At 38.7% G+C, this 65,093-nt stretch overlaps 2 protein-coding genes and 1 long non-coding RNA gene across 23 annotated transcripts; 1 reads left to right on the forward strand and 2 right to left on the reverse strand.

Annotated features, from left to right (window-relative positions):
• Positions 1-595: 595 nt before the first annotated feature.
• On the reverse strand, positions 596-47,851 carry LOC112553295 (E3 ubiquitin-protein ligase LRSAM1-like). Of its 19 annotated transcripts, none has more exons than XR_003097006.1 (19): positions 47,785-47,851; positions 43,608-43,734; positions 43,177-43,230; positions 40,087-40,131; positions 38,889-38,963; positions 37,182-37,266; positions 36,439-36,603; positions 33,184-33,308; positions 31,362-31,391; positions 30,610-30,723; positions 24,490-24,577; positions 22,357-22,454; positions 17,842-17,912; positions 15,427-15,522; positions 11,604-11,694; positions 3,221-3,376; positions 2,679-2,880; positions 1,276-1,371; positions 596-671 (listed from the first exon to the last, which is right to left on the reverse strand). XR_003097006.1 is itself a non-coding variant. In XM_025220410.1 (13 exons), exons 2-12 carry the CDS (start codon positions 43,668-43,670, stop codon positions 22,405-22,407), a joined length of 894 nt encoding a protein of 297 aa, XP_025076195.1. In that variant the 5' UTR covers positions 43,671-43,734; positions 47,785-47,851; the 3' UTR covers positions 20,044-20,164; positions 22,357-22,404. The 19 variants fall into 19 exon arrangements, 1 of the variants encoding a protein (XP_025076195.1); XR_003097007.1 differs by having other exon boundaries at positions 2,679-2,902; XR_003097014.1 differs by lacking the exon at positions 2,679-2,880 and adding an exon at positions 24,327-24,394 and having other exon boundaries at positions 47,785-47,847.
• On the forward strand, positions 37,273-50,973 carry LOC112553297. 2 transcript variants are annotated; one of them, XR_003097024.1, is made up of 3 exons: positions 37,273-38,187; positions 48,646-49,982; positions 50,918-50,973. It is a non-coding gene; the product is annotated as an uncharacterized LOC112553297 (long non-coding RNA). The 2 variants fall into 2 exon arrangements; XR_003097023.1 differs by lacking the exon at positions 37,273-38,187 and adding an exon at positions 47,871-48,009 and having other exon boundaries at positions 48,644-49,982.
• A 2,447-nt stretch (positions 50,974-53,420) lies between these two features.
• Positions 53,421-56,394, reverse strand: LOC112553294. 2 transcript variants are annotated; one of them, XM_025220409.1, is made up of 3 exons: positions 56,023-56,394; positions 55,173-55,266; positions 53,421-55,049 (listed from the first exon to the last, which is right to left on the reverse strand). In XM_025220409.1, the coding sequence occupies exons 2-3, from the start codon at positions 55,240-55,242 to the stop codon at positions 53,506-53,508; spliced, it is 1,614 nt and encodes a 537-aa protein (XP_025076194.1). In that variant the 5' UTR covers positions 55,243-55,266; positions 56,023-56,394; the 3' UTR covers positions 53,421-53,505. The 2 variants fall into 2 exon arrangements, with proteins under 2 accessions (XP_025076194.1, XP_025076192.1); XM_025220407.1 differs by lacking the exon at positions 56,023-56,394 and adding an exon at positions 55,581-55,725.
• Positions 56,395-65,093: the final 8,699 nt, after the last annotated feature.

The following is a 65,093-nucleotide window of genomic DNA, read 5'->3' on the forward strand; positions in this document are numbered from 1 at the left end:
AGAATCCATGTAATAACCTTTTTCAGATCTTCATCTCCTAGTTCCATAAAAATTTCTATGGTGATGCGGTATCGTGCAAACACTGGCAAATAGTCATCTGCTCCAGCAAGGATCAGTAGTTTTTTCACTGCTATCTCAAGATGGCTCTCCTAAAATAGAATAAAATGTAACATTAATAAGAAGATAACCCTTAGAGTATAATGAGCCATGATCGTGGCTTTGCCAGGGAAGCACGAGGAAGGCGATTTTCATTACTTATATTGCAAAGTTCAAGCTTTCTCCTTTCTGAAAATGTATAGGTTTCTAGGTCTAATGTTTACCTGAAAGAAGAATTTTAAAACAAAACAAACATCACAAACTGTCTTCTTCACAGTCTTCAGTTATTAGCCAGTCTTTACAATACTTATACGTTTATGAAGGTAAGAATGATACATACACAGTGAATATTGCCGTAATGGGACAAAGCAGATTTCCTATAAAGTTAATGTAATGTTAACTGTTAAAATTACAGAGTATGCAAAAGTATGGTGTAAATAAAAAGGTAAAAATCATATGTAGTAAAATTTCACAACCTTGTCAAATAAGTGACTGTGGTTTTCGATCTAGAAGACGCTGGTATGCACAAGCCAGTAGTCTGCCTGCCCATTCTCTCGCTGCTCTTCCATTTCTGACTACACACAAACACACATAGAAGTAGACATATGTAAATATATTTAAGGGGAATAGGAAATCCAGATGGATAGAAATGAAGGGCCTTCTAAACTGGATGCATAGCCAAAGCATTAAACTATTAAAGTCTGACTGTACCATGAGTTTTTTTTCACTTCCATTAATGTTTTCAAAATGTTAGTTTTTACACTGTAAACATCTGCCTAGTGTTAACTGCTGAAGAGTGTTACATCCACATGACAGACAGGATCATGTAAATTTAGAGGTAAATTTTGTCATGACAACAATCATCACGATATATCTGTAGAGTTTTTGAGGTACACATGATATCGTCAACAGGATGGCCAAAATGAAAAGTAGCAAACCTGCAAAGAAAACCTTTTCTTTACATGATTTCTTGCTATTTGCTCAAAATTCTAGCATATTTTAACACAAGAAAGTTGCATTTTTTAAGTGGTAAATTTTTATGCTGGTCACTGGCCTATTATGACACTTAATAGTGTGCATTTTCATTAAAGGACAATACGTCATTAATGTTAACCAAGAATTATGCTTGTATACATTGTCTCACAAATAAGTTAAAAAATGTATTCTAAGTGCACTAACCAGTCGTTGTTGCAACTCATGCTCTCGAAGGAACTGTTCTTTCAGAAGCTGGGATAACATAGCTGTCAAGGCAATACGCTTCTCTGCCAGAAGATTCTATACATGAAGTGTTTAACAAGAACTTTGAAAGGGTACATTAAATTACATGTACTATTTACCATAAAGTTGCACCAGTACAAACATCTCCAGAAAATAAATTTGATAAAACTTTCCTAAGCATTTTTATTGTAGATATTATGTGGGAAAAGTAAAAAGGAAGGCTAACCCACTGTCACCTGTACCTATTGTCCTTATTCAAATATGGCAATTCATTTTGAGGGATTTTTTCCATGACGACTTATCCAGTAAAGTGTGTGTGTCATCAGCAAACATCAGTATAGATAATAATAATATGTCGATTTGTATAGCACTTTTTCCCATTAACAGGTGGGCTCAGAGCGCTTTACTGAAAAGAAAAACACACAAAGATGATAAGAATGGATGCTGGTCTCAAAAACAGTTATAGAATCACTGTATATTTGTGACCTTCGCCTATCACAGATCATGGTGAACAGTTTTTGAATAGCTGAAAAACTGTATGTAGGTGAAAATGTAAAACTTTAATTTTTCAAAATGACTATTTTCTTTCTTAAGACACCATAGTAAAGGCAAAGCAACTCAAAACAAATGATGGATCATTCCATTCAGAGTTCTGAGCTGCAAAAGAATAGTTTACTTACACCTTAAACACAGGTCCAGATCAGTTCATGAAGGCTGCCATGTTTCTGGACTTTTTTATGAAGGGAAACTGACTAATTCATGACTCTGTATACACCATTTGGGCATGGACAAGAAAAGTGTTGAGTGATGCTGGGGACTGTTAGCAGTCTGACCCACTGGTCAGCAGGATACTGATTTTTATCTTGTACTCTGTGGGAAGGCACATGCAACAGGAGCAGATAACCTAGTGGTTAGAGTAATCTGAACTTGAAGGTACACATGCCTGCTGGTTTGATACCTGTAAATGCACCATATATTTCCAAGGCGACCCAACTAGGCAATAGGTACCGGACTGTAGACTGGCTGGGGAAGGTAAGACTGTGAGGAAGAAAAGATGGGAACTGCTGGTCCTAATGGTTTAGCTGTTAGTAAAAACTGTTTTTCATAAAAACCTCAATAATTCTCCCCAGGTTTCACGTAAACCCTGTCACACAAGGCGAAGTCTCCCAGAAGAAGGGAGAAGAAGGTCTCTCTCACCTCACTCTCCTTGCTGAGTTTTCCAAGACTGATTTTTTTTTTGTGTGTAGCCATAGTTAAAATATTTATGATTCATTCCTTATGCTTCCCACCAACTAAAGAGTCCAACAAGTATCTAGGGTATTTCCAGCAGGGTTGCACCAGGGCTACAGAAGAAATATACTGACCTTCAGAGATTGTGACAGATTGACGCTGATCGCAGCCTTCTAGCAAAACTAGGGCATTGACCAGTCATGACCAGCCAATAAGGGGCACACCAACTTTCTGCTTATAAGAAATCCAGGCTGAAGAGGTATGTTGGTATGATAGGCTGTAACCCACCAGGGACCTCAGCCTCCAAGATCCTATCATTCTCTGATATGAGTCACCCTGCACAGCAAACACAGGCAGCCTAAAGGAGGCATGATGGGAACAAGAAGCTAGGAAAAAGATAGGAAAGATAAAAAAAGTTGGGGGAAAAGTTTGTCAGAAAATATTGATAAAAAAAGCCTGTAAGAGAGAAAAAGGAATAGTAGAAGAGAAAGGGGCTGGCCAGCTGTATCTCTCTGGCTGGGTGAACCCAGATTCACAGGGGCTGGCATTTATGGAGTACCTCAGCATAATGAAAATACACTTTATGTACTAAAGCTATATTGAATTTAAATACATATTATGATATACACATTATATTGGTCATTACACATAATTAATGAACACAAAATATACAAACTTTTTCAGTTTCCAACCGCATTGACTTTCTGTCAATCTCCACCACTGTAAGCTGTGCAAGTTCTGCTTCAATGAGCACTATCTGATTACTAATACGGGAATGCTTAGCATCTCTGGCCATCTGGAGTGCTTGGAATGCTTGCTTCTGCAATTTCTCCTGAAATGTGATTACGATAATTAAAATGATATTTGTTACTCAACCTTGCTAGCAAAAGGTTTACATATAATCTCTGTACATTCATGGCGACACAATGGCCAAAGTGCTTGTCACTGTGATAATGAAAATCAGGTGTCATGAGTTTTAATCTTAGCTTTGACAGATCTATCTCTGAATGTGACACATGTTCACAGGGCTGATAATTTCTCTGGGTATTCCAGTTTCCACTATTCGTTCTTTGAGTCTGTCACTATGTGCATGTGTGTTAAGGTGATTTAAAGATGTGGGCTCATATGCCAGCGTGACCATAAAGCACTTTGAAACAAACTCTGATGGTGAGAAAAGGGGTTTTATAAACGAAAAGCATTCTTACACTCTTAAAGGTTCAGTGGAGCTCATTCCCTCTCATATACCAATCAAACTAATACCTACTGTCTAATATTATCCAATACATGCTATCTAAATCAGTTAAAAAATGTAATATTCATAGATACAACCTGTTGTGTAACAAACTTTCACCTGGTCACTGCAAAATTGCTTTATAAAACCTTCTAATAAAGCCATTGTTTTCATGCACACCATGAGCAGGCTATATCACAGTAAGAGCTACACACTGGAAAGTTAAAATAATAAAATATTCAGATGATATCCTTCTAACTACTTAAGAATTAGAACTCAGAAAAAAAGGAAGATAATATGAAAGGGTTCAATAGTGAGTTAAAAATGTGCAGATATCTTCAAAAAGAGATGAAGGCAGGGGATGACAGGATGGAGAAGATGAGGAGAGGTGTAACTTGTCCATGTCCATTCCCTACTCTCCAATTTGAGGTAGAGACAGCCGAAGAAGTGTTTATCAAATCAAAAATCAAATCAAAATCAAAACAGACTTTATTGTCTGCCCAGGAGGACAGAAATTTGTCTTTGCTCACATACACATACAGACATTTAACACACAGTTAGGAGTAAAAGTGAGGAGTAAAATAGTGTTGATTGCACCAGTCCATCAAGGCAGTGTATGTTTATCCTAACAACAAACCTTGGGTGACCAAGGGCCTAAAAGCACTGCTGAACAAAAAGAAACATTTGTTCATCACGGGCAGAAGCCCACGACAGAAGATTAGTACATAGAGAGGACCATGATGCTATCCGTTGGGTGGGCAGAGGCTCTACGAGCATACTAGTTAGTCCGCTTTCAGTAGTTTGCCGGTGGACCAACGAGTGTCGACGAGATTGAAACAGAGGTCGAGTTAGCTCTCGCCATAAACCCGATGTGTCAGAATGCGGCTCGTGGTTACATCTTGAGCTCGCTGGAGGGACCTGCCAGACGTCGAGTGTTGATGCTTCCGCATGACGCAAGAGATACGCCGAGAAAGATCTTGGGTGTCCTAGTGGAGGCGTACGGCGAACGGAAAGAAAAAATAAAAATCAGTGCCACAGCAACGTGATGAGGTGGTCGACGAATACGCCGCGAAGCTCCAGAATTTAAGCAGGCGAGGTAGAAGGCGGCGCAGAGCGTCGAAGTGGCGGCGATTGACACCATCTCGGAGGACTGCAGCCCGACCGGTCAGGGAAAGTGACTGCCCTCGTCGTCCGTAACAGGATGACAGGGAAATAAAGTGTAGCTGGCCTGACTGGAAAGTGTCCGACGGCGGAGGTTGTCATTTATGGCAGTTGAGTGATGGCGTTGCTCGACACCGGCAGTGAGGTAACGACGGTCACTGACGAGTGGGCACGAGGGCACATACAGGACTTACAGCTAAAACAAACTCAGGAGTGGCGGTGGTGGACATGTTTACGGCCAGCGTCTGAGGACGTTCCTATCCTGGTGGTCAAGGACCTGGTCGATGTGGTCACAAGTGAGCGCAGGAGGCGCGTGTCGCTTCTACTAGGGAAGAACGTCCTTGATCAGATAATGGACTCAACCGCAGATGTGGCGCAGGCAGTACAGGCAGCCGTGCATGAAGCTCATCTTGAGAAGACATTGTCAACAAAAGAACTGGCTAGGGCCGCTGGCAACACGCCCGTTCCAGGATGCCAATGGGTCTGACGTCCACACCAGCCACTTTCCAGAGGTTAATGCAGGCCACCATGCCGAACTTTTTAATTTCAGTCCTTCTTGTGTACCTAGACGATCATTTGGTATACTCCAAGATAAAGGACATTCAACTGCGGGAGGCGCCATACCTTCAGGATGACGACAGTGAAGAGGAAACGCCAGGGTGGTATGCTACTCTTCCAAACCATCACCACAGAACTCTTGTGACAATGCCTGTGGTGCCAGAAGTAACAGTGTCTGTGGTGTCAGATGACAGTACCAGAAATGACAGTCCCTATCGTGTCCGAACCGCGCAGATCGCAGCGACTTACCGCGAGACAGGCAACAAACTCGCACAAAGTGTAGGATGAAACAGTTCGTGCAACGCTATGCCATGGCAATATGAATACCATGGATATATTTTTTAGTTGCGGTGATCGGTGACACCGTAGATGACACGTACGCATTGATCAGTTGTTTATTTTGCTAATTGTTCATTTTTCTTCAACTTTACCGCGGCTGCGTCCAGAAAATGTCATTGACAAGAATGACACACGAGGTGATGGCTGACAATAGATGTCAGCACTCACTCTTCTTCGGTCTCTGTTTGATTCCTCCTGAGTCCTTGTGCCTTTATTTAGGATGGTGATGGCTGCTGGCACGAAGGACCTCTGGTAGGCAGCTTTCCTTGTGCGTGGTACCTTATAGCGCCTGCCTGAGGGCAACAGCTGGAAGCTAGTGTGGAGAGGGTGTTTCAGGTCCGAAATGATGTTATGTGCCATCCTTCTGACTGCATGAAGGTACAAGTCAGAAAGTGGCAGCTGTGCTTGACCAATAATTTTATTTGCCTGGTGGATGATTCTGGCCAGCCTTGCCTTGTCTTTGACTAGTAGATGACCATACCAGGCAGCGATGTTGAATGAGAGGATGCTCTCAACAAGAGACCTGTACACAGTCTCCAGCACCCCAGAGCTGACGTCGAAGCTGCGAAGTCTCCTCAGAAGGTACAGCCGTTGCTGGGCCTTTTTGTACACTTGGTTCACGTGATCACTAAATGAGAGCTTTCCGTCGATCACTGTACCAAGGTACCTAAACACAGCAGCCCTCTGCACCTGCTGTCCCTTGATTTGGAGTGGTGGGGAGAGAGGGGTTGTGCCATCTCTTCCTTCGTAGGCTCTTCCAAAGGCCATCTCCTCCGTTTTGTCAACGTTCAGATCCAGAAAGCTGCGGTCAAACCACTCCTCCAGCTCCCCCACACAGGCCAGGTACTGTGACAGGGACTGCTCGTCTTTCAGGCAGCCACAAGGGCCATGTCATCTGCATATTTAACAAGTTTGAGAATAGCACTGTTAATACTAATCCCATTTGTATATACAGAGAACAGGATGGGGGAAAGCACACATCCCTGAGGGGTACCCGTGTTGAGGATCTGCTCATCTGACAGAATCATTCCATCCACTGACAAATAAACTCCGTCAGACGAGCTGCTGGACCCTATAGTACCTGTCGGTGGAACTCTGAAACCCACCCTCTGTGGTCGGTCCTTCAGGAATGATCTGATCCATAGAACTAGGCCAGTGTTGACATCCAGGTCTAGTAGGCGCTGTACAAGAAGGTGTGGCTGGACCGTGTTGAAGGCGCTGGAAAAGTCCATGAACAGGACCCGAACATAGGTGCCAGAAGTGTCCAAGTGTTGTAGGATAGTATTTAAAAGCGTGAGAGTTGCATCAGACACCCCCCTGCGTGGCTTGTAGGCAAACTGCAAAGGATCCAGGCGATCAGCCATGGTGGGGATTAACAATCTTCCCACAACTCTCTCCAAACATTTGGCCACAACAGACGTGAGAGCCACAGTCGAAAGTCTTTCAAGTTGGTAGCATGAGGCTTCTTTGGCACTGGTATTATTGTGGATGTTCTCCACACGCGGGGGACACTATGAGAGTCAAGGGAGAGCTGAAAAAGTCTGGTAAAAACACCACTCAGCTGACTAGCACACTCTTTGAGTACTTTGCCTCTCACGTGGTCAGGTCCAGGGGCTTTACGTGGGTTCACATGAGAGAGAATTCTGACAACATCTCCCTCACAGATGGTGACAGTGGCTGCCGACAGTGAAGAACAGATATTTTCTGCTTCATTGCTGAAGTCTCTCATATCAAACCGCGCGTAGAAAGTGTTGAGCTCATTAACAAATGACACTGGGTCATCACACTTTACTCTTTGTGTCTTGCGTTCTCTACCCATCATGGTGTCCAGGCCCTTCCAAGCATCTCTTGCGTTGCCCTCAATCAATTGCTTTTCTACCTTCTTTCTGTATTCCACTCTAGCCGTTCTTGCCTTTGCCCTGAACTCCTTCTCCTTTTCTTTCACTTTCTGTTTGTCTCCTTGCATAAAAGCTATCTTCTTTTCATTGAGACAGTGCTTCAGTCCTTTACCTAGCCATGGTTTGTTATTTGGATAGCTGCAGATCTGCTTGGTAGGGATGACAGACTCTTCACAGAAGGTGATGTAAGAGGTGATTGTGTCTGCCAGACAGTCCAGGTCGTCTCCACAGGTAGTGAAGAACAGATTATGAGGTGTGGATTTTGCTGGAGATGACAGTAGTGGCATAATAGTGGAATAAAGGTCTCAAGGGAGACCCCACATCATCTGTTTGAACAGAGATAGAGGCTGATGGTCATTTTGCAATGTCTGCCAAGTAGGAGGAGCTTGGTAAGGAAGTCATTCTATAAGAGCCCCCTACTATGCAACAGCAAGCATTGGTATAAGAGATGCCAGATTCTGTGCATATGCATTAGATGGGTTCTTCTTTCTATTTAATTTAGAACAGTCCTTTGAAAATGCAAAGTGGGAACTAAAAGAGAAATCACCTGAAGTATGGCCAGTCTCACTGCAGATACCCAACCTGAATAAAGTCTCATATTTTGGGAAAAAAACAGAAAGTAAGAAAAAAAAGGCAGATTTCCCATCTCTCTTGAAGTGGGCTCTCTAGACTGCTGTAACGCCTTGGGATGACAGTTCTGACTTAATGCTGAGCTCAGCAAGGTCAGGATACTGAATGATGCCCCTAGAAGAGTTGAGGGATACAGATACCCATCAGTTTTTAGACTCTTCTTCTTGGTCCTATTTGCCCCCAGTGGAGCATAGGGCTGCAAAATGGAGCATAGGGCCGTAGTTTTTAGACTCATTCGTCTATTATGCAGTGTTGATGTAGTTGCATTCAAAGCACAACCGCAAATGGCCCTGCTTCAGCCAACCTTTGCTGTGCAACTTGACTGTGTTTTACGTAGAGTTGTTGATGACCATGCCCCAGTGTTTCGAAGTCTGATGCGCCAGTTCAAATATACACCTTGGTATTCATAGGTCCGTATTGAGCTCTGTGACCTGAATCATACTTGCCGGCGAGTTGAGCATGTTTGACGAAAGACTGGACTTGACATCCCCAAAGAGATTTATAATGCCACCAATCAAAGCATTGCAAAATGTGTCAACAAGGCCAAGACAACATATCTTCAGGCCCTAATAAATAATTGCATCTTCTCCAGAACATTTTTTGACATATGCAAACGAATGATTGGAATTAGCAAGAACTATGCCGCTGCCCACTGCCTATCCTGTGACTATTTTGTTAACAAGATTTTGGACATTCGATCATCCTTAGACTCACTATAAGTGCCTGCCAGCCAGCGGCGGTGTTTGGGGGTGGCAAATGGGGCGGCCGCCCCAGGCCCCGCTCTCGAAGGGGCCTCGCGCTTCAGCCCCGAGGTTATCTTTATTAGTTTGTCAACTTTAAATATATTGTGTGTTAAATGCAAAAATGCTGAGAGGGGCTCTTTAAATTAGACTTCTTCAAAGTCAAATTCACCTAACTGTATACAAATCAGTGCTTCCGGCATCATATCAATAGGGTCTGGGATATTGATACACGTACTCCATTACCCCGGCCCCGCGCGGATGGTCGGCCCCAGGCCCCGCGTATTCCTAACGCCGCCTCTGCTGCCAGCCTCTCCTGTGATATTCTTCTTGGATGTTCTGACCAAACTTCGGCCAGTTTCTAACTTTTCTTTTCTCTCAAAGATCATAGAGAAAGTAGTTTTGACACAGCTCTAGGCCTACTTACAAGGTCATCAGCTCATCCCCAATGCTCAGTCAGCATATAGACTTTTTCACAGTACTGAAACTACCTTAATTAAGTGACCACTGACATATTATCTGCCCTCGACAGTGGTGATGTTTCTGCTTTAACTCTACTGGACCTGTCTACTGCATTCGACACCATCGACCACTGTGTGAACACTAACGTGGTTCAACTCCTTTCTCACTGATGGGACACAGATTGTGTTTGTCAAATATCTCATCCTGCTCCACTTTCTTGTGGCGTCCCTCAAGGCTCAGTACTCGGCCCAGTTCTGTTTATTCTGTATATGAAGCCACTTTCATCTTGTATCAAGTCTGACAACATTTCTCATCAATTATATGCTGATGATACTGCTCCACTCCACCGGCTGAATCTCACTCTGCTACCAGCACCATAGAAGTCTGTATTAATGAAGTCAAAGACTGGATGGTGTCAAACTTACACTCAATGATGATAAAATGGAAGCCCTCCTATGTTCGAGAAGAAGAAATCTACTTCACTTATTTGTCCACCAAGTTGCATCAAGGCGGATGAAACCAACATCACCTTTGCATCCTCCATCAGGAATCTGGGATTCATTGTCAGTGCAGACATGACTCTTGCTAAACAAGTTACAACTGTCTGTCAGTCTGCCTATTATGAACTATGCAAGATTCAGTGCCATCCATCACATTCTGTCTATGCGCGCTACAAACACTCTTGTCTGTGCCTTTGTTTTATCCAGACTTGATTACTGCAACTCCTTGATTGCTGGCTGCCCTGAATACCTTCTTCACAAACTCCAGAAAGTACAGAACTCTGCTGCATGTCTGGTGCTTAGAGCTAGGAATTGGGACCACGCCACCCATCAGTTCTCGCATCCAGTACAAACTGTCCGTGCTGTGTTTTAATTTCTTTGCTGGCACCTGCCCTGATTATTTCTCTTAACTCCTTTTCCCTTATGTCTCAGCTAGACAACTCCGCTCCTTGTCTGATGATCATCTCCTTACTCTTCCTTTCACCAAAACAACAACATATGGCCACAGGCTTGTTAGTTATTGTGCAGTGAAACAATAGAACTCTCTTCCTTTCCATATCCCCACCTACCCACTATTGAATCCTTTTTATGTGCATTGAAAATGCACCTCTTTCGTAAACATTACTCCTAACAACCTTTCCCATAATGCCAGTCCTTTTTCACACCCTTCCTTTTGCAATACCATGTTACTCTCAGCTCTTGTTCTTGTTATTTGGTTCCTCTTTTGTTTTCTGTATTTGATTTTATTCTTCGTTTAGTATGGTTGTTTATTCTTTTATCGTTCATATGTTATTTGTTTGTTTTCCTGTCCCTTGTATGCTGTCCATGTTTTGTTCTTGTTCTTAAGCGCTAAGAGCATGCTCCTTAGGAGTGCGAGCATGTGCTTTACAAATTTTGCATTTATTTATATATTTATACTGAGACTTTAATGGGACGATGTATAAACTGTTTGCATGCCATCTATGAAGGGCTTCAAAGGCTATCTGGGTTCCACACTGGACTAAACTTGTCAAGTGTGAAGATGTTTAACAGAAAAAAAACTTGCTTTTAAGACCTTTATCTTTCTCAAAAGAGGAGAGGGACAAGAGCTACTTGGCTGGTTCTGTACTCTTTACTACAGGAAAACATGTCAGGCTCCCTCAAAAGACTTCAGCATACTCTTCCCACATCTCCTTTTTCCAAATCATCCTGTGTTTTCCCATGTTTCTTTAAACTGAGACTTTTGCACGGGTCATAAGGATGACCAAGTGAAAGTGAAAATGACACCCCCCTTACCCTCTAAAATTTTAAAAGAATTATTTAAAGATTTAAATAAATGAACTTGAATTTACAGGTGTCTAAGTCATGGTTCATGGAATGAAAGCTGGTTAATCACCCTACTATACTTTTAGTTACAATCTGATTCTGGTGGATTTTAGTGAGTCTTAATAAGGAGGTTTTATTGTACAAGGAAATCTACATGACAAAGTGGAAATCTATAAGACAATGGCATTAGTCATAGGCCGTGGGAGTGGTGTCCTGATTAAAAAAGGTCACTGACCTGTTCTTCCAGAGTACGCATAGCAGTCCGCTGTCCTATCTCTCTGTGGTATAACATGCTTTCTACCTGCCCATTTTCTGCAACTTTCTCCCTGACACACGAACATGCCACACACACATGCCACACACACATATATTTAGCTTATTGCTAAAAATTGTAAGAAATGCAATGCCAATATCTTAGCAAATGCATATCAAACTTATAAGTCATTGTAATAATTTTAAGCATATAAAGATGCTAGTGAGAAAAAAGAGCCCGGGATTGTGAATGATATTCTAGATCTCTGCAATCACACTGGGGTCCTGAAACTTCAACAAAACACATAAATATGGACAGCAAAATCAGGAGAAAGATGAAGAAAGCAAAGGTTTGCTTGAGTTTTACGCCATGCCAACAACTAAGGTTACATTATAGCAAGGGAGAGTGTCACACACACATGTGTGTGTGTACAGGATGTAGAAGTGATCCCTGCTACAATGGTTGCTGAGTATGGTCCAATTAAAATTAAGATGACTCTAACTCTAGCTCTAACTGAGCTGCTGTCTGGTTGGGAAAAGGTGTTAGAACCATCATTTCAAAGGAAAAGATCATAAAAACATAGTGCAGGAACTCCTCTCTAGAATCAATTTCTCTAAGGACAGAGGATATAATTATCTAGTAGAAAGAGATGCAAAGCAACTGCTGGAAGAAAGGCAGGGAACAATAGGATGGAGAAAATAAAAAGGTGTGTCTCTTGACCACTTCCATTTTCTGTTCTAGTTTCAGCTGTGTTTGCAAGGTGTGAATTTATCTGGAGATGATTTTGAATGTGTCTTTCTTTGTTGTTCCTTATGGTGGAGGGTTTTTACATTAACAGGTTTTCCTTCAGGTATACTGCATCTTAGTGTGTGGGTGGTGCTTCTGTGTGGAATGGTTGAAATCGCTTTTATGGACTGGGAAGTGCTGGGGCCACCACAATCTAAAAGAGGAGGAGGTGGCATAACAACAGATAGTGACCCACATCATCAGTTTGAACAGAGATAGATGCTGAAGGTCATTTTGCGACAGTGAACATATGTGTAACAGACCCTAGATTCTGTGTGTATGCATTGGAAAATTCCTTTTTCTTTCTGTTCTAGACAGTCCTTTCATAAAATAAAATGGAAACTGTTGCAATGAACATTGTAGACACTTAAGGAGAAATCACTTGCAGCATGGCCAGTCTCACCACAGCCAAAGCAGTGGGGTTGGGACGGATTTCAACCTCAGACATCCCAGAAAGGTTAGGGAAATCAAATCAAATCAAATCAAATCAGACTTTACTGTCTGTCGAGGAGACCCAAGACAGAAATTTTTCTTTTGCTCACACAAATGAATGTTCACAAATGAATAAGATGACTTGTCAACAAACACCTTATTATTCTATGTACGCAAGGCTTCAGAGGATTTTTGTGTTTCACACCAGGAAGCATTCAGTGGGGAGGGATTTTATGGAAAGAAGAGTTTTTAAATACCCTGTCGACTGCCAAATATGAGTGACAGGAGTGGTCAATCTGACTCTGTATCCTCCACATCCAAAGAAGGAGAAAGGGGTGGCCAGTATACCCACTAGATAGAGGCTGTGTTTACCTATGGGGACAATTTATAAGAGAAGGTAAAGCAAGTGGAAATGTTTGTTTCTTTCAACTAAGGCTAAATCAAGGATAAAAAGTAACCTTACCTTAAAAAATTTAAGGAGAATGGCATGTAATTTATTATAGTGTCCTGGTGGCGTTGCCATAGGGACTGAACATAGGCTGAGAAAATAGGTTTACAGATTGATGATACCAATGACTGTAATTTGCCAGGGGACTGACATGCAGCCTTGGCAGCCTGGTCTGCTCAAACATTGCCAGAGATACCAGGAGGCCAAATAGAAACAATGTCCTTATTACAATGAATGAGTGCTGCATGAATTGTATGAAACTTGTATGAAGCTTTCGCTCCTTTGTACAAATGGCATACAGAGCAGCACACTGAGGTCCAAAAACAGCATGGTACGCAGGGTTTCCAGGGTAAGCTTCTAAACGACAAACATAGGATAGCATGAGTTTTAGACAATGGAGAGAAAGTGGAGGCTCACCAGCATCCATGTACAAACTTTGTACAAGAGTGGCGAGGAAGGCGCCCAAACAAATGTGGAGTCTTTAATGATGAATAGGAATGAGAATTTCGAGGTAGGACTCGAGCAGAACCATAGATGATAGATCCATAGTCTAGCTTGGAGCGGACCAGGGCACAATACAGACGAAGTAGGACCATGCGGTCTGCCCCCCAGCTGACATGATCAACTGCTCTGAGAATGTCCAAGGCTTTCTGACATGAAAGGCATAGAGATTTGATATGAGGGAGAAAAAATAGTTTACGGTCAAAGATGACCCCAAGAAATTTACTTCCTAGACCACTTTGAGTACTGTGCCATTAACAGAAATAGATGGGTTTGGAAACATACCTTGCAGTTTGCAAAAGTGGATGCATACTGACTGCGTAAGAGAACATTTGAAGCCATTTTCTGCCACCCATCTTTGTACATCGTTTATGCATAACTGAAGCCGGCGCTCAAGGCATGGTAGGGATTCACTTTGAATACAGAAAGCAGAGTCATCTACAGATAAAAAGGCCTCCAAACCTGGACAGACAGATTTCAAGATTGAATATATTTTGATGCTGAAAAAAGTTGGAGAAAGAATGCTACCCTAGGAACGTCCATTTCCCATTCCTGAAGATCAGAAAGGATAGACCCTACATGAACTTGAAAAAGGAAGTGCAAAAGAAAATTCTTGATGAAGAGTGCCATACGATCCTGGAAGCCAAGGGAGTGAAGATCCAACCGAATACCTAGCTTCCAGGTAGTGTGTTATGCTTTCTCCAAATAAAAAAACGCCCCCAAAACATGTTCTTTGCTGACAAATGCATCCCTGACAAAAGTTTCAAAATGGACCAAGTGGTTCAGGGTGCTGTGGCATTTTCTGAAGCCATACTGCAGGTTGGAGAGGAAACTTCCAGACTCCACAGCCAGACACCCAAATAAAGTTAAAGATGCCTAGAAGGAGGACAGACACCTGTGGAAGATCAATCAACAGCTGATAAGAAATATTGTTTGGGTCTGGTGCAGACCCTTGCACCTCTGAAAGGCCTGCTGCAGTTCAGAAAGAGAAGGGGAGATTGTACTTTTCGGAGTTATCGGAAGAAAAGTCACAGCGGAACGATTCCTGAACAGACTTCAGGCGCTGGAAAAGTGGAGTGTAGTGAGAAGAGGAGGAGTCGTGAGCAATGGTGGATGCCTAGGAATTAGCAACAACTCATGCCTCTGAGAGGACAGAGTCTCCAACCCTCAGATAGCCTATCAAGCCAGCCTGAAACCTTCCTTTTATCTTTCTCACGACCACACATACTGTTTGGAAAGTGGTGCGGGAGGACAATGAGGACACAAACTACTGCCACACAAGTTTTCTTGTCTGTTTAAAAATATAATGAGCCTGAGCTCTATTGTGTTTAAAACTTATCGCATTTTCAGGAGTGAGGTGGCAGAAGGCAAGGTGCTGGGCTATCTTCCGAGCATGCTGAGCCACCCTACACTCCTCCGTAAGCCAGGGAACATGTGGATGGTTATTACAATGCCTTCACGTAGCAATCGTCTCCGAAGCAATTTCATTTAAAATTGAGGAAAAGAGCTTAGCAAGATGTAGCATGGGATCACTGTCAACATTATTTTTACCTCTGCTACTCACATCTTAGTACTACTCACACCTCTAAGCTACTCACAAAAGTAAAGCTCGTTCTCGCATACCTCTAAGATACTCACAATTGTAAAGCTCGTTCTCCCCGACTCTCTCTCTCTCCATAAGCCGCCTTTGGTCCTCAAATATTTCAAACTCACTCAGAATCTGTTTCATCCCATCTGTTATTAGACCAGAAAAAAACAGATGGTTAACACTCACACAAGTAACAATAATGGATCATGAAATTTTATTGAGTCATACAATCTTATATATTATGCCAAGTAGCAGATATTCATACAACAGTTTAGAGCAGTGGTTCTCAACCTTTTACTTGTGACGCCCCCCTGACGAACAAAGGTATGTCCGCGCCCCCCTTAGCCAGCAATGTAAGCTTATTTCACTAATACCGGTATAAGAAACTTTTAAAAAATGACCACCCTCGCGCCTCCCTTGTAAGCATGTCACGCTTCCCCTGAGGGGGCACACCCCACCGTTTGAGAACCACTGGTTTAGAGTCATACCCTAACAGAAGTTATCAGTGTTCATAAAAGCATGAGCAAACAAAGTTTTTCCAAATCAGACCTACTTCAACATCCACTGATACTATAAAGAATACAAAATTTTTAAAATATTATTGATGTACGTGTATGTATTGATGCTTTGCACAAAAATTTCTATGTAAAATGGTTTACAGACTTGATTTTGGGTTTTATAAAATGTCGTCTAAATACTGACTGTATAATTACTCACAAAGCAATAAAGAACTTATATATATATTCTGTGATGTCAGTGGCAATATTCTCAATTAACTCTTTCCTGTATTGCTTCTGTAGATGAAAATGTCATCAGAACCACAGACTGCTTTGCAGAATGTAATGCAAAATAAAATAAAGTTATCAAAAGTATATTAGTAGGAATAGATTTTCCATCCTTCTTGGGATGACCAGCGACAAATCAACTGCTGACACTGTGCTACTGTGTGGATGACAAAAGGTGTTAAAGCCGTCGTTTAAAAGGGAGAGATCACTTTCCATAAAAAAATTATCTTAGCAACTCTCCTCTGGTGTCAGTCGAAGCCCCACCCCGCAAGGGGTGGTGCCCATTAAAGTTCCCCAAAAGAAAGATGGAAGAAAGAACTTGGGTCAAAGACCCTCAAGGTCCTGGTGGGATATCCGAGAAGAAGGAAGATAGACACAGCAAATAGTGATAGTCTTGTTCAGACTAACCTGGGCAGCAACAGCTTGAGGAGGAGTGGAAAGTGATATTTGGCTAAACAAAAGGTGGAAGTGGAGAAGAGCAGTCCCGCCTGAAGGGACGTTAGTCTGAGAATCCTGACTTAAAACTTGAAAGCCTTGGAAGGAAAAAGATGTGGAAGGTACAGGGCTTCTGCTTACGCAAAAATTGCGTACAGTATGCATTAAAAGTTCAGAGGACCCCTTCAATTTTCGTCAATGGGGTCCCCTTCAAATTTGGGTGAAGAACAGGGACCCCTTAAAAATCTGAAGAAGGGGTCCCTGGGACCCCAAAGAATTTAGCCTTAGCAGAAGCCCTGATGGTAGGAGAAGTGTAGTGCTAAATATTAGGAGAGAAACGAGATGCTAGGCATTCGAGTTCTTCAAAGTGGGCTCAGATCCCTCGACAGTTCCATTGGAGGATTGTAGACATAGTTTATCTGTGAGGAAAAGATGCAGAGCGCCCCATAGAAGCAGAGGGAGGAAAAGAAGAAGAGGAAAGCATGGGGTGTCAAGATGGAGAAGGTGACACTAAACATAACTCAACCACATCCATCCCCTGCTCGCCAAGAGAATCAAAGCGGTTAGAAACAGGGATTGATGGTGCTGCTGTGGTAGTCCCAGATGTTTTCTGCTTAGCAGCGAGTTCTTTCTGGTGATTTTGGTTTTGTTTTTGTGTTCTTGTCTGTCTGAAGTGTGGTATTCTTGTTCCTTGGTGATTCTATGTTGCGTGCTTGCTGGCTTGCAGCGTTTCTGACTGGTGAAGGGGGATACTTGATGCTTGTGTGGCTTGAGATGCTTGTGTGGTTTGAGATTGTTGTGATGACTGAGTGCCCCCACAGCTTGTAGGAGGAGGAGGCATAGCCTGACAGACTGGGACAGGGCCCTCAGAAGAGACCCATGTCGTGTCCACCTGGATAGATACTGAGGTCGATGGTCGTCTTGCAACCGATGCCAAGTAGGAAATGGAGCTTATAGTAGAAGATGCTCCTGAGGAGCTACACACTAAGTGACAGCAAGCATCGGGATCTGAGTTCATTTTGATCAAAACATTTCTAGGAGTAAAGATTTTTATTTTTAATCTTGCATGAAATTGTGCTGGAACCCAAATTTTCTAGACTTTATCGGCAAAATGTAAACATTGTAAAACTCTTCTTGGTCTAGAAACAGCGTCTTGTTTTTCCATACTTTCAAGACTCAGCATGAACCCTGGATTAAGATTGCACTAAAATGAAAAAAAAAACCCCATCAAAAAGAACTGCTCACCAAGCACTTCACGACGGCATAGGTTGTGCAGTTCTTCCCAGGTGACTGTAAACCAGTCATCTTCCTGCATGCTGTCACACACAAACACCACCCCACACACAGATATACAATGATGTTTACAAAAATAATAATAATAAAGGGAATTTATATAGCAAATTTCCTGACTTAGCAGAAGGCTCAAAAGAAAGGATTAAGGTAAGCATATAGGGTTGTGAGAAGGCATTTTCCTGTTTTAATTTGCAATGGAACCATTAAAAAATACTGCTTCAAATTTTGATATGATAAACCTTTGTGTCGACTTTCGCAAGCAGGGCATCCTGGAATTGCACAGCTAGTGCCTGTCATCTCAAAATAATACAATAATATGCGACACAAGAGATCTGTTCCCATGCCAGAGTTGGCTGTCCTTGTTATTTATAGTCTATGCCTGGTGTGGTTCATGGGTCGTGTGATACTGTTTAAGGGCAATAATCCGGCAGAGGCCAGACAAAAGGCAGCCCGAGTTACACACCATGACTATGAAAATGATCAATATGGTGACGAACAAGTTACAGGCACTTGTAACACACTTTCCTTTTTGCAATGGAACATGTGCGGACTGCAAGGTAAACTGAAGGACATTAAATTTAAGTCTTTTATAATGACATATGACTTTATTTATTTCGATGATACATTTATGGAAGATCTTACTCCTGCAGTCGTTTCCAACTAGTCATGCTTTCACATGTCTAATTAACAATAAACTGCTACCATATATTTCCAGATTGGACACAAGTTCTCAAACTTTGATGCTTTTCCGAATTGCAAAAAATCTTTTTATGCGTGTGCCTTTGTAACTCCTGAAGGCTCTCTCTTTTATCCATTCTTTGGTGTTAATAATGGCATTCTCAATACTGAAGAATGTTTGGTGGAGTGCATGTTGAAATATGGGGATGGTACGTTATTGTCGCTGGAGATTTAAGCAGTTGAACTGGGTGCTTGAACAATGATACTACTGATGCCGATTTTGTAGCAGACGTACCGGATAGTCATTCTGTAAAATCAGACACTCACATGACCTAACTGTTAATCACTATGGGACATTTTTACTTAATCTATGTGCCTCTTTTGACCTTTATATTTTGAATAGTGTATTTCAAGGCGACCGTGATGGTTGCTACACATATATTACTGATTCTGGCCACAGTGTTAATGATTACTTTTTAATGTCAAAAGCACAAAGAAAGTTTACCTTTCTTGTTGCACAAAGGATTAACTTGGTTATTGGCAGATAGCAGCCATACCTAAGAACTTAGTGTAAGCCTATGCAAATCTCTTTCAGAAGATTAAAATTGTCAGATCTTTAACATCTCGCTAAAGCTTTTCATTCTTTCATTCAGCAAAAATGGGCAACATACAAGAGATAGAAGAACAAAAAACCAACACATGTGGTTGCTCTTTATTAGAATACCCTTTTTGGTTTGGAATTTACAGTTTTGTCTGCTGAGGAGCGCTTTGAGCGCGCCTCCGTTTTGGGTTTTATTTTTAGAAGGAGAAATTAGGGCTACTTTAGGTCTTAGTTATAGGTGGGTCGTGGAGGGGGAAGTTTTGTTGTTTCATCCTGTGGCGTCCTAGTGACTGTTGTTCTTTTGTTTTATCCACAGGCTTTGTGTGCATCCTTGGTGCACGTCTTTTGTGTGCATTCCTTGTGTACTTACTTTGTGTATGTGCTATGCGTACGTGCCTTGTGTATCTGTTTCTACACAGTTTTGACGGTCTCTCATCTATGTGTTATTGTCAACCATTGTACGCTTCTTCGTTTCCTCATCTTTGTCTACTGGTCCTGCGTCTGCAGTCAGCTAGGGAACTGAACTGTGAACTGTGCCATGTGAACCAGCACCAGAGACTGTCAACTGAGTGCCCCATGTTCCTGATCTTTGTGAAGTATTAAAGACTCAGGGGCAACTACGCTCACGTACTGTATTGTGCCGTGGTGTGCGCTGATGTTTAACTGCTTTATTTGTTTATTTTCTTTTCTTTGCGTGGGGTAATCCCCTTTTCTTTTGCGAGTAATCATAAGTGTATTTCTCCATTTTTATTAGGTGTATTCGTGTTTTGCTTTGCTTATTTTTAATTTTGGATTAAACTTCTTATTTATATCGTTCATTTCGTCTTTGTTGTGGTCTTCGCTTATCAAGGGTTCGACAGGTAAGTCATGTCCCGCCTCTGGCAGAGCGACTGGGTGTGTGTTCCTGCTGGCTGAGCGAGTGGTCGTGAGCATGCTTCCGGCGACGCTGGGGGTGGTACGCTACACAGGGCAGCCAGCAGGCAGGCAGTAATCAAGCTGAGAAAGAACAAACACAGACAAATATGTTGGAAGAGCACATAGAGAGATTCTGACGGATGGTGTTGATCTTATGTAGCTCTGCTCATAATAGGCAGACTGACAGACAGCTGTAACTTGTTTATCAAGGGTCATTTCTTCAGTGACAATGAATCCCAGATTCCTCACGGACGACACAAAGGTGATGTTGGTTTTGCCCACCTTGATGTGACTTGGTAGACAAATAAGTGAAGATGGATTTCTTCTTCTCAAGCATAGGAAGGCTTCTGTTTTATCATCGTTGAATTTGTTACCATCCAGTCCTTCACACTGATAACAGGCCTCTATGGTGCTAGTAGCAGAATGAAACTCAGCTGGTGGAGGGAAGCAGTGCAGTTGTGTATTATCAACATAAGATTGATGAGAAACTGGATGCAAGATGAAAGTGATTTCATATGAACAGAACTGGGCAAAGTACTGAGCCTTGAAGGACCCCACAAGAAAGTGAAGCAGGGAGAGATGTTTGACCAAAGAGGATACCAAGAATGACCACTGTTATATGAGAGCTTGAAGTCAGGCCATACCCCTTTTAGAAGAGTAAACGTCACTAGATTTGAGCGTGCCACACCTTTGTTCCGGCAATTGTGTACTAGCAACAGAGACACACACAATCAAATCAGATGCACACACTTTCATACTTTTCGAATGCTGATACCAAAGAGCAGGGGTGCCCAACCTACAGCCTGCGGGCCGGATGAAGGTGCCTCACCTGGCATGCTAACTTAAACCAGACACAACATGATTTCATTTTTAACATCATAATTCTGGCAAAACCGCCATGTTCTGGCTTGCGAGATTTTATATCATGTCCAGTATGGCCCTCAGGTGAGAAAAGGTTGGGCACCACTTTAAAAGAGAATTTACTGATTCTCGTAGAAGGAGGGCGTGACTGCAGATACATCAGAGTCAGCATGGCTTAACTTTCCCACCTAGTTGGTCGCTCTTGGTATCCTCTTTGGTTTGACCATCAATGAACAGTCTGCATCCTAGCAGTGAGATAGGAGTTAAACCATGCTAGTGCAGGTCCAGAGAGTCCATAGAGGGTGTGGAGTCTCTTAAGGACCGGAGAGTGGTCGATGGTGTCGAATGCAGCAGACAGGGCCAGATATTAGTTTTGGTCCTGTGAGCTGACTGAGCTTGGGGGATGACTTGGTCCTCTTGTAAATAGGCCCAGAGCTGTGTATAAACTACTTTCTCTATGATCTTCGAAAGAAAAGACAAGTTGGAAAGTGGGCGGTAGTTATTAAACACAATGACGTCAAGTATGGATTTCTGAAGGAGTGCCTCACCAGGGCATTTTTAAACAAAGCACATTGTGGAAGGGAGTGTTCAAATGATCCATAGGTAAAATATGAACCAGTAGAGAGTTGACAGCACACAGCAAAACTTTCACAGTACAGGAGTCAGTATCAGAACCAGGTGAAGAGAGACATGCTGCGTAATAAGGATGAGTGGCAGAGCATGTGATGGATTTTTTTCAAAGTATGCTGTTTACGATGACCAGCAAGGTAGCGATGTCTCAGTGGGGTGTCGACATTTCCAAAATCCTGTTAGCCTGTTAGCCCCAGCCTCAACTCATGTCTACTTTTTTTTTTTGCCTGAAATGTCCTGATCTACAGAATCAAGAAACAAAATAGTTTCCAGGTTGGTTTTGTTTTGTGAAACAAATACACCTAAATGTGGGCTAGAGGTCCTTCTCAGGTCACCTTTCATCATTTCATTGCTTTTAAGAGATCATTTATTTGAGGGTTTCCCACTTTATAGAGTTTATGAGGTTCACATCTCCTCACTTTTCTGTATAAACAGCCTGTTAGCCCCAGTCTTAGCTCAAATATGCGATGTCAGCTTACACTGCCATATTATTATGCAACAAAGAAGCATGAAGCCATTGAAAACATAATGTTAGGTAAAGCTCAATCAACTCTGCATAAAAAATATGTAGTTTCAAAGCCACCATATAACACATAATCTTTTAGTTTGACTCAGCACACATGCCATCACATGCAATTTATTGATTACTATTCTGTTAATTTAACAGTGCTTTCTGGCTTAATCTCCACTTTACATCTACTTCATCCACAAAAGCTTATGTATGTCCCATTGCCTGCTGAATGTTTTTTCTGCTTATTTAGCAGTTTCTTAAATTTACTCACCGCTTTTTCTCTACTTCATCTAGAAGGGCCTCTGTTTTGCGAGCCTTTTCACTGACATCTGCCAGTTAAGACAGTTAGATCTTCTGCCTGCTTTTCAACTGAAATGACAACATTTATATAAGCTACTTTCAACACATATACAGTAGGTATAACACATTTTGGGCATGAAACCTACTGAGTTCTAAATATTTCCACTAGACCACAAAATTCCCAGACAACAGACAGGAAAAAAATCTATTGATTTGTAGCTCCAATATGCTTGTGCAAAAATCTGAAGATTACTGAGTCACAGAAAAAATGGAACCTGTTGGCATTTCACATGCTTATTCACTATTCATATGCACTTTAAGCACACAATTTTATAACACTGCTTAGGTTTTGAAAAGGTGGGAAAATAGTTCCTACATATGCCAAATGGCTGCTTTTTGTACGACTATTTCCCTCCTGAAGGACAGGATTTAAAGTTTAACACATCTGGCAAGTACCTTGAAGAAATAATTATTTACAATAATCTAATTATTATTCTTCTTTCAATAGCCACAGTTCTCAACCTGTGGGACGCATCCCCCCTTGACATGCTGAAAAGGGTAGCACGATGGCATTCATTTTTTTAAAAAGTGTCTTATATCTCATATCAGTATTAATGAAATAAGCTGGCTAAGAGGGCACGCAGACGTTATGGGGCGCCAAGAAGGGAATTTTCTCTTTATAACTATGTAATGAATGTTATACTTATAGATTCATTTTATAGCTTTACAATGCATTATAAACGTATATAATGCATTTTATATTTATACAATTCAATTCTATAAGTATAAAATGCATTCTATAGCTATTCATTTCATTCTATACTTACAGATCGCATTCTATAGCTATACAATGCATTCTACAACTAGAGAGGAAGAAAAACTGTAAAAATCAAAGTATTTCATTTATATTATACTCCCGAAGTTGCTATCTAATTCATCTTATGTATAAAATTCCATTCTGTAGCTACAGAATGCATTTTAGCTATACATTTAAGCTGTATACTTCTAGAATGAATTCTGTAACTACGGAGTTGAAATGAATACAGAATAAGGCTGGCTCATTGGCATATGGAGCAAGAAGGTCAAAAGATCAATCAATCAATGCCCTGGAAACATGGCCTTACATTCTTACACACTAGACATCTTGCCGGAGAGTTGTCTGATATAACGTCTTAGAGCAATCGCCAAAAAAAAAAAAATCAGTCAAATCTTTATCTTAGACAGTTCAAGCCTTGTTTGAGACTGTTTTGGGCTTACTAAATAGCAGTCAGTATTCACACGTACCTCAAATTAAAATAAACAAAGTACTTTATCAGAGTCATGAAGCTCTCGTTCAGCCATAATAGCAAGCACAACAGGAAAGCTGATGCATGCCCAGTCGTCAGGGAAACATGCAGCTATTTGTAATTTATGTTTCCTTGTCGGTTTAGTTTAATGAAGGCAATATGCTTTTAAATCATGTGATTGTTCCGACCAAAATATATTCATAGCGTTATAACGGTTGACTCTCCATATCTAGCACATAAATACACAGAAGAACGCAAGACCATGTTTCGATGGCACCGACTGGTTGATCCTTGACCTTCTTGCCCCATATGCAAATGAGCCTGCCTCGTTCCGTGTTTTCGACTAGATGAGGAAATAGTATCTTGCCCTGAGTTTCACCCAATTATAAGAAAAATTATGTTGCACCCTAATAGTTCTTGAGGGGTCTAGTTGGGTACCAATTTGTCTTGTAATGATTGGGAAAAAGCTCAGATTTAGAGAATATAGTGTCTTGCACTGAGTGCAAAATTAATACCACCATGCCACCTCCATGATTGTGAGGTCTTGGAAATCAAGTCATTAAAGAATACGAGCTTAAACAAAATCTGTAATAGGTCCTACTGCCTTCATAACTCTGCTTAAAATACCACTGTTATTGAATGCCAGACTAGTTACCACTGCTCGGTTTTTATGTGTCCAAGTCTTTTAGTGGGGTTTTGCTCTAGGGGCCAGAAAGCTGTCATCTGAAAACAGAGATGATTCAAGATTTGAGAAATGTACTTGAACACATACTACACTGATCTAGTAAAAAATGGATCAGTTTAACAAAATGATTTACCGTTGTTAAGAACGCTAAAAAATCTTTTACGCTCCTCCTCTTTCTTCTGGGACAACTGGTTCAACTCTTTGTCCATACGTACTTGATCCTGACACAAAAAAGATATGTAAAATAGGTATCCAAATGGAAATTTTCCAGCACTGCTTTTGGTTCAATCTCATTCCACTTATTTTCTAATGAGCCCTTTTTGAATCCACTGAATCTGAAATGTTTTTAGCAAATTCTGATAGGCAGGTGATTTATTTATTGTCCCATTCTCTGCTCAGTTTTTGCTGTCTTTATTGCTACAAATAGATATGTCTAGGTTCACATTTTTACTTGAAATTTCTGCACAGTCCTCTAAAAATCTGAGTCTATTATTCTTTGCACTTCACGGGCTTTTGATTTTTTTGAAATAAGAATGAAAAATTTAAAACCCTATGAACAATTACAGGAATGTTTTTGTTGGGAATTCTCGATTATTATTTTTTATATTGTGATTGTAGAGATTGTCTGCTGTTTTCTTTTGTATATATGTTTTGACTACTCTTTGTGAAACATTATCAAACTACATTTTAGTAACTTTGATTAACTTGTTCCACATTCTGTCCACTTTATTGCATTCTCGGTTTATTCAGTTTACCTCTTTCCTGTGACACAATTTGCTTACTGTGAGACAGTCACTTCTTTTTCCCCTCCAATCACCATCTTTCATCAATCATAATCATCTTTCATCTGACAGCTCACATGCCACCTGTTCATCAATGCAAACTTTTGATCACACCTTGTGTTGAAAGCATACCTCTGGAAAACACTGCTCATTTAATAGAAGTTTGAAGCTTTCAGAAACCTAGCCTCATGACATCCGCTTCATTTTTATACCCTTGAGGATAATGACAGGTCACAGTCACAAATTCAATAACTTCTCACCATTAAATTTACAGCTGCTAGTTAAAAGTTTGAAAACTGTTATCCTTTATTCAATTTCAAGCTAGTGTGAAGAATACCACAACTGATGTTAAAAGTCCTGCAGTTTAAATGCATTTTTTCTCAAATATGATTTCAGCAAAATATTGTATAAAAAGAAATTATAAGATAACAATACACAAATATTCAAATATTGACTCAAAATTGAACATAGCATACAGACTACAATAGAGACAAAGACACAATAACTCAGTGCTTCACCCCAGCATTAAAGGTTAGCTCAAAGCTCTTGATGCAAAAAACAAACATAAAGACAGAATAATGATAGTAACACATACATGGATGCACACAAAATAACATGCGAACGTTGTCTGTAGAATGCCATAGGACATGATGAAAGATATGTAGTCTGTATTTCCTCTCAGCTACCTTAATCCAGTTGAAGAACTGCAAGCAAGGCTGCAAATGCTCCTATGCGCACCACAGTTCCAGTAAACATTGTGTTACATAGTACCTATCCTTGCCTGTCTGACAAGTTCAAGGTACTTCACAGTAGGTGGTGTGATGTCAACATAAGCTGATGACAGAGTGATGAAGATTGTAGCAGACTCTGTACTCAATGCCAAAAGGTAGCATAAACATATAGCATAAACCACAATTCACACAGCAAACCTGAAGGAAGACACATTGATAGTAGATGCAGCTCCGAGCACCCCATCCAACAGATGGCTTAAGTCCCGTTGGAACGGTTAATGAGCCCCAGCACACACAAACCTCCGCTAAGCAACAAAGGTCAGAAGCCATAATCAAATAAAGTATGTCAATGGCAAAGTCTCCACCTCGAAATGGAATCAAAGCCATGGACACAGATTGAAAGCACACCACAATCCAAATGCAGGATGGCAGGCTCATCAAAAAAACATACCAACAACACGCCCAACATGAAGAAGATATCAGATAAGACGAAATACAACAACACAGCCCCTTTCAGTCAGTTGGGCAAAGGGACATTGCTCTTGTTCCAAAGAACAGGAGCAAGATCTGATAGTCAAAGTAAAGTCTTTTTTGTTTCTTTTATTTGCAAAAGTATTGATGTTTTGAAAACTATGGGATTGTGTCAATGGTAAGAAATGTGCATAGTAAGCAATATTTGTGAAGACGGCTTTTTTTCCTTGTTTTGGATGAGAGTATTTTCACCATTTTATATATCCAAGAGAATGAATTGAACTACCAGCCTCCTTCATTTTCTGCTCTGGAAGTCTTACCACCTCCAAGGGGTATCAGAAGCTCACAGAGTGAAAATTGCATCAAAGCTTTGCCAGATGAGGCCCACATCATGGTATGTGTTACATAATCTGAACAGCTGCTTTTCTGTAATTTATGCAAATGGATTTTATTAGTGTTAGGTGTTAGGACCTATGGTCCTTAAAAGACAAAGCAAATCACAAGACAATCTGTGTTTAAGTGATGGAAATCGACATTCTGAATAATCTCCACTCAAAAATCTGATTTGCAAAACATTTTATATATGTACAGTCACATTTAAAACAATGTGAAAAGGACAGACACTAGCGACCGTATACTATCAGGATACACATGACACTGCAGCCCAAGTGGCAGATGGTGGAATCAGCTGGCTGGATGTATACCGTGAGTAAGCCATGAGATGCCCCATACTTTAGTAGCATGCATAGTCTTCAAATGCCACAGGATGGATGCAGGCAATCAAGGGGGACGAACGAGTTCAAAATGTTGCCAGAGAGAGAAAAAATGACAAGATACTGGAGAAGGATATCATAATCAAGCGTATCAAAGGCAGATGAGAGATATAGTGTAGATAGTAAGGAGATATGGAAGCTATCACAAGTAGACAGCAGGTCATCTACCCCTTCCAGCAATGCTGTACTTGGCTCAATGACTCTTGTGATAGGCAGACTGAAATTGTTCAAGACTGTTGATGGCAAAACAATCAAAAGTAACACAAATTTTTTTATTATCTTGGACAAAAAAAAAAAAGGGAGTGTGAAAAGAGGACAACAGTTTCTGACGTTCTAAGGGTCAAGGCCTTTTTTTTAATTAATGTGATAGCAGTATGTTTAAACAATGAGGTACACTGATGGTACTGAGGTACTGATAAGGGGGCTGGTGTGAATCACCCATTCCAGGCACTCCTGAAGGTGAACCAGAACTGAGTAAACAAAGGAGGACTTTTTTGGTGATTTATCTCCCTAACCTAGAACTCAGGGACAGGTATAAACCCCCATTAAAGGAGTTTTGGGAAAAATATCAAAACTAGGGCTGAGTCTATTGGTCCACCTCTGTCACTTATAATTTCTAGATTGGAGACATCGGCTCTGAAGGCTACAAGATCAATGCCTGCAGAAGGTGATAATATGTTTACTTGGCATAAGCTGTGTTAAGTCCAGGTTGAAAGACACTGGAAAATGATCTAATAGTAATAATTCTTTCTAGAAATAAATGAAGCTGCTTTAATAATGGAGTGGCTGGTTGGCAACATGCTGCTTTTCTAAATAATAAAAATAATTAAAGTATAAACCCCCCTCTTTGCTGAACCACCATGTTGCTGTGGTCATGTTGCATGCCTCAATAATCCTTAAAACTATGCTGATGAGAGCACTAGCTCCTAGCTGCATCACCCATGTCAGACATGTGGAGGGGTAGAGACTAGAGTCACTAGACAAAGTGTGATCTAAAGTTCCTCCAGGTCACAGGGGGCTGGGAAATGAACTAATAATTCATTCCTGTAAAAAGAAACTGTTGCGGAAACTGAGACCAGAGACAATCCACCAAACAATGGCAGACCAGGTGACTATAGTTGTAACAGCTGAGAACACTCCCAACCCGACAGCTGACATGATCTCACCCAAAACACTCGTTACTATTTGCTGTTGAAATGTGAGAACACTGAACCAAACAGGAAAGTTAACACAGGCCTTCTGAGAAGTGCATCTATTCCAGTTATCTTGGAGCTACAGAAGCCCATTCTACAAGCAAAGGAAAGAGGTGACACTATCTTGAGGTCTAGAAGAAAATGACAATACAAAGATGGGGTTGCAATGAGTATCCCAAACAACCTAAGAACTCCACATACTAGAATGGAAGCCAATCAGCAAACACCTGCTGTATACCAGGAACAACTACAGATTCATCAAGCTTTCTGTCCTGTCCTGCAATGCACCTAAAGAGGAAGAGGACAAAGAAGACTACTACAACTTGGCAGTGATGGAAAACATAATAGTAGTACAGAGAGATTTCAACGCTAAAGTAGAAAGTAAGATTTAAGGAAGAGAAAGAGTCATTGGAAAAGAAGGTGTAAGGTATGAAACAGACAATTGCAGAATGTAGATTGATTTTTTTTAAAAGACAATGACCTTGAAATAGGAGTAACAATGTTTCAACGTAAGAAGATACATAAAGTGACATGGAAGTCAACTGATGTCAAGACAGAGTCATTACTGTTAATACTCTATTTTTCATTTAGTACTGACAGTGAGTCGGTGTGTGAGGCAGCTTGTGCTGTAGAAGATTGTTGTTTAGAGGTCAAGTCATGGATGCTGAGGAATAAACTCAAGCTTAATGATGAGAAGACAGAGGCGATGCTATGTGGTTCCAAGCTTAGCCTTAGCAAAGTCTCTCTAGACTCCATCCAAGTGGGTCAAGCTAGAATCCCCCTCTCCAGCTCCGTACGGAACCTTGGACTCTATGTCGATAATCTTCTAACTATGTCTGATCATGTCAGTTCTGTAGTCAAGGCATGTTATTTCCATATCCGCACACTTGGACGACTCCGACCCAGTCTTAATAAGAAGACTGCAAATGCAGTTGCTGTGTCCCTCATCGGTTCTAAATTAGACTATGCAAACAGCTGCCTCTGGGGGATTTCAAAGAGCGAGTTGTCGAGGCTTCAGCGAGTGCAAAATACGGCTGCGAGGATAGTTGCACGAAAGAAAACAACTGACCACATTACTCCTGTACTACGTGACCTACATTGGCTTCCTGTGGAGAAGAGAATTGAGCACAAAGTGTTAACCTTGACATATGGCTGTCTTCACGACCTTGCGCCTGTCTATCTACAAGAACTCATTCGCCGTTACCAACCTCAGCGGAGCCTTCGTTCAGCAGCCCACTTCAGACTTGAACGACCGACCGTTCAGTCAGGGAATACTAACAAGAAGACTGCGGGTTTTAGATCCTTCTCCAATGTAGCCCCGCTTTTGTGGAACTCGCTTCCCCTCTCGACCAAGGAGTCTGATAGTATTGCATCTTTCAAGAAAAATCTTAAGACTCACTTGTTTAAACTTATTTGAAGTTATCATTTGACCTGCAGTTTGGTGGCTGCTGGGATCACCGCGCACTGAGCGCATCTTTGTGATGCGGATACTAGCGCGTTATAAAACTACATCATCATCAATAGCAAACAACAAAAGAAAAGAGGAATCTGCTGGACATTAGCCAACACAAGGATGCACAAGAAGAGAACAACTTTACAATAACTGCATAAGAAATACAACTTAAAATAAACACAGGGAAAACAAACAAAATGAGATTGAATGCCAAGTCAACAGAACCCATCACAGCTGACAAAAAAGATTGGAAGAATAGATTCATCAAAGTAAACCAAGACTTTGCCATGCTAAACCAAAACTCTACAAATAAATACAAAAATAAGAATCTATAGAAGCAATGTCTTTTTGGTCTTAATCTATGGAAGTTAATGCTGGAAGATATCTCAGCAAAATCAGGCAGAAACTAGAGACCTTCCAAATTGCTAATTACTAACACATAAATCCTCACAAGAGCCAGCTGGACAAATATGACAACCAAACTCAAAAGAGAAGATGGAGATGGCTCAGGCATGTGTGTAGAATGAAACCAGAGGCACCACCTTAACCAGCCCTTGATTAAGCTGATGGCAAAGGGAGATATGGTTAGCGAAACGAAACAGGGCAAAGGTCAGTAGTGAGAAAACTAAAAGACCAGAAATAACTTAGAACAACATGTTTCTGACAGACAAAAAAACGAAGGTCTCTAGTGGATGCCTTATGTATCATTTTAATATGAACAGGTACAAAAATGATCGAGTCATCAAAATGTTATAAAAGATTTCACATGAAATTGGAATAAATGCTACATATCGAACATGACTGCAGTCTGAGGACTATGCCACATCCCTCAAACAGATTAAAAATATACCTGAGAAATTGCATCCACAAGACTTTGTTTGTTTGCAGCTGCCAACTCTCTATGAAGACGATTCTCGTTTGCCAGTTGTTGCTCTAAGACACATGATTCCACTCGCTTCTGTTTCTATTAAAGCAAAGTATTACCACTATTTTGTCATCAATGACACTTAACATCATTATCAACATATAGAGTATCTTACAAAATAATGTAAAACTTTAAAAGCTTATACGACTTTGAACATAGTTATTAAAAGACAGACAAGACCTAAATAATCTGGAAAGATGGTAAAGGATAGGTAAAGGTGTTCTGAATATTTTGTCTCTGGTGAGGAGAACAGAGTGAAAATAGAATTTCTCACAGTGTTCAACTAAATTTGTGTGTTTAAATGTGCTTTAATGTGTAGCTACTTAATGAAGAAAACACAGGCCAAAGGTGTGATGTGAAAAAAAAACCGCTATTCAAATGCTTTTTCTCTAAAAAAAAATCCCTGCTTTTCTGAGGCACTAAAATGATTATTAATGACTAGTTTGATCAAAAACAATACTAAATATTAATAGCTTTATTTATCCTTCTATTCTTGATATCAGATATTTATTTTACCTTAGTTATAAAATAACTTTATAAATTGAAAACCTTTACCCTTAAATTAATCTTTATGTAAATTAACCAAATGCATCTGTGTGCAATGTTATGGAAACCAATCATCAGATGAAATTATGAAAACAAATTCATGAATGATGCAATTACTAATAATGGCTTACCATGAAGTTTTGATATTGCTGCAGACTTTCCTGAAACAAAATCAGCAACCATGGATTTACAAACAAATTATTATTATCAGTCATTCAGTCATACAAACTGATTGACATTCATTCTCTGATTCACTTGAAGCTTGCAATTCTGATATAAAGTCACGAAAGACCAATAAGTTAGGACATATATCTACCAACACATTACTGTTGGTTCCAGTAAAATTATGCTCTCTGCTTTTGCATAGAACTTGGGTCTCATGATGAAGTCTAACTTGTCCACGAAACTAAAGATACTCAAATTTGCCAGGTCTGTTGTTAATCATTGAGAAAGATTAGTTCTGTTTAGAAATATCCTATTGAAGATAACACAAAACTACTTGTCACTTCCAGACTTGATTGTGGTAATTCACTCTATGCTAGTTTTGCTAGTTGTCATGTTCTTTAGGCACCAAACCACACCCGTTTCTGCTGCTTGAAGGTGGGGAGCAGAGGCTCCTAAGGACCTATCAAGCAGGTAGCTAAAATACTGATGAAGTCATTGTCTTTTGCTCCTTGTAGGAGATCAGAAAGTGTGTCTCCAGAAGCACTTCATTTGGAACACATGGATCCACTACTCCAATTAGGTCCAATTCAAATAACATGCTACATTAGTTGTGGCCCAGCCAAAAACGACTGTTCATCCCCTTCAGCACTCTCCCTACCCTACCACCACTCTAACCAAGCAAAACTGGTCTCACTACCTTGTGGGTAATCTTTGTTAAGATAATAGTAAAAAATAGATAAAAGTAGAAGTAAAGATAAAAGTAAAGTACTAATACTTAATGATATCATGATGCTAACACTGCAACAGTGGGTGAAGGCTTTCTGTGATAAAAGTACCAGCTAGGGCCCAGTGCCTGCATGTTTATTAGTCAAAGAATATCAGCTGTGGTTCTCATGGTGAGGAAGATGGGCACCATAAGGAGTACAAGCCAGAGAAAGGACTATGGATATTTGCCACAGAACAGATTTTATATCAAAATCATTCGAGACCCAAATCAACAACAACCAAATGCCCTACCAGCAGGTTCAATGGTAGAGACAGTAAAAGGTATGATACAAGAGCCAAACCAGATATAAAACTGAGCTCATATAACACTTAATGATTTGGATTAGGCTCTTTTCAGTGTTGAAAGCCTCTCATGCCAGATTCTGTCAAAAGCCTCTATAAAGTTTATGAAATTGTGATAGGTGTCCTGCTGGTGATAAAGATGGTTTTTCTATGAGGATGCAACAATTGAAGATCTGGTCAGCGATGTTACCTGGTCTGAAGCCATACTGTTTTTCTGCTATCAGTTCCTCATGAGTAGTGGTGATGTGATTCTGGATTAATTTCAGCTTGGGTGCCTAATTAAGCTTTTGGCTTTATAGTTTTTAGCTCTGTTTTCATAGGGAAGGGGTATGACTAGTGTCCATTCTTTTGGACGTTCTTTGTATTCCCAGACTCTTTGGCATCATAGTAAGACCTTGTTTTAATGGCAATAGTTTTTCTGCTCGTTGGATCTCCATCTATATGATAGGATCTGTGTACTCCTCTGATTATTTATATGATCTGCATATTCCTCTAATTATTTAAATTATTGCTTTAAATGTGACTGTACATATATAAAATGTTTTGCAAATCAGATTTTTGAGTGTAGATTATTCAGAATGTCGATTTCCATCACTTAAACACAGATTGTCTTGTGATTTGCTTTGTCTTTTAAGGACAATAGGTCCTTATACCTAACACTAATAAAATCCATTTGCATAAATTACAGAAAAGCAGCTGTTCAGATTATGTAACACATACCATGATGTGGGCCTCATCTGGCAAAGCTTTGATGCAATTTTCACTCTGTGAGCTTCTGATACCCCTTGGAGGTGGTAAGACTTCCAGAGCAGAAAATGAAGGAGGCTGGTAGTTCAATTCATTCTCTTGGATACATAAAATGGTGAAAATATTCTCATTCAAAGCAAGAAAAACAAAAGCTATCCACAAATATAGCTTACTATGCACATTCCTTACCAATGACACAATCCCATAGTTTTCAAAACATATGATTACCTGCAAACAAAAGAAAAAAAAAGATCTGCTACAACTCTGATTTTCTTCTTTGAGCACAAAGCATTTACTATATTTTCTTATGCTAAATCTATGTGAGAGAAAGTAAGTAAATTGATCGAAAAAGTGTTGGCAAGGTTTATGGAAAAATCTGTGGAATTCACACATTAACCCTTTTAATTCATTAACTTAAATAATTTATCTCTGTGCAAATTTTGACCACTGTAGTGCATCTTTTTATGGAATGAATGAGCTAAGATTGAAACATTGTGTATAATGCTGTGTCTAAATAACATTTCAAAATGTAACATCAAATTTCTCACCAAAGAAGTATGTCAGATAAAAATTAATTAAACCCCAATAAGACAAAATGACCACCCATGAATTGGCCAAATAGAGGTTCTCCCCTCTAGCATGTTTTGTGTCTTAGAGTAGTCCATTCAAAGATCAAGCTTAATGCATAAACATTCTGTCCACTTCAAATTTAATAAATTTAGCAGATTTCATGGGTTTACTTTAAGCATGTTTATTACAATATATCACTACAGTAGAACCTCAATTATTTGGTCTTCAATTAACTGTGCATTCAGCTCAAAAAACAAACCCCAACCAAAAAGCTGCGTAAGACCTTTCTGGCATTGTTAGAGGTGCACCCACATGTGATGACACACCCATCCAGCCATTCAGCGACCCTTGTAATCCTGAAGTCATCTCACTGACCCCACCAAAACAAATGTCCCTGATGTAAACTATCATATCACAATGCAGATCCATCATCTGCCAGATGGTCTCTGCTAAAAGATGTGAGACAGGCTTGTAACCCCACCCCCAAATGATAGGTCCAGTAGACACTTCAAGAAATGATCTACTACCCATTTACAAAAATAAAAAACTTAGTACACTTCTAGTGTTAGATGTGTATGGGTCACATCATCCATCAAGGCGACGCCTTGTTCCAAGTTAGTTCAGTTGGCATCCACACCTTGAGGTTAGAAAGTTGCTTCCCTTTAAGTTCGTGCCAAAATGTTGGGGTCTGGTGCAGGGATGAGAAGAAAAAGAGTTGTTCTGTCGATTGCTACAAAACTGAAAATTGTTGAACGTGCTGAAAAGGGAGAATCAATTGCTAAGCTTTCATCAGAAATTAAACAGTGGTTATATTGTTTGGAAGAAAAAAGAACTCTAAAAGTTCATAACTTCATCCTATATATTTAATGGGACGAGTGCGCGCAAGACAACAACGTTCAAAATTTGACGATTTGGATAGAGCTGTGTTTAAATGGTTCAAGCAAAAACACGCCAAGGGATGTCCTGTATCCAGGCCATTGATGCTTGAATTTTGTTTGTTGGTGTTTTATGCCGTGTCAGCAACTAGGGCTATATCACGACAATAAAAGTAATTTTAAATTTAAAGGTTTCGGGGTAAATCTTCTCAAGTCATGTATCTTTAAAAACAAACCAACATAGTAAGTGAACAAGGTGTAAAAGAAAAAATGAAGTGTAAAAAGGGGTGGTGAAGCCCAAAAAGGCCACCAACACACCCCAAATCAAGAGAGAACTATCAGAATGTAAAAAAAAACTTAAATTTGATGATAGAGTCCTATCCTTTTTAAAAAGGTAAAGACTGCTGCCGATGGGACGGACCAAAATAACCATTGATGCTTGAAAAAGCAAAATGTTTCACTGTGAAATGTACATTCCTGAACCATTTGTTGTGTCTCAAGGATGGCTGCAATGTTTCAAATCTCGCCACAGAATTTGCTGAATATTCAAATACTTTTCTGGAATTACTATTCTTAACTCCCTGGCAATACTGTCTGTCATGCTATTATGTAATGACTCCATCTTACACTGTTAGTAGGGGGGGGAATTAGTGTTTTACGCCGTGCCAGCAACTGAGGCTATATTACGGCAAGCAGCCAGCCCTGTAAACAGAGGATGACAGGTCGAACTTAACCTTTTGAAAGTCATGGTGAAAATTGTTCCCTGACGTGATTGTGTTGAAAATGTCAATGACAGTGAAAGCCAAGAAATAACAGCGGCATCACTTTTGCAGGAAATTTAAAATATAAATGGATTTGAAGTTGACAGAGAAAACATCGAAGAATGACTACTCTCTGATAATGATCAGCCTGGATATCAAGTGAAAGAAGAAGAATCTTCCAGTGCTGCGGGAGCGAAGTGCGGGATTTTCAGAAGAAATCAACGATGATGCGGTTCAAGACAAACCTTCAGAAAAGAAAGTTTCGCTTGCAGAAGCGCTAAATTGTGCCAAAACATTGCTAGACTTTTTTGAGTAGAAAGAGGATTCAAATTTTAGTGACATCCTAACACTTTGCAAACTGCAATAAAATTGAAGCACTGCAAGAACACAAAACAGCGCCTCGTCTGATTTTTTAAAGAAAACTTCATAAACAACACAAGAAAGGTATGAATTTTACTGTACAGCACCTATTTTAGCATTTGTGGATTTTTAGAATTATTTTCAATTATCCGGATGACGGGCTATGTTCATTACCCTAAAAATCAAGGTTCTAATGTATTTAAAAGAGAATGATATAAAAACAGAATCTTGCTAGCTTATCAGCAATTATGGTCACCATGAACATGATGACAAATCAGATACATATCTATATCTACACTTTATAAAGTGTTACTTTCAAATGCAATGAATAAAGTCCGAAACAAACAAAACATTCCTTAAAAGCATACCTGCACAAAGGTATTTCATATAATTGCTTCAGTTCCTTTACAGCACACATCTGTGGTAGATGTAATTTAATCAGTTTTATATACAGAGGAACACAGCATATTTATCACAAAAGTTTTTCCTTGTATTAAAAAAAAAATGTCTTCTTACTTTAAAGAATCAATTTAAATTCCAAAGTGTTTCTCGGCTCCTTTCCAATTACTCTTAATAAAAGGAAGAAAATATAACAAACAAACATGAGTAATAAGGTTAAATAGGCTTTCAAATATCATGAACAAACTAAAAACTATAACCACCTTTGGCAGGGTACTGCATCTTGTCCTCATCTAGTAGCAGTGTCTCAAGAGTTCGAACATAAGCCAGGCGTTGATTAAGCCTTGTTATTTCATTCTTAGAGACATCCAGAAGCCTCAGTACAGGCAGATTACATATTCCACTGGGTAACTCTCTCGAGTGGTTGCCTTTAAATATTCATACATTTCATTTGTAAAAAAGTCCAAATACCTCATAATGACTATAAAGTATATTATTATTGATTGTATTTGTATTATAATGACTTTCCATTAAAAGAGCAGAACTGCCACACTTTTCCTTATAATTCATTTCATAAAGGAAACAAAACAGTATAGCCTATACCGGCCGCGGAAACTTACTTGTTTTAGAGGTTGCTATCTGTTGAAAACTATATTACTCCAGTCTATACAGATCTAATTGTGGGTTGCAACCAGATTTTAGTTGTTAGGTAAGACAAAGATACAGCTATGCAAAACGACATTATACACATATTCAGTGCCTACAAATCCTACAGTTTATAGTCAGAGTTTTCTAATTCTGTGACTTTAAAGAGAATGCTCTGATAATAATTACAGATTTCACAAGTTCCTTGGTTAGTTGGTTTGGTGGGAAACTGCCTCCACCTACAGGTTATTTTATGCTGTGAGAGTCATTGGAAAGGAAACTAAAGTACCAAGAAAAAACAAGCAGGCAGTCCATGATAATTTTTGACTACATGCTCGTGACCAGAGATGTGCATACAAACCTTTCACATTAAGATTTTGCAGATTGGAAAGCTTCCCAATATTTTCAGGCAGTTTCTTCAGCTTGTTATTTTCCAAATTTAATATCTAAACAAAAAATTGTTTTAAATTCAGTGTGTCCTTGTAAAATGGGTGTTAATAAAAATAAAAACCCTTTAAGTCCTTTAGTTTCTCTACTTTTTTTTTCTGCCAAGTGGGACAAATAAAGTTGGTCGCTGTCCTTGGTCATTGTCATCGCTGTTGATGCTCTATCAGCCCAGGTCTCTTAAAGTTAAGAATATGCATGTCTTATCTCCTCTCTATGAGAAATTTGACCACTGCTCATTTTTCTAAAGGGAGATATTAGAAAGGAAGATCTCAGTACCTGACAGATTAATCCATCCAATGATACAAGCATTCAAGCTAGATTTATATAAATACAGTCGAATCCATTTAATTGGACCACTGGGTAATCAGACCAGCTGCTTATTCAGACAGAATCCTAAAGAACCCAAACAAATCCTATTGCATAAGCCTAACATTATTCATTTATTTCGACCAAAATTCCATTTAATCGGATCAAATAACATGACAGCAAATAAGAAAAAGTAGCCACATCACCCACCATAAGCATTTGGTCATGGAAATGGAAGTGGACATGCTGATTAAAAGTGAAAATGATGACAAATGTGGAACATCAACAACTCGAAAATTACAAAGAATTTGTATCCATTAACAACAAGCTTCAATGCTACAAGGAAAATGAAGATTACAATGCTGCAATTGTTGCTCAAATTGCAGTGAAACACATGATAGCACAAGAAGACCAGGAAAGTGATGATGCCCCTAAACAGTTGGTGCAAGTGACACAGGATGCCAGGAAATGCACTGAAACTTTGCACCACTATTTCATGTAGAAAGGGAAATGAAGGCATTGCTGCATTAGATGTTAGTGGCAATTTTGTTCAAGTGCAGTCAGAATGCATCAAATCACACTGGATAAGTTCTTCAAATATAGACTGGAATTTGGTAAGAAGTTTTTTTTAAAACTGTACTTTGCATGCTGAGTATTGTGTAAATCATTTCAAAGAATTTGTAAATTTATTTTTCAATGAACAAAGTTCATAAGCAACAGTAGTTCTTTTTTGTATGTTCGCCATGTGTGTGTGCTGCACAATAAAGGTAATAATGACATTTTAATGTTTCATATAGCATGTCCCATCTTGTAACATAGGGAATGTTCATGTAATCAGACCAGCTGGTTATTAGGTTATTAGGACCAAAACGATTGTGTCCTGATGTGGTCTGAATTGACTGTACATTTTATAACAGGCAGACTATTCCACCCACTCCCTTTTTCTCCTGCACACCTTTTAACTGCATTCATAATCACACAAATATTTGCAGATAAAATACACCAACAGGCCCTCCTCAGCCCCAACAAATCATGCTGCAAACTGTCCTTCATTTATTCATTTTTGAATTGCTACTTCTATTCTATCTTGTTTTGTTTCACTGTTTATCCTTGAAACTTTCACTGTGAGGGACAGGCATGTCATAACAAATCTGTTACTATTAACTGATGATCAGTTACAAATTTCTAAGCAGATGTTCTCTTAAACTCATTTATTATCGGTTATCCATGCAACTGAGCTACAGCCATGAAGATGTTCGTATTCTCAGGTGTGAACTGCACTGGAAGAGCTAATAAGTATCATTCAATGTCTCACCCTTAACAAGAAGAGGTCTGAAAGAATTCCACCTCCATTTAGTGAGCTGAGCCAGTTGCAGTGTAGAAAAAGAGCCTTTGAAAACAAAAACACATAACTTTTCAATAATACCATGACATTACTTGTTTTCACACATATATTTGAGAATCTAGTTTAATAGATTTGACTACAACACATATATGCACAGAAATATCCTACATTATAAACTGTTTTATCTTTTAATAGATATACAGGGTGGGCATGCAGTAGATATACAGTAAGATGAAATATAGTCTGATCTACACTTTATACCTACTTTTGGCCCATCCTGTATATGAAAGTCCATGCATCTACTAGCAAATATACCCATACCAAACAAAATAAACTGTGCATGCCATCATTAATAATATATGGACTAATGTCGAAGAATCTCTTATAATGTACAGCACAACTGATGGTATTTTGTAAAGACAGGCAATAACCCTGACAGATAATGTGACTTTGTCAGGGACAAGTGCACATGGAAATTTTTCTGAGCACAAGTGAGAAGTGAGGAGGGTGTGCGGGCACATGCATGTATGCATCTAAACGTCAAATTGATGACAGAATCTAAAACCGCAAAACTGTACAGGAACCTTAAAGACAGTGGCCAACCATCCAAATGCTAGATTTAGAAAAACAAAAACAATGTTAATGGGGGGGAAAAACCTATAACAATCTATAGGTCTAGTTAAGTAATGAAAAGTACCAATATAGTACCAAAAACTAAACAGAAGTCTAGAATATAGGAACTGAGCAACATAAGGAAGCTGGCAACCAGTTGGGATATGTTGATGCTCAAGAGATGTCACTAGGTCTACCACTATTGGTCTCCTTTATGTACAACAGCATTCTCTTGTATTAAGTCTCGGTTGGCAGGAAGAAGAATGTCTTTCATCATGCCAACAACAGAGACTATGGAATTATTCAATGGCATGTAGTTTTTATGACAAGGTAGTTAGAAACTTAGATGATAGTTCAAGGTGAATAACAGTATGAGCTTTTAGAAATGTTTGTAGCGAAACTAGGAACAAGGGCAGTAATCATTTTTTGTGAAAGATTTTTATGTGGAAAGGCTGCTTTTTATCTTTTGTGGATAAGAAATGACCAAACATATTCACATCAGGAACAGAGCTATAGACCTAAAAATGATGTAAAATCCCTGTAAAAATAGTCTTACCTCTTTTTGGAGCACCTTGCAGATTGCATAAACGCCAGAAGGAACCTGATAAAATACAAATTTTCTCTCATGCTATTTTCTCTCTGAAATGTGGTCCAGATACTAGGAAACGGGTCAAAGTGAATCATAAAGCACATCTAATAAAACATAATTGATAATTACTAAAAGCCCCCTACCATTAAAAGCATGAAGCTCAACTGGAAAATGGCATGATAATCTTAGATGTCATTTCTTGAGAATTGGCCTTTTTGGTCAACTGTAGAAAATTTAAGTTTCTCCTACAATGTAAAATGTATGAATAGCCTGGTCCTATGCTGTGATTTTGTCCTATATAAGCCCTCCATTATCATTATAAGAAAGATAACTTCAGAATACCTAAGGTTATATTAGACCAACCTTTTCTTGAATGCTTCAATCAATCTAAGCAGCACAAAATTGATAATTCTCAATGCATAAAAATGTGAAGTAGCTTTAGTTTTAATGTTACTTTTCATAAGCTTTGCTTTTACACTACGGCATTGCATTGCACAAAAGAAAGAAATAAGACACAGACCCAGTTTTCCTTCACCAAGGCAAAGAGTTTTTAGGCTGCAAAATAGTATTTGTGACAAACTAAAAAGTATAACACCACCACAACAGCAAAGATTATTTTAAGATTCAAATAACAGGGACCCACAGGTGTCCTCAATAAAAGAAAAGTCTCCTTCACAATAAAACAGGCGCCCATTGAAATAAAAGCATTTTGTCAATTTTACTCCTCTTCCTCTAAATTTTACGTATAACAAACTAAGGTGCAAAATAACTATATCCAAGAAACTGGAAACGTCAAAGAAATTAATCAGATACCTTTTTGAAATCTGAAGTGCATAAAGTCAGTTACGAATACCCAGACAACAGAGTTTGTCAATTATCTGATGAATGAGAGAGAATAATATGTGACTATCATGAGACTGAGAACAGGTCACTCCAGACTCAGACATCACATGTTTACCAAGTTCCGCACTGACATGTTCCTAGAGTGCCCCACTTCCCGCACAATAGTCCAACCCCCCAGAACCTAAGAGCAGAGAGATATAGCCTGCTGACACAACAATGAAGAAAAATTTCTTTGGATCCATGCAGCACACAGCAGAGTTTATTAGGCTTTCTTCAGTTGATGTCTGTGCATTCAAAGAGCAACACACTACCTGCTTTGTTATCAGGCTGGTTTCAGCTCTATTTGGCATACCCTGTATGAGAGAACAATTACTGCTATGTTTGCCTTAATGAATTTCTGTTTAAACTAAAACCACTTTCTGCCCCAAACTCCCTCGGTCTTCAGTTCTTCAGCTCAAGCTTTTGAGTTTGATCTGCATGTTTGTTCTATTAAGGTTAGATTACTGTAATCCCTTGCTTTTCAGATGGCCTGCATAGTTCATTTACAAACTTCAGAAAAAAACAGAACTCTACTGCAGATCTGGTGTTCAAAGCAATGGGACAATGTCATTCATCACCTTTTTGCATTGGCTGCCATTTGCACTTGCATTCAGTGCAATCTATTCACTCCTGTCATTGGCTTTTTAGCTATGGTGCAGCAAAGGCGTGAAACTCCCTTACTTTTTGTATCTGCCAGTAATCTACCTTTGTGTCTTTTAAATATGCATTAAAAACACATTTCTTTTATGAGAACTACTCCTAAACACAATCCACTTACTGCTATTAACTATCTCTTGATTAGTCTGTCTTGCTGCTATCCTTTTATTGGTGATGTTTTAGCTAACACTTCCTTCTCCTTTCTCTCAAACCTGTGTCTTCACTGCCTTTGTACTTCATCCTTGTCATTGCCCATTCCATCCTGTACTACATAGTGACGAATACACATTGACCTAAATTTTGTGTCAAGGACTGAAAGCACACTCCTGTATAAATGTGATTCTGCCCTACATGATTGCACATTATAATCATAATTAGTTCATGAGAATTTGAAGCTGGTTTGTAGACAACAGTTGTTACTATCAACTCTAGAAGTCAAATGCAGAGAATGCCAACAATTATTTTTGAAATACCACACCATGAATCCAAAAGCACATCAGCTATGGTATGTTAACACTGGGCAATGATGGCTTTCAAATTAAGCATCTTTTAGTAAAATTTCCTCGGAATCCAGCAAGGCTGTATTTTACAATAAAAATACAAACACAAAATATCTTTTCTAATCATTTTCAGTAAATTATTTTTCTGCCATGTTACTATTACACCAGACATTACATGATACAACAAGTATGACATTAAATATAAACATATATTTAAATAAAAAAAGACTGGGCACTCAGGTAATGGGTGCCAGCTGCACAAGAAACTTCACTTAAAGACGGGGGGAAATTTGTGTTTTACGCCGTGCCAGCAACTAAGGCTATATTACGGCAAGCAGCCAGCCCTGTAAACAGATGCCACGTGCAGAGAAAGATCAGCGTGCCCGAGACGAGAAATGAACTCAGGGCAGCCAACCTTCACTGTATTGGTGACAGGCGCTAACCGTTGCGCCACCGGACCGCTATCACTCAAAGACATGTCCTAGCTAAATGGAGACTGCCACCAGAATAAAATGATGCAGATATTGTGTGGTTCTGGCTTGGGGAACTTGAGTAATCAAATAACATAGAACAACCTTTAAAAATTTTCTTGTATTCCCATTATTAAATGAAGAATCAAAATCAGGGGAAAAAACCCACTAAAAGTCAAAAACTGTGTTTTTATTTTCAGTCAAATCATACTTTTCAATTATTAGCATATTAGTGACAAATCATATAAAATATGCTGAAATTGTATGGGTAACCAGGCTGAGAACATGACAAAATATGATGAAGGCCTTTTTCAAGACTAAGTCAGTCATCAGGAAAAGTCATGAAAGACATTGGCTGAAATGGCTAAATTTGAAATCTATCACTGTATTATGAAACTAACACATAGCTATTATGATTAGGAGGCAAAAAAGTGCAATAAGTTTAGTTTTGTATAAATGCAGTTTTAAAGTATTGAAACACAACTGTCAATAGCAGAAAAGCAGATTAAAAAGCTGCTTTGGTATGTCAAAGATGAAACATGCCTCACCTCCTGTAATTCACATTCTGACAGATCAAAGTTTGGTTCTGGGTCTTGTTGTGCCTGCATAATGATTATGGGCAGAATAAGCAGCATATAAATAGCTGAAAAATATTTACATTACCACAATGAAGCGCTAAAAAGCAAACTCTTATCTTTTTCTTTGATGAAATTACTGAACAATATTTTGGAAGGAACTTATATTCTAAGATTATTTCATTTTACATTTGTTTCATAAGTTCTACATATTTTATAAAAGAGCTTATGTCTTAAATATTTGCATACAATAGTACATACCATTCAATATTTAATTTAGATTATCACAAGATGGATTGTAGAAATAAACAAATGATGAAACGGTACGCTACTGACTGATTTAAAAAAAAAAAAAAGGAGTATTTTACCCCCAGTTAAAGCTTAAAAGTTGAATCTTAACATACCAGCACTTCCTGTCGTTGCTGCCGTTTACGACATTTTTCACTCTGACGTCGAAAAAGTGGCATGATCAGGCTGTCCCTTTTGCTTTTACATGCCAAAAGCAGCCTGTTAAATTCAATGTGCAGTTTACTGAAAACAACAAAATAATAAAGCAATGGCCTTTCAGTAGCACTACTTGTTTTCTACCTAACTGTTTTTACCCTACTAGCTGCCAATATTACACTTACATGTATACACATATGCATGCACACACCCTCTCACATGCCTGTCACCAATACAGTGAAGGTTGGCTGCCCTGAGTTCATTTCTCGTCTCAGGCACGCTGATCTTTCTCTGCACGTGGCATCTGTTTACAGGGCTGGCTGCTTGCCGTAATATAGCCTTAGCTGCTGACACGGCGTAAAACACCAATTCCCCCCTCTCACATTTATTTCTTACTTGTGTGAAATGCATGATTAAAGTGCTTTTAACAGAGGTACAATACCATCAAAGGAGTGGAGCTGAGCAAATTTTAAAAAGTCGATTTTGGTAAGGAGTAGTGAGCTGACAATAAAATAAAGCTAACTCCAGTGCAATTTTTTTCGTTATGATAAGGTTTAGTTCAATTTAAAATAATAATCTTCAAAATATGTGTACATTTATATCAGTAGTTCTTAACCTTTTTTGAGGTACCAAACCCACAAGTTTCATATGCACATTCACCGAACCCTTCTTTAGTTTCATATGCACAATCATCGAACCCTTCTTTAGTGTCATCACGAATTGCGGGTGTGTCTTGAACTCGGTGGTGGAGGCTCCGCTGAACCCCTGAGACCGACTCACCGAACCCCTAGGGTTCGATCGAACACCGGTTAAGAACCACTGATTTATATACACAAATATAGACAAAAATGTATATAGCATTTAATCAGACACACCAAAACTTGAAGACAGATATTCAGAGACCCATATTGCGTCTCACATTATTCCACCTTGTTTTCTTATGATTATAATTTGTTTGTTGTACAACTGTCTTGTCGGCTGTGTTTGCACATTCGGGTGAAAGTGTTTACCAGTGTGTACGCATATGGATGTGTGAATAAGCGGGTGAGTGAGTGTGAGGGCTTAAGTTGGGTGGGCGGGCCAGTTGAAGTGTCCCCTTTCCCCTCGGGCGAGTTAGGCCATCCTTCTCCCCATCTTATTCAAAGGCAGTAGTAGCTCATAGTCAGAGTTAAGCTGAGTTAATTGAAAATGACACAGGGCTTCGGCTTATGCAAAAAATTGCATACAGTATGCATTAAAAGTTCGGAGGACCCCTTTAGTTTTCATCAATGGGGTCCCCTTCAAATTTGGGCGAAGAACAGGGACCCCTTAAAAATCTGAAGAAGGGGTCCCTGGGACCCCAAAGAATTTAGCCTTAGCAGAAGCCCTGATGACATCACCAGGAGAATGATGTAAGCAGGTATGATGTATGTGAAAATGGGATGTTAAAAGAACAGAGTTAAAAGATGGAAGCTAGATCAGAATAAAGAGGCTTACTCATACAATATCTGTCAAGACATTTGTGTTCTGCAAACTGCTTACTAACAACATGAAACAGAAATATGAATATCAGTTAAATTACCAGCGCAGATGAGTGTCAAAATCATGTAATGAAAAGCATGTAGCTTAAATGTGAACTGACAACAGCATTGGAAATGTTCTAAAACAAATATTCCTTCAAGAAGAGAAACTGAGTTGCAGGTATGTTGCAACAGCAACAACACATGCATGTATACATAAAATTTAAATCCTAGAAACTGATGTTTACTTGTAATGATAATGATACGAAGGTTGTTCAAAAAGTTCTAAGCCTCACTCAGAAGGAGCTGTAGAAATAAGACAGTTTTTCACAATTTTTCTACACAATCCTCCTTGACATCAATATACTTGGTTCAACCATGCTCTGAATTGCAATCCCACCATGGAAGAAGGTGGCATTCTGGTCCTCCACAGCACATATGACCTCATCACTGTTTCCAAAATGGCGACCATGTAGGTGGGATTTGATGAAACAGGCAGACATCGGATGGAGCTATGTCTGATCAGGTAAGGGAATGGGGTAGCAATTCAAAGACACAGTTGGCTTCTTCAGCTATTGCAACCTGAGCAGAGTGAATGGGCATGTTATGCGGGAGGAACAGCATACCTGTCCTCAGATTCCCTCTGCGTTTCGACTTGCTTCCTTCAGTTGCGTTAGTTCTGATGCATAGTACTGTTCATTAATAGTTTTTCCCTCTTTACACATTCAGAATACCCCAAAACAAAAGCCATCACTTTGCTAACAGACGCTGCCTGCTTGAGCTTCTTCAGGGGTGAAAAACCACAGTGTGTCCACTGCTTTGAATCATTAATTCAGGTCTGAAGTGATGAACCCAGGTTTTATCTTGAGTTACTAATGTGCAGTGTCATTCTCGGGTCAGCCTGAAAGCAAGTCAGAAGTGTCCTGGAAATGTCAACCTTTCGCACTTTCTCCTCTGGCGGCAGCTGGGACCCATCTTGTAGATTGCTTGCTCATTCACAAGATCTCAGTAAAAACAGTGTGGACAGAACCAGAACTGATGCCTATGGACTTAGTTATCTGCTGGACAATAAGACATCCATCATCCAAATCCATTGGGTGAATGGTATCAACTTGATCAGCAGTGGTTGAGGTTTTTGGACAACCTAACTGAAGGTCATTTTCTGTGCTGACCCTGCCTTGCTTGAAATCAGCAGCCCACTTCTTCACAGTTGCTTAGGAAGGGGAGTCCTCAGCAAGTGTCTGTACCACGTCCTCATGGATTTCCTTGGGTGTTTCTTCTCCAAATACTTTATGTCTGCTTGGGGCTCTGTTTTGTTCATTTTTAGATTTGTCACACTACTCTTCACCCTTACATGGGTCTCACATGCACACAAATTAAAACAGAAATCTGCATCAGTGTTTCTAGTTTCATAAGAAGTGGTAGTGTATTACCCCAACAAAAAAGTTCAGCTATGGCTCTTCTTTCTGGGTGAGGCTTAGAACTGTTTGAACAACTCTCGTAAATATTACAAATGCAACACTTTATATGCTAAAAAATTGCTACATTACAGGATTTCATATACAAGTAATCTGTTATAATTTGATGCCTGCAGATTCTAGATTAGCCTTTTCTATTAATGACATAATAATGGTGTTGTACTTAAAGAGCAATGTGACAGTAAATGCGCAAGCATTGTTTGTAGAGTTAACATTTCATACTAACAGCTAGCTACACCCAACCCCACTATAGACAAATTTTCCTTAATCAATCGATCAATCATAATTTCCAAAGCTATTATGTATTGTTTTGTATTGAAGCTATTACAATATGCCAAAAGCTAGTTAGCTTTGTCTATAAAATTGTTGGTTTGCATATCTCCATAATTCTTTCGAGGAATGTCCAAAATCGGTGCTAGGTTATGGTGTTACATTGTCTATCTGAAATGTTAGATTCATCATTACTGCAGACATGACCATTGACAGACAAGTTACAGCTGTATGTCAATCTGTATATTATGAGCTCTGTAAGGTCATCGCCATCCATCACATTCTCTCAACTCTTATCTGTGCATATGTTCTATCTAGGCATGTCTGCAGCAAGCTCCTGCCATGACTATTTTCTCCGAACTTCTCTTCATCCTACATCCCAGCTAGACAACTCTGCTCTTAGTCTGATAACCATACACTCACTATCCCTGTCACAGGAACAGCAATGTATGGTCAATGGATTTCTAGTTACTGTGCTGCGAAACAGCGGAAATCACTTCCCATCCATATTCGCCATCTACCCAACGTCCAATCCTTTAAACGTTCACTAAAAACATATTTGTTCCACAAATATCACTGCTTACACCAATGATTTTATTTTCTACACATTGCTATAACCTTTTTGCTCTATTGATTAGTTGTCAATAGTTGTGATTATAGTTTATTGATTAGTGTGCTTGTCTTTCTCTGTGACACTCTCCCCTTTTAGCATGTATATAACAGTAATGCTATTTTAAATTACTACTTAATCACGCCATTGTTCCATCAATAACCTGGCCTTATAAGTGTAAAAACTTGCAGAGGAACGAAAGAAAGAAAAAGAAAAAGACAATTGAAATGAAATGCTAGAGGTAAGGAGGCACTTGGAAAAAGAAAAAAGTGATTAATACCTCCCTGGAAGCTAAGCATCTTCGAGGGGACGCCACTCCAAAGGCTGTCATTTATTTATCCCTTTGCTAATTTCGGCAATTTTAGTTTCACATCAATTGAGCTGGATTTCTCCTCGATAAAAATCGAATGAAACTTCACAAATATTCAAAATATAAGAAAGATTTATTAAATGAAGAGTTTAACTAGTCGCAAGGCATTTTGTGAACTTTAATACGTTTTGAGCAGTACGTACAACATTTTTATTGAACTGTTTCCCTCTACGTAACCATTTAAGTGATAATGAAAGTGAACTCTTTGGGGACCAGTTGCACAGACTAAAAGCGTTCTAAAGAAACGAATTTAGAAACATTTATTTTTTCGAAAATTGTTCTTATGCCGTTGAGATGCATATGTGTGTACGAAACTGGCATTCGTTTTATGTAAAACTATAAGGCCTTAACATAAGAAATGTATCACTGGTCCCCAAACCGCCGATCGAAAGAACTCATATAAGTTGTTTTATTATAGAGTTTTTTGTTAGCTTGTACAAAAATTCTTTCTCGGAGCCAATTAATTGTGATGACCAAGGTCGTCGATCGGTGTTTAGTACCCGGCTTAGAACAGCTTAGACGTGTAGAGAATATATATGTTCCTTCACCTATAGCTGGCTCGAAGGACGTTACTCGATCCTCGATCTCTCTCTTTTCTTATTTGTTCGTTGATCTGCTTGAAGTTTTGTGTCTAATGTTCATCAGTACATATGTTATATGATATTTGCTACGTTCCTGGATAGTTTTATGTCTTAGAAAAATGACTATATTAATATGTAGCAGTACTATAGTAGTGTGCTAATATAATTAAGTTATGTCTTTGTTGTAGAGGGTAAGAGTGGGACAGTTCCCAGGGCCGTTCCTTTCTCACGCCAGCTGCGTACGTAATAGCCTTGCAGCATTGAACTGCTCACCCGCGGCCATTGCATGGCTGATTTTCAATGGCACTGGACCCTTAGCGGACTAAAACCCGTATGGTCGTTGTACGATTCCGTGTGTGGCTCGTTATTCATGGCATTTCTGGCTACTCAAAATGTTCTCTAACTCTGGCTCTAATTCTTCTTTTTGTTGAGTACGAATAGTACATGCTATGTAAATTATATTTAACATTTTTAAAAAAAATGCAGATGAGATATGAAGATTATACAACTCTGATTAAAAATGCAAAAGTTAACATACGAATTCCTTCATCTATCCCTGATATTTTTGTATGTGTCTTATTCCCGTGAAATAAATATGCACAAGGCGGCAAATCGTTTAGTGACCTTTCATACCTGGATAAAAATATAGAGCTTAGAGTTAGAAAATTAGCTATTTTCTTCCATTATTTGTTTTGCTTTTTTACTTAAACTTTTAAAATTAATAAAGTTTGTTTAATCACTTTTATCTTTAAACGCCTGCACCCAGCTGTCTAGAATTATTGTAAAATAAATTATTAACCATCATACAATTATTACCAGTTGTTGTCGAAAAAAGAGACTATTAAAGTTAATTTGTCTGAATTGATGCATCCATGCAACCCAATCATGTAAATGGGCTATCTATATGAGGTTCTTTCCTTCACCATTGGGAACAGAATCCTTATGCTGCACTTTCTCAGATATTCTTTTGATTACCTGTGGAAAGTTTGGACAAGTCGTTTAAGCTGGCGTAAAAAGTTCTCAAATGGAGATCGAGTGTCATGGATCAGTCCGTGCCTCCAGTGTTTTTCAGACTTTTAACCCTTTTGTGACTCACGGACTAACAGTGGTATGTTGAATGTATATGGTTGAATGGATAAAAACATAGGAAAGGGTTAACTGTGTTAAGTGCGGTACTGACCCGTTTTGGGATTAACCTCGCCTAGACGAGGTTTTAATCGTATGGGCGGATTTAACTGGAGCTATTCTGGGTAAAGAAGAATCGCCTGCCAGGACCATTCCGTGATCGACGTGATTTTGGTTCAGCACCCAGCAGCACGTGCGTTAGGAGTCCGGCCGTGACGTCTTACCAACCAAGGGCCATAACCCCTAATAATGGCACGTGACTTTTAGCCAATGGTGTACGTGATCGGAACTGCGCGCCATTTGCAAAGTTATGTTTCTACACTTTTCGCAACAGGAATTATAATTAAGCGTCTTCAGCCGTCAATTCCAATACTGATACATGTGTTGGACTCTTCAATAACAGTATGTATAATTTATATGCTCTAAATTAGCATAGTTATTGAGATTTTAATTCCAGAAATGTCCAAGTTCAGTGCAGAATATTATGCTAAGAGAAGAAAGATTAGAGTACACATTAACGCAATAAATGCAAAAGTTTTCCAGAGAGAAGTAGAAATCGGGCCCAGCAGTTCTAAACGCTTGCAATTTGATAATTCTTTAGCCGTTAGCGAGACAGAGAATTCGGACCTGTCAGAATTTTCCTCAAATAAATTGTGAAAGTGTAGGTCATGAACTTTACCATTCGAAAGCAACATAATTTCGACAGTTCCTTCTGTTTACTGATATAGTAGCGTTAAAAGGCCATGTTTCTTATAGGCAGTATCATAATATTTTCTCTTATTTATTTATTTTTTTTTGTCTTGCAAGTCCTGGGCTGTGTGTGAGCTATGCTGATAGTAAGGTGACCAGACGTTTCCGGGGCGAAAGCGGGACACGTGCCGATGATGGTGTCGTCACCGTCGAAAAAAGTGATTTTTAAAGACAACCGGGACATTTTGACTTGGGGGTCAAAAGCGGGACTGTCCCGCCTAAAGCGGGACGTCTGGTCACCTTACTGATAGGCTCATAACCTTTCATGTTTATGTGTTCAAGAAGACGAGCGTTTGTATGGTAAGGGATTTTTGGTGTATAATGTGAATTTTATATCTTTTTTGGCCAGCTTAAACGTGTTCAAACACCAAACTTTCCACTGCAGCAGGTAATTAAGAATATTTGACACAGTGCAGCAGAAGGATTGTGTTCCCAGTGGTGAACCCAAAAAACCTCATATAGTCCATTGACAACTGATTGTGACTGGAAGTATCAATTCAGACAAATTAACTTTAATGGTATTTTCTCTACAACAAATGGTAATGACTGTATATAATGGTCAATAATTTATTTTACTGTTATTCTAGATAGCTGGCTGCTGGCATTTAAAGATGAAAGTGGTCACAGGATGTGCAACTGGCCACCACAAAATGTTGAACCAGATGCAAGCTTCATTAATTAGAGCTATAAAGCCAGATTCCTCATGTTCTATGCTTCCAGTTCTCCTGCACGTCATTAAGTAAGTGCAATTTATTTTTTGATTCATAATATTCATAATTAATTCTTGTGTAGAAAAAATTTTATAAAGCATATGAGCATTAATGGTCAAAATGACTGCTATGTCTGTCACGGACCGTCCGCGGACACGCGCATTCTTTCCACAAACCAAAATATTCTGATCGCTTGAGGGTGGGCGTACCTTCTTAGAGGCATGAATAATTATTGAATTCAAACACAATTTTATATGAAACAAAGGCAAAAGTATCAACAATCAGAGATTCACTCCTTCATTCGCCACACAAGATATATTACCAATATATTATCATTCATCATTCATCCAACGTACTATTAGAGTTAACAATAAAGTTGATTCCCATAAATACTGTCACTGATGAAGTATTCCGCTGTCTCCGGAGCTGTCCTTTCTTGATGAATTACCAATGTTAATATCCACTGTATTATAGTATAAAATGTTCGTTCTTGATGAAACCCAAACCTTTTTATATTAAAGTCTTTGTGACCCTCCCAAGTCCTCTATTCTAATTAGTCCCACTAATCTTCTTTCCTAGAAGTCTATTTATTATTAAAAATAAATTGTTTTTACGATACCAACAGTTTACAAGCAGAACGTCTCGGTCTTGCACATGCGGTTGCCTCCTAGGTGTTTGGCAGGATGATGATAGGTTAGCTGAAGGCCGGGAGGAAACCTTTCCTCCACCGGCGCTTACTCTCAGGCTGTTTGGAACTGTCCTTTCCAGGCGACAGATGGAGGTCAGTGCACCAGTTTTGCACCAAGTTTTCTGTTCTGGGACCGTTGTTTTCTCGCTCACACCAGTGTGTGGTTTCTTGGCCCCACCAAGAAACTGTACTGCGGGATGCCCAAGCCACAGAGCTCCCCCCACGGTGCGGACACGAACTACAGTAAATCACGATCTGTGAAGTACATCCACCTGTAGTATAAACGCAGTATTACCAGAGAGCTTAGATATAGAGAGGGTGCACTCCTTCTTTATCCTTACTTGTTAAGAAAAGCAGTGACGGAGTTGCGTCCCTTCGAAATGATATGCTACGCCGCAGTTGCTACTATCAACCACTACTAAACAAAGTCGTCGCTAGCTGTGTTTATCTTTGGAGTAAATGTCTAGGCGTTTGCGATATGAAATGACGTTTATCTAAGAACATATTTTTGTGTCTTTTATTGATGAGAATTGCTTAGACGAGTGTAGTTTGGGAGAGTTTTAATACAAGTATGACAGCTGACTATATTTAAAAAGGATAACTTTTATAAATTCAAACAGCACATCAATGAGCACAAATTTGCATTTATTTAAAATCCATAAAAATCTAAATTATGAGAATTTATGAATATGAGAAAAGCAGTTAAAAACAGACTTACACATGAATATAAACAAGCCACATTCAGAAGACTTGCTCACATACTGAGACATAGATTTCTGCTTACATACAAGCATGCAGCAATAAATTCTCACACAAATCATAATACTGCTAATAATAATGTATATATTTATCTACATTCATATCCCTTATTGTAAGAACATTGGTGGACAATTTAAAGATAACAGCTATGCCTACTATGAAATATACAGCAAGCAGATACTCAAAAGGGATCATTCACACATGTACTTTAAATAAAGATTTATAACATTTTTTTTCACACTGATCTAAAATAATTTTAAATTACTTTAGCTGAAAAGCTACAAATGATGAAACTTCAACATTTTTCTATTTCTTTTTTGTTCCTTTTTCAAAAAAGGACACAGAGCTATCTTTCAACGAAAAATGAAGGCGAACATTGATAAACAGATTAATCACCCTTCCTTTCAGATCACATTCACTAAGCATTGTTGTCCAAACAGAGGTCAATGCTTTTTAGCTCTTCCCACAGAAGTCGAATCAACTGAGATTTAACTTTTTTTCCCAGGAAGTAACTGGTCAATATTTTTACAATAGGTACACTCTAATATCTTAACTGTCTCACTCAGAATTTTGCTTGGAATATTGAGTCCACCAAACTGCTTGCTTATAAGAAACTTTTCTGATTCTGATCCTGTGAGAGATCCTGCAATAGTTGTCTTACATTGATCACAAATCTTTCCCATTAACTTTTTAACAAGATATCCTGAAATATAGTGCAACACATTTTCTTCTGCAATGTTTAAACATTTGTTTTTTGGTAGTGGTTGTATGGAGAAAATGGCTAGAGGGTCACTACAGTTATCATCATCAAAATTATTGAAAGTGATATTTACTTTATCACTAATGTCTTTGTCATTTAAACAATCACTGTCATGGTCATAGTCATTCTCATCAATATCTTCATTACATATCATTATGTCCTGTTGTTTGTCAGCGGTCACAGATGTCAGAGTCAATAAAGAGCTGTCATTGTCCTTCTGGCAATTACTTCCACGACTGTGATGAAACAGGTTCTCAATCATGAGCTGACGGAAGAATAATCTAAACTGTTCTGCAGTGGGATTATGTAGATGTCCCCCTTTTCCCCGAATGCAAGAAAAAAGTTTTCTAAGCAGTCTTGATTCAGTCTATCTGTAAGAAGGAATGAAATACCATGATTTGTCTGAAGCTCATCAAAAAGCTCAAGCAGAGCCTGCACAGTCATCTTCCACCCTGTCAGACAAGGTAGTGCATTGGATGAGGGTGTTTCAACAGTGCGCAACCATTGCAAAGTGTCACAGAAAAACTCTTTATGCCCAGATGATCGTGACATTGCATGACCCATCTGTCTTCCTGAACTGAGTCTGCTGCTGTTAAATGCATTAAACAACTGGTCAAAGCGTTCAATAAATAGTGCTGTTTGTTTAGCAGCACCAGGAAGTGTTCCAAACTGCACTAATGTTGATATCCCAGCTGCAACTGAGTGAGACAGAACCTGTGCAGCCAACAAAACATTCATTTTACTGAAAGGGGGAAGGATCATGTGTTTTTCAGTTAACTTTGGTGCCATTCGCACAGAATTTTGTTTGTCAAACTTGAAAAAGTTTTCCACATGTTCCCAAGAGCACAAACTGCCATTCACAAGAAAACCATGCTTCTTTAAATTGTTACGTATGTTTTTTAGAAGATGTGGGGGATCATACATGAAAAAGATCTTCCCGTTATTATGTAATAAGAATGGATGGCTTTCTGATATATTAAACTGCTTTTCAAATGTTTTTCTATTGTTTGCCCCCTGGTCTGCTATGATCACCTTCACCTTCAAACCAGCACCCTGCACTTTATTCACACATTCTTTGATCAGGTCAAACTGCCTTTCACTGGGCATTGGTCCACTTGAGAGAAAATAGCCAATTGGCTGTTTCCAGGAAGATATCAATCCTCTCAACATAAACACTGTAGCATGATTGGCTATGAGGTGTGTTCTTGAGTCACTCCCGAAGTCTTCAAAGCCTTCTACTTCATTTTTTTCTTCATTATATTTAACTTGTTCTTTAATAGTCATTTCATCTATCAGTAGAGCACACAGATTTGAGTTTGGAGGATATGCAGCTATTTTCACCTTGAGTCCTTCTAATATTTTTTCACTAAATCCTGGGTAAATCTTGATTTTTTGCATCGTCCTCTTCAATGTTGATACAGAAGGGAGCAAAAAAATTTTCTTCAGCAAACGATAGGCCTTCAGACTTGTATGAAGCAAAGAGAGAGCTGTTACTTTGTCATTCTCTGTCCATCTATATCCATTCTTGCTCTTATTATTTTCTCTTAACTGTGATGTAAAAAATGTCATGCTCTCAGATGGAAGAATGGTAGACAGTTGTTTTAAAATGGTAGCTTTTTTTGCTTTCTTTTGGCTCCTTCTGTTTCTGCTACGCTTTTTTGTTTCCTTCTTTTCAAGCTCTTCCATCAGGCTGCTGAGTTTTTCTTTAAGATTTGTGATCTCCATCTTTAATTCAGCTTTTGTAGGAGAATCTGGCACAGTTATAGAGCATGAAGGCTCAACTGCAATATCTGCTTGTTCTTCTGCAAACAGATGTATAAAAAAGATGCTTATAATGTACTGGACAATATCACCCCTCATTTTATAAATATTTTCTTAATGAATGAAAAATAGCAAGAAGACATATATGATTTAAAAACAATTACCATGCAAGACTACAGCTTTCTGTGAAATCCTGGGCTGCTTTGCAGAGGTAGGTTTGGATATTCTGTCCATTGGTCGCTTTCTTGAAGAAGTTACCTACAAATACAGGTAAATGGAAATGTGATTTACAGATTTTGCACCTATTAGCATAATGAAAAGGAGTTAACAGTAACCAAAATATCCAATAAATCTATATGTAGAATCTGTACAAACACACACACATTCAAACAGACCTTTTGCAGTGCCAGCTATGATCATCATTAGCCTTATGTCCCAGTTAGAGTGATCTCTCATGATAAATGTTAATTTAAAAAATAAAATATGACAGAAACAGAAGCCCATGGTGGTAAAATATGGCTTAGTAATATATATTGGAATATATTATTATCTAATAATCATAAGTTATCAACCTTGCATGGTGGATTTGGTATGGAGAAAATTGTGGGAACTGCATTCCAGACAAGACTTTTTTTTTTTGGGTTGGACAGTTGTACTGTCTTTCCTCGAAATGATCCGAGCAGAGAAAGTATCCTTTTCTATACACATCAGATGGTGTAAGACGGTCAAAATCTTTCCTTCTCGTAAAGTTCATCCATATTTTGCACCTGTTGTAATAATTTTTTCAATATATTAATAACACCTCACCCCAGTGACGAATGCCTTAAATGAAAATACTATAACAAATTTAAATAGGTTTGTCATCAGATAAGGGAGAATTCGTCACACAGTTTCACAGTATAATCAGTAAAGTCGTTTTAATAACCACAGAAATCAAGCAAACGCGTTGTGGTAGACTGCTCTCAACTACAGTACACTTATGGATCGTAATTTGAGAATAAATTTTTAGCTTACCTCTCTTCGTCCTTTGGGAAATTGTGGAAAAGTTTTTCTTTTGAGGTTGATTTAAATCTGGCGTTTTTACAGTTTATTGCAGAGCAAAATTGCCCGCCTTGCCTCAAACGATCGCTTTGTGCCATGTTGTTTCGTAGCATCCCATTACGAAAGATAACTCTAACCGACGAGTTTTCCCGCCGGTCGCGAGTGAACCCTCTCTATATCTAAGCTCTCTGGTAAGCTTCCCCGGTAATACTTATTCCGCGGTCGCAGCAGTAGCGAGAAAGTCCAGAGAAAAACCACCAACTCCAACTTCTGTTCCGCCGTTAGCTCTCTGCCCACCGTTTTTTTCTCTAACGTTATTTTCCTCTATCTTTTTCGTCACCTTATTTTGACATCACAGTTTACGTCATTTGCTCAAGGGCAAACAACTTCCAGCCCACTACCCTAGATCAGATCAACCACGGTTGTCGATCTTCCCTCCTAACCCCCTCTACTAAGTACTTATCCGTTACAATGTCATTGTGTGCTGCAGGAGAAAAGAAGGAAAAAAAGACAATACCTGAACTGTTTGAACACTATAAAATGTCATTAAGCCACAAATAGTGTAACTTTGGTTATGATTTTGCCCTATAAGAGTGAAAGTGACTAAAGTGATTATATTAAAGTGAAATTTATGCTGTGCTTTTAATCTTGATTTGTGAAATCTTATTTGCCTACTTTTTTAAATATTTATTTCCATACAGATAGTGTGGCTTTGGTTATGGTGTTCGTCCTGCCACCACAGGGACCCACAACCCCTTGGAAGGTAATTGGAAGTCATTTCGTTCATAATCATTTTAACATTTTGTTTGTTCTTACCCTCGACCAAGACTTTTGAACAGTGTTTTTTTGAAATATAACTAGAAGTGCAAAATCCCAGGCTTCTTTTGCCATATTGAAAAAAATTGAAATAAATAAGAATCACTATTTTACATGTTTTCTGCTATTGCGTTCGTTGGTTCCAGGTAAACAAGATAAACTACGGAAAGCTGTACAGCATATACTGCCTCTTCTGGAAGAGATGAAAACTGATGTGAAAGATGTGAAAAATAGGAGTACCAAACCCAAGAAAAGGAGCTGACATCTGCCACAAGGGTTACAGTTTCCCTTAAAATCTTCAAAGGATGTAGAACGTCTCGAGTTGGGTTTAAAGACAGATCTAGGAAAACGAACACGAATTGGTATGTGCTTAATTATTCTGATTGGTGTCCAGTCACTTACCCTGGACATTTAATCCCCGACACTTCATCCTTAAAATAAGTTTTACAATTAGTTCAACTAATGTTGTAGATGTTCAAATGATTTTGAAGTTAATAGTATAATTTGAATATTATTAATGTATTTCAATATTTATTTTAATTGTAAAACTTATTGTGATGTTTATATGAAGATAATTATTTGAATTTCTCTTAAATTTTTTGCCGGCTTCATAATTTTTATAGTTAAAATTTCATTTTTTTGTGTTCTCCTTCTAGCTCTGATTGTGTGCTTAAATTAGTCATCGCTACCTATTTTGCTGGCTTTCTTTTTCAGAATCTTTGTTTAATTCAGGAGTGAAAAGACCCAGGTATCCTTCGATGGGAGCGTATATCATTAAAGGAAGAAAAAAATGAAATGTTTTGGTATCTTTACTAAAGACTAACCATTCTAACCTTTAAACTAATACCGTGCGTGTGTGTGTCTGTGTATGTGGCTTTATGCAATCAAATTTCCATGTGTTTTCGACTCTATTTGATTATTTGTTTTTATGATCTTGTTTATATATTTTTTGCAAGGGAAATCACAGATGCCATGGCACTCCTGGAGATGGCGAGGAAAGGACAGCATCTCTGACAGTGTTGTTGTCTATGACCAGAAAGTGACGAGAGGTAGGATGTATTTCCTTTCATTATTTTGTTCTATTTTTGCATTTTTTTGTGTTCTCCTTCTAGCTCTGATTGTGTGCTTAAATTAGTCATCGCTACCTATTTTGCTGGCTTTCTTTTTCAGAATCTTTGTTTAATTCAGGAGTGAAAAGACCCAGGTATCCTTCGATGGGAGCGTATATCATTAAAGGAAGAAAAAAATGAAATGTTTTGGTATCTTTACTAAAGACTAACCATTCTAACCTTTAAACTAATACCGTGCGTGTGTGTGTGTCTGTGTATGTGGCTTTATGCAATCAAATTTCCATGTGTTTTCGGACTCAATTTGATTATTTGTTTTTATGATCTTGTTTATATATTTTTTGCAAGGGAAATCACAGATGCCATGGCACTCCTGGAGATGGCGAGGAAAGGACAGCATCTCTTGACAGTGTTGTTGTCTATGACCAGAAAGTGACGAGAGGTAGGATGTATTTCCTTTCATTATTTTGTTCTATTTTTGCATTTTTTTGTGTTCTCCTTCTAGCTCTGATTGTGTGCTTAAATTAGTCATCGCTACCTATTTTGCTGGCTTTCTTTTTCAGAATCTTTGTTTAATTCAGGAGTGAAAAGACCCAGGTATCCTTCGATGGGAGCGTATATCATTAAAGGAAGAAAAAAATGAAATGTTTTGGTATCTTTACTAAAGACTAACCATTCTAACCTTTAAACTAATACCGTGCGTGTGTGTGTCTGTGTATGTGGCTTTATGCAATCAAATTTCCATGTTTTCGCTCTATTTGATTATTTGTTTTTATGATCTTGTTTATATATTTTTTGCAAGGGAAATCACAGATGCCATGGCACTCCTGGAGATGGCAAGGAAAGGACAGCATCTCTTGACAGTGTTGTTGTCTATGACCAGAAAGTGACGAGAGGTAGGATGTATTTCCTTTCATTTTTTTTGTTCTATTTTTGCATTTTTTTTGTGTTCTCCTTCTAGCTCTGATTGTGTGCTTAAATTAGTCATCGCTACCTATTTTGCTGGCTTTCTTTTTCAGAATCTTTGTTTAATTCAGGAGTGAAAAGACCCAGGTATCCTTCGATGGGAGCGTATATCATTAAAGGAAGAAAAAAATGAAATGTTTTGGTATCTTTACTAAAGACTAACCATTCTAACCTTTAAACTAATACCGTGCGTGTGTGTCTGTGTATGTGGCTTTATGCAATCAAATTTCCACGTGTTTTCGACTCAATTTGATTATTTGTTTTTATGATCTTGTTTATATATTTTTTGCAAGGGAAATCACAGATGCCATGGCACTCCTGGAGATGGCGAGGAAAGGACAGCATCTCTTGACAGTGTTGTTGTCTATGACCAGAAAGTGACGAGAGGTAGGATGTATTTCCTTTCATTATTTTGTTCTATTTTTGCATTTTTTTGTGTTCTCCTTCTAGCTCTGATTGTGTGCTTAAATTAGTCATCGCTACCTATTTTGCTGGCTTTCTTTTTCAGAATCTTTGTTTAATTCAGGAGTGAAAAGACCCAGGTATCCTTCGATGGGAGCGTATATCATTAAAGGAAGAAAAAAATGAAATGTTTTGGTATCTTTACTAAAGACTAACCATTCTAACCTTTAAACTAATACCGTGCGTGTGTGTGTCTGTGTATGTGGCTTTATGCAATCAAATTTCCATGTGTTTTCGACTCAATTTGATTATTTGTTTTTATGATCTTGTTTATATATTTTTTGCAAGGGAAATCACAGATGCCATGGCACTCCTGGAGATGGCGAGGAAAGGACAGCATCTCTTGACAGTGTTGTTGTCTATGACCAGAAAGTGACGAGAGGTAGGATGTATTTCCTTTCTTTATTTTGTTCTATTTTTGCATTTTTTTGTGTTCTCCTTCTAGCTCTGATTGTGTGCTTAAATTAGTCATCGCTACCTATTTTGCTGGCTTTCTTTTTCAGAATCTTTGTTTAATTCAGGAGTGAAAAGACCCAGGTATCTTCGATGGAGCGTATATCATTAAAGGAAGAAAAAAATGAAATGTTTTGGTATCTTTACTAAAGACTAACCATTCTAACCTTTAAACTAATACCGTGCGTGTGTGTGTCTGTGTATGTGGCTTTATGCAATCAAATTTCCATGTGTTTTCGACTCAATTTGATTATTTGTTTTTATGATCTTGTTTATATATTTTTTGCAAGGGAAATCACAGATGCCATGGCACTCCTGGAGATGGCGAGGAAAGGACAGCATCTCTTGACAGTGTTGTTGTCTATGACCAGAAAGTGACGAGAGGTAGGATGTATTTCCTTTCATTATTTTGTTCTATTTTTGCATTTTTTTGTGTTCTCCTTCTAGCTCTGATTGTGTGCTTAAATTAGTCATCGCTACCTATTTTGCTGGCTTTCTTTTTCAGAATCTTTGTTTAATTCAGGAGTGAAAAGACCCAGGTATCCTTCGATGGGAGCGTATATCATTAAAGGAAGAAAAAAATGAAATGTTTTGGTATCTTTACTAAAGACTAACCATTCTAACCTTTAAACTAATACCGTGCGTGTGTGTGTCTGTGTATGTGGCTTTATGCAATCAAATTTCCATGTGTTTTCGACTCAATTTGATTATTTGTTTTTATGATCTTGTTTATATATTTTTTGCAAGGGAAATCACAGATGCCATGGCACTCCTGGAGATGGCGAGGAAAGGACAGCATCTCTTGACAGTGTTGTTGTCTATGACCAGAAAGTGACGAGAGGTAGGATGTATTTCCTTTCATTATTTTGTTCTATTTTTGCATTTTTTTGTGTTCTCCTTCTAGCTCTGATTGTGTGCTTAAATTAGTCATCGCTACCTATTTTGCTGGCTTTCTTTTTCAGAATCTTTGTTTAATTCAGGAGTGAAAAGACCCAGGTATCCTTCGATGGGAGCGTATATCATTAAAGGAAGAAAAAAATGAAATGTTTTGGTATCTTTACTAAAGACTAACCATTCTAACCTTTAAACTAATACCGTGCGTGTGTGTGTCTGTGTATGTGGCTTTATGCAATCAAATTTCCATGTGTTTTCGACTCAATTTGATTATTTGTTTTTATGATCTTGTTTATATATTTTTTGCAAGGGAAATCACAGATGCCATGGCACTCCTGGAGATGGCGAGGAAAGGACAGCATCTCTTGACAGTGTTGTTGTCTATGACCAGAAAGTGACGAGAGGTAGGATGTATTTCCTTTCATTATTTTGTTCTATTTTTGCATTTTTTTGTGTTCTCCTTCTAGCTCTGATTGTGTGCTTAAATTAGTCATCGCTACCTATTTTGCTGGCTTTCTTTTTCAGAATCTTTGTTTAATTCAGGAGTGAAAAGACCCAGGTATCCTTCGATGGGAGCGTATATCATTAAAGGAAGAAAAAAATGAAATGTTTTGGTATCTTTACTAAAGACTAACCATTCTAACCTTTAAAACTAATACGTGCGTGTGTGTGTATGTGTATGTGGCTTTATGCAATCAAATTTCCATGTGTTTTCGACTCTATTTGATTATTTGTTTTTATGATCTTGTTTATATATTTTTTGCAAGGGAAATCACAGATGCCATGGCACTCCTGGAGATGGCGAGGAAAGGACAGCATCTCTTGACAGTGTTGTTGTCTATGACCAGAAAGTGACGAGAGTAGGATGTATTTCCTTTCATTATTTTGTTCTATTTTTGCATTTTTTTGTGTTCTCCTTCTAGCTCTGATTGTGTGCTTAAATTAGTCATCGCTACCTATTTTGCTGGCTTTCTTTTTCAGAATCTTTGTTTAATTCAGGAGTGAAAAGACCCAGGTATCCTTCGATGGGAGCGTATATCATTAAAGGAAGAAAAAAATGAAATGTTTTGGTATCTTTACTAAAGACTAACCATTCTAACCTTTAAACTAATACCGTGCGTGTGTGTGTATGTGTATGTGGCTTTATGCAATCAAATTTCCATGTGTTTTCGACTCAATTTGATTATTTGTTTTTATGATCTTGTTTATATATTTTTTGCAAGGGAAATCACAGATGCCATGGCACTCCTGGAGATGGCGAGGAAAGGACAGCATCTCTTGACAGTGTTGTTGTCTATGACCAGAAAGTGACGAGAGGTAGGATGTATTTCCTTTCATTATTTTGTTCTATTTTTTGCATTTTTTTTTGTTCTCCTTCTAGCTCTGATTGTGTGCTTAAACTAGTCATCGCTACCTATTTTGCTGGCTTTCTTTTTCAGAATCTTTGTTTAATTCAGGAGTGAAAAGACCCAGGTATCCTTCGATGGGAGCGTATATCATTAAAGGAAGAAAAAAATGAAATGTTTTGGTATCTTTACTAAAGACTAACCATTCTAACCTTTAAACTAATACCGTGCGTGTGTGTGTATGTGTATGTGGCTTTATGCAATCAAATTTCCATGTGTTTTCGGCTCTATTTGATTATTTGTTTTTATGATCTTGTTTATATATTTTTTGCAAGGGAAATCACAGATGCCATGGCACTCCTGGAGATGGCGAGGAAAGGACAGCATCTCTTGACAGTGTTGTTGTCTATGACCAGAAAGTGACGAGAGGTAGGATGTATTTCCTCTTATTTTTGTTCTATTTTTGCATTTTTTTGTGTTCTCCTTCTAGCTCTGATTGTGTGCTTAAATTAGTCATCGCTACCTATTTTGCTGGCTTTCTTTTTCAGAATCTTTGTTTAATTCAGGAGTGAAAGACCCAGGTATCTTCGATGGGAGCGTATATCATTAAAGGAAGAAAAAATGAAATTTTGGTATCTTTACTAAAGACTAACCATTCTAACCTTTAAACTAATACCGTGCGTGTGTGTGTCTGTGTATGTGGCTTTATGCAATCAAATTTTCCATGTGTTTTCGACTCAATTTTGATTATTTGTTTTTATGATCTTGTTTATATATTTTTTGGCAAGGGAAATCACAGATGCCATGGCACTCCTGGAGATGGCGAGGAAAGGACAGCATCTCTTGACAGTGTTGTTGTCTATGACCAGAAAGTGACGAGAGGTAGGATGTATTTCCTTTCATTATTTTGTTCTATTTTTGCATTTTTTTGTGTTCTCCTTCTAGCTCTGATTGTGTGCTTAAATTAGTCATCGCTACTATTTTGCTGGCTTTCTTTTTCAGAATCTTTGTTTAATTCAGGAGTGAAAAGACCCAGGTATCCTTCGATGGGAGCGTATATCATTAAAGGAAGAAAAAAAATGAAATGTTTTGGTACGCTTTACTAAAGACTAACCATTCTAACCTTTAAACTAATACCGTGCGTGTGTGTGTGTGTATGTGGCTTTATGCAATCAAATTTCCATGTGTTTTCGACTCAATTTGATTATTTGTTTTTATGATCTTGTTTATTATATTTTTTGCAAGGGAAATCACAGAGCCCATGGCACTCCTGGAGATGGCGAGGAAAGGACAGCATCTCTTGACAGTGTTGTTGTCTATGACAGAAAGTGACGAGAGGTAGGATGTATTTCCTTTCATCTATTTTTGCATTTTTTTGTGTTCTCCTTCTAGCTCTGTACATTGTTGGTGTAGTCATCGCTACCTATTTTGCTGGCTTTTCTTTTTCAGAATCTTTGTTTAATTCAGGAGTGAAAGAGACCAGGTAATCCTCGATGGGAGCGTATATCATTAAAGGAAGTAAAAAAAATGAAAATGTTTTTGGTATCTTTACTAAAGACTAACCATTCTAACCTTTAAACTAATACCGTGCGTGTGTGTGTCTGTGTATGTGGCTTTAATGCAATCAAATTTCCCCAGTATGTTTTTCGACTCAATTTGATTATTTGTTTTTATGATCTTGTTTATATATTTTTTGCAAGGGAAATCACAGATGCCATGGCACTCCTGGAGATGGCGAGGAAAGGACAGCATCTCTTGACAGTGTTTGTTGTCTAATGACCAGAAAGTGACGAGAGGTAGGATGTATTTCCTTTCATTATTTTTGTTCTATTTTTTGCATTTTTTTGTGTTCTCCTTCTAGCTCTGATTGTGTGCTTAAATTAGTCATCGCTAGCCTATTTTGCTGGCTTTCTTTTCAGAATCTTTGTTTAATTCAGGAGTGAAAAGACCCAGGTATCCTTCGATGGAGCCGTATATCATTAAAGGAAGAAAAAAATGAAATGTAGGTTTGGTATCTTTACTAAAGACTAACCATTCTAACCTTTTAAACTAATACCGTGCACGTGTGTGTGTATGTGTATGTGGCTTTATGCAATCAAATTTCCATGTGTTTTCGACTCAATTTGATTATTTGTTTTTATGATCTGTTTATATATTTTTGCAAAAGGGAAATCACAGATGCCATGGCACTCCTGGAGATGGCGAGGAAAGGACAGCATCTCTTGACAGTGTTGTTGTCTATGACCAGAAGTGACTGAGAGGTACGGATGTTTCCTTTCATTATTTTGTTCTATTTTTGCATTTTTTTTGTGTTCTCCTTCTAGCTCTGATTGTGTGCTTATTAGTCATCGCTACCTATTTTGCTGCTTTCTTTTCCAGACTTTCTTGTTAATTCAGGAGAAAGACCCAGGTATCCTTCGATGGGAGCGTATATCATTAAAGCGAAGAAAAAATGAAATGTTTTGGTATCTTACTAAGACTAACATTCTAACTTAACTTAATACGTGTGTGTGTCTGTGTATGTGGCTTTAATGGCAATCAATTTCCATTGTGTTTGATCAATTTGATTTTGTTTTTATGATCTTGTTTATATTTTTTTGCAAGGGAAATCACAGCAGCATGGCACTCTGGAGATGCAGAGGAAAGGACAGCATCCTTGACACAGTGTGTTGTTTATGACCAGAAAGTGACGAGAGGTAGGATGCAATTCCTTTCATTATTTTGTTTATCTTTATTTTTGCATTTTTTTGTGTTCTCCTTCTAGCTCTGATGTGCTTAAATTAGTCATCGCTACATATTTGCCTGATTCAGAATCTTCTGATGAATCAGGAGTGACCCAAATCCTTCGATGGAGCGACTCTTCATTAAAGGGACGAAAAAAATGAAATGTTTTTGCGTATCTTTAAACTAAAGACTAACCCATTCTAACCTTAAGGCTAATACATGCGTGCGTGTCGTGTCGTATGTGGCTTTATGCAATCAACATTTCATGGTTTTCGGCTCTATTTGATTTTGTTTTTCTATGCTCTTGTTTTTAATT

This window comes from Pomacea canaliculata, linkage group LG12, assembly GCF_003073045.1.
Source record: "Pomacea canaliculata isolate SZHN2017 linkage group LG12, ASM307304v1, whole genome shotgun sequence".
NCBI classification, from domain to species: domain Eukaryota; kingdom Metazoa; phylum Mollusca; class Gastropoda; order Architaenioglossa; family Ampullariidae; genus Pomacea; species Pomacea canaliculata.

Coding starts and splice junctions, on each gene's coding strand:
- LOC112553295 (XM_025220410.1), bottom strand. CDS start 43,670: ATGCCACTTTTTCGACGTCAGAGTGAAAAATGTCGTAAACGGCAGCAA. Junction 36,604..37,181: donor GCAAAATCTTAATGTGAAAG/GTTTGTATGCAC, acceptor GAATATTTAAAG/GCAACCACTCGAGAGAGTTA. Junction 24,578..30,609: donor TTGTGGATGCAATTTCTCAG/GTATATTTTTAA, acceptor TTTTTGTGTCAG/GATCAAGTACGTATGGACAA.
- LOC112553294 (XM_025220409.1), bottom strand. CDS start 55,242: ATGGACAGAATATCCAAACCTACCTCTGCAAAGCAGCCCAGGATTTCA. Junction 55,050..55,172: donor GAAAGCTGTAGTCTTGCATG/GTAATTGTTTTT, acceptor ATCTGTTTGCAG/AAGAACAAGCAGATATTGCA.